General features: G+C 38.7%; 1 protein-coding gene across 1 annotated transcript; it reads left to right on the top strand.

The window, feature by feature from the left end:
- The first annotated feature begins 16,505 nt into the window (after positions 1-16,505).
- Positions 16,506-49,421, top strand: LOC122226143 (cytohesin 1 interacting protein). The gene is made up of 8 exons (XM_042948839.1): positions 16,506-16,766; positions 23,962-24,011; positions 24,268-24,322; positions 28,533-28,635; positions 28,849-28,942; positions 31,768-31,837; positions 43,434-43,500; positions 46,578-49,421. The coding sequence occupies exons 1-8, from the start codon at positions 16,593-16,595 to the stop codon at positions 47,033-47,035; spliced, it is 1,071 nt and encodes a 356-aa protein (XP_042804773.1). The 5' UTR covers positions 16,506-16,592; the 3' UTR covers positions 47,036-49,421.
- The last annotated feature ends 22,668 nt before the right edge of the window (positions 49,422-72,089 follow it).

The following is a 72,089-nucleotide window of genomic DNA, read 5'->3' as shown; positions in this document are numbered from 1 at the left end:
CATTTTCAAGTACGCTGTTTTTCCTAGGGAGTTCATTGATTTAGATGGTTTGGCTTTCCATTTGTTTGGGAGAGTGAACCATGTTCCAGAAGCAAAACCATTAAGCAAAGGATAGCAAACAGCAAGCAAGGGATACAGTGGACAGTGACAAATCTATAATGGTATAACTGATTATTACATTTGTGAGAGAGAGAGAGAGAGAGAGAGTACGTGAGCGGGGGAGAGGGGCAGAGGGAGGAAGAGAGAGAGAGAGGACCTTAAACAGGTGTCACACTCAGCTCAAAGCCCAATGTGGGGCTCTCGGATTATGACCGAAGCCAAAATCAAGTTGGATGCTCAACTGGCTGAGCCACCCAGGCCCACCCCATTTACTCCTGAACGGAATTTGTATCCTTAGCAAAAGTTCAAAGGCATAAGTTTAGTAACATCATCAGCTAGCAGTTATTGGAAAACAGATCAAAGTTAATTGCCTTGAAGACCTTTGCTCACGTGAGCCCTACATCTTGGACAGAATACTTCAAAAGCATTTATTTTTTTAAAAATCTACTTGAGAAACCAGCTAGTAAACCAACTCTCTAGGTCAGGGAAAGGTGGGAGTCAACAACCTGGCAAAAAAAAAAAAAAAAAAAAAAAGAAAGAAAGAAAGAAAGAAAGAAAAAAAAAAAACAACCAAAAACAAAAACTACCTTGTCATCCCTGGTTCAGGGAGTAAAACCTTAAGTTTGTTTTCTGGAGTGAAGAGGGAAGGAAACATCAGTGTGTCAGTGTGTAACACGTACGGGATTTTTTTTTTTTTTTTTTTTTTTTTTTTTTTTGCCAGGTGTATGAGTGAGACAAGTGTTTCACACAAACAAACTTTGCCCCTGTGATTGCTGTTATTGAGGGAGATGAAATGCAGCAGCATGAGAAAGACCTAGGGAATATTAACAATCTGCTTACAGGGAGCGAAAGCGTTGTCCTACACACTGATTAGGGCGTTGAATATCATATCATAGATAGGAGCGACAGATCGATACAATCTGGCTTTTCCTTCGTTCACTTTCTTAGCTTGTGGCTAGGAGCCAGTGATATATTTTCCTGTCTTTGTTCCTCACTCCACACGTGCTCTGGGAAGCAGCAGTTACGCTTTCCTTTCTTTGCTTAGCCACGCTCAGCGCTTCTCTGAGGTCCTAGCGAGAATTTTAATCAGTCCTGGCCAGTAATTACTGTCTCTCTCCAGATGCATCTCTTCTACAGACTTCATTTTTATGCTTCTCCAGTGTTGCCGAGGAGGGTGGTCCCGAAATCCTCCGCGGTACAGAGCCTGTCGGCTGAAGTTGAACCACCAGCAGGGAAGACGTGAAATGCTTCCTTTTCTCTTTCCACAAAATGACATATTTTTCCTTCCTCTTCTCTTTCCTGTAAAGTGGTGACATCTTTTTCTGACACCGCTAACCTACAACAGGTATTTCGGTGGTGACATACACTTGAGAGTTTCCCCTCCGTGACCCCAAGAATATTTAATAGTTTAGCCCTTCTACTCTGCATGTTTTCTACTTGGTCAAAACAAAACCAATCGGTTAGGGACAGTGGCCATTTTACCAATAGCTTTAAGGGGCATCCTTAAGCGTGCCAGTCGTTCCTGTATCACGCTCCTGAGTGCCCTGTCAAACGAGCATATGGAATAGCTTGAAGTAAAATTCTTAATTTCAGTAATTTTCATCGGCTCTGACTCCCCCCATGTCACTCCAGAAACCTCCACGTGACATCCGGTCAAGTGAATTATCTGCTCCAAGAACCTTGTTTACTCACTTGATATCTATCCATTCAATTTTTACTAAACCAATATGTGGTTTAAGCCCATGAGGGGGATAAATATACATAAAATGAGGTTCTCATCCTAATAGGAGGAGGACGACGATTCACATAAGTGACTAGAATATATGGTGATGTGTCAAGGGCTGTGTGAATGAGGCAGATACTAAATTTTATAGGAGTTTAGCGGTAGTGAGATAGGCTGGCTGCTCTCATCAGGGAATACTTCACCAAGGAGGTAGGACATGAGCTTAGCTCTTAACAGTGGAGGAAGTTTCAACAAATAGAAACGAGGGGGAGGTTTTAGGAAGAGGGGACAGTTAAAATTATTTAATGTTTATTTATTTTTGAAAGAGAGAGCCAGAGCACGAGTGGGGCAGAGAAAGGGGGAGATGTCAGATATGACGCAGGTTCCAGGCTCTGAGCTATCAACACAGAGCCCGATGCTGGGCTCAAATTCACAAACTGTGAGATCACGACCTGAGCCAAAGTTGGATGCTCGACGGACTGAGCCACCCAGACACAGGAAGAGGGGAGAGTTTAAACAAAGATGCTGAGGTATGACAATGTTAGGTATATTCTCAGGAGGAAGGCTTTCACACCTTAGGGACTCTAAATTTATTTGGATTAAAAGCTAAGATTGGAAAATTAGGTAAGGATTAGATTCTGACTGATTTTTAATGCCAGGCTAAGAAGTGAAAACTTTATTCAGTAGGCCTGAGGTATGACACAGTCAGACAGGAATAGTTGGGTTGGGGGAGACTGTACGTAGGGAGATCAGTTGCCTACCATTTTGTTGTGTTGTAGGCTGCTGGACCCAGGGCCCGAGCTTGGAAGAGGCAGGTAGGTGGTCAGATGTTAGACGTTAGACATTCTAGAGGCAGAAGTGACAAAACATGAGGTTCAATCAAGTAGAAAAAGAGAAGTCTGAAACAAAGTGAGAGGCTGCATTCTGCCCTACAGGACTGGCTAGGTGAGTCTAATTTATAAAGTGTGTACATCTCGGAGCACTGAGGGGTCTATACTGGGAGAAAGGAGCCCTAATTACACTTCTTCAATTCTGATGCATATCTTTTCCACAGTTTACATTTCTGATATTAGGATGCTTCTTACCGTCTATGGGTACATTTAACGTGGAAGTTTTCCTTGAAAAGTATAGTATTTCAATGGCAGTTGATGGCACTTTACCAGCACAGAAATAAAGTATAAAATGTATATTATTACCATATTAAGTTTTCCTTTCAAACTACCAAATTATTTCACACTCATTACAATTAAGCCAAACAATCCAGAAAACATAAATTACACATGGATATTGAAAACACAGTAACTATTATTCATTAAATGCCTACATTGCCCAGAGTAAAGAACCACCAGGAGAATAAATCAACTGCCAGAGCTTTGGGCAGGTTATGAATGCATTCATCAAATGCTTACTGAGCAGCTCTTATGAGAAAGTCACTCTTCCAAGTGCTAGCTGGAAGGATACAGAGATGAATGAGGAAAGAATTCTATCCTGGGGAGGGGGGGTGGAGAGGTGAGCTCACGACTTATTAAGGGAGAGGAGGAAATGTGATTCATCATAAGAGAGATCCCCAAAAATGTGTTTTGGATGCTCATATCTGCTTGGGGACGTCGGGCAACGCTTCGTGAAAGATAGGGTATTTAAGTCAGGCCTGGGAGGATGGGTTGGATTTCTACGGATAGAGCTGGTGTAGGTAGATTCAGGTGAACAATGTGTTGTGAACAAAGGTAAGAAGTTGGAAAAAACCATGTGTATAGAAGGAACACAGCAGTCCAGGGTGGCTGGCAGGCCAATATGAGTAAACAGTATGAGTAATAATGGTTTCAGGAAGCATTTACTGAACAATACTAGGTTCTGTGTACTCTTGTGTTTTCCTTGGTGATGTGCAGTATAACTAGTCCCATTTTATAGGTGAGGACAATAGCACACAGATCAGTTCAGTAACTTGCCCAGGGGCCTAAGAGCTCAAGCCGAAAGGTTGGCCTTACTCCTTTCATAAGCACTGTACGTGTAAGGTCACACACAGGGATACACAGCTGTGAAAGGGTCCTGGATACAGGCCGAGGAAGGGGCCACAAACTATGTGAAGGACTCTGAAGCTTACTCTGTAGCTGATGTGATGGCATCCCTGGGTTTGAAATACTACGTTCTCACTGCTATGGTGTGTATAATGGAAGTGGACCAAAGTGGTTTTTAGAAATATGGTACCAGAAGAGTGTAGGTTGTGCATCAAATTCTAGCATCCTCTAGGGAACTTTAAAACCCTTAAATTCTTGTAAGACTACAATCTCATAGATCTTCCATTCCCTATGTCATTTATTCCATTCCTATGTCATTCCTATTCCATTCCTATTCCATTTCCTATGTCATTTATTTTGATCCACATAATGATGTGGCATTTCCCCCGGCATTGAGTCCATGGAGAAACGTACCCCAGATTGTCACTGACTTTGCCAAAGCCCTCAGGCTGGTAGGTGGCAGAGCTGGGGAAGGAAACAAGATCTTCTGGAGCCTAAGTCATTGCTACTGTCCTTATTGGGTCCTCACTTACTTTTATCTTAACAATTTCCTCTGCAGTCAGAGGTGCAAATGGGCATATATATATATATATATATATAGTAATTGATAGGCTTGCTCAACACTGGAAATCAGTACTCTTAAGTAGATCATATCCTTGCTCAACAAGAAATGTGGACCACTTTCTGGCTGACACTGGCAGGACCATATGATCAGGTGTTCGTCCAGAGAAGCAGTAGTTCCTGTATTTTTCCATCAGTGGGGAGGGAAAAACCCTAGCTGGCTGCCTCCAGAAGCTTAGCGTCCGGACTTCTTGGCAATTTCCCAAGGCTTTTGTTTTGGGAACTAGGCCAGCTGTCTACCTATCTTAGGTTAGATCATTCATTTCACAACCTTCTCCCCAGCCCCATCCAGGTGATTAGTAAAAAAGAATGATCAGTGCTTGGCTAAAGAGAAAGTATCATTGTTTCCAAATTCAGCATAATTCCTTGTCGTGAATTTGTGTATAAAATGTCAATACTTGTCACTTCACAGACCTTTCGCTGTGTTCTGAATCAGCACCCAGATCAAGGAGGGGCTGAATAACCACCTGCTCTTGAGATTGACCACACATTCCACTTTTAATATTGTTATACTTTCTTTAAATATAAGGAAGAATGGATGTGTATGCGTTTCCTAGGGCTGCCATGAGAAGTTACCACAAACTTAGCCGCTTAACTCAGACTTTTTTTTTTTCTCTCTCACAGTTCTAGAAATTAGAAGTTTGAAATCAAGGTGTCATCAGGGCCATGTGTCCTCTGAGACTCTGGGCAGAACCCTTCCTTTTCTCTTCACAGCTTCTGGTGGTGCCCTTTCATCCCTGGTGTCCCTTGACTTGCACCCACAAAGCTTAGAAATCCAAAATCTGTCTCTGCTACATTGTGTGATTCCTATGTGTCTCCCTTCAATATGATGTTTTCCTCTTATAAGGACACGGGTAATAATACTGGATTGGGGCCCACCCTAAATCTTCATCTTAACTTGATTACGTATGCAAAGACACTCTAATAAATAAGGTCACAGGTACCAAGGGTTAGGACTTCAACATTATTTTGGGGGGGAGACACAGTTCAGTCCCTGTGGTACTCTTCCTTTTATTATGATTTAATTATGTACAAATCAGACCACTGTATCTAGATTGTAAATTTCTTAGGGGAATGAACTGAGCTACAGTAGAGGAAATAATTGGTCCCTCTTTAGTAAATCCATAGTATTTTTTAGATCTATTTTTTTAAATTTTTTTTAACGTTTATTTACTATTGAGAGACAGAAAGAGACAGAGCATGAACATGGGAGAGGCAGAGAGAGGAGGAGACACAGAATCCAAAGCAGGGTCCAGGCTCTGAGCTGTGCCCGGGCACAGAGCCTGACGCGGGGCTTGAAGTCACAAGCCACGAGATCATGACCTGAGCTGAAGTCGGACGCTTAACCAACTGAGCCAGCCAGGTGCCCCTTGAATTATTGTTTTAATTGCTATCATTCTGAGAGACTTTTCCCTATATGTCTGGATTCTGAACTCCATGAGGGCAAGGTCCTGTCTGGCTCATCTTTATGTCCCCATAGTGTTAGAGCAATTTTGGGGAAGCAATATTGCATAGTGGTTAATGTTGTTATCATTGGAAATGTCTGCTGTGGATTTTAATCCTGACTGTCTTGGATATTCTTTGTGTAAGGTTAGGCAAGTATGTGAGCTTCATCTGAAAAATAATGATAAATATAATACTATTCTTATGATTTTTATGAGAGTAAACACTTCAGACATTGCCAAGATGTTACTATGATTATGTACTCAGTAAATGCTTGTAGGATTGAAGGATACCAAGCAGTCTACTTATAGTTCTGCCATGAAATTACTCTGTCTCTTCAGTGAGACTTACATTTTCCAGGGCTTAGTTGTTGTTTTTGTTGTTGTTGTTGTTGTTGTTACCCCAAAATTAAGGGAGTTAGATGAGATGACTCTTAGGTTCCTTCCAGTCTAACATTCGGTAAATTCAGCTAGTATTTTCTTATGACTTCAAGGATATATATGTTTTTTCAGTTGTATATTTAGTTGATTCTATATTGAAGATTCTAACTATGGATTTACCAAAGAAGGATGCGTTGTCATTGGTTTGTCTCCTGTGCTTACTACCTTGTACAGTGTCTGTCTGACTTTATTATTTCCATTAAATAATAGTTAGGAAAAATTTATAGATGCCCATTTTAGCCAGCTCTGTTCATAACTTTATGGGCACAAGGAAATGACTAATACACTGTCCTTCCCTGTATTACATTTGGATCTCAGAGAAATTAAGATTTCATGTCTTTCCTTCTTTTTGTAAGTAGACAGGGATGGAAGTAAAATAGAGAATTCTGATATTCTAAGAGTTACCTTATTGTTCTTCTGTATTTCCTTCTGATGCACACGTACACACACACCCCATCTCTCTAGACTCTAAAAGCCAAAATGGAGAAGGTGAAGTACACTCCATTAAGTTGCTTCCTGCTAGCCTTTCTCTGCTGCCTCTCTTGCTATTGTCAAAAGCAAGTCCCTTACAGGCAGTAAGGTCAATCCAGGCAGCTCCAGGTGTTCAGTAGATTGGAGAGCTGTCTACTTAGGACACTCCAAGGTGCACACTCCCTCCCAGAGTTGTTCTGCTTGGACTGGCTTATTTAACACCTTTATCCATTCAGTTAGGAATAGTTTGGGCCTCTCCAAGAGGCAATACTTGAGCTGAACTTTGAAGAGACAGAGGACAAGCCACCTGAAGATGGTGGGGAGAGCACTGTTTTGGGCATAGAGAAAAGTGAGTGCAAGAAGCCCTGAGGAGGAACTGCTTTCTGTTGGAGGGTCAGAAGAAAGGCCAGTGTAACCAGGGTGTGGTATGATATGAGGTCATAGGATCTACCAGAATATACACAACCTCAAAGGGCAGGCTAAGGAGTTTGGATTTTATTCAAAGGCCAGGAGGAAATTACCTACCTAGCAAGTAGGTATTTTAGTCTTCCAAGTAGTATGCAAAATTCCAGTCCCAGACAGGTGTCTTGCTTTCTAAGAAGCTCCCTTCTACAGTTCCGAAACCCTTCCCCATTCTGTGGTGTGGCACTGCCTGCAGCCCCTGGGCGAGTTAAGAAAAAGCTGAGTACTGAGGGTGATGCAAGGTGTTCACTGAGGGAAAAAGAAGAAACACTGTCACTTGTTTACCTTGAATTTTGATGAAAGATCTGGGTTTTGAAATGGAGCTATGCGTGTGTGGTGGGGAAGGGGAGGGGTAATAGAAGACTAATGAGAACTGAACTTGGCAGTTCTGCCATTTAGGAGGGGGTTTCAATAGGACCAACCGGTGCCCTTTACTTGCATAAAAATCAGTGGCTTGTGATTGTGTTCCTCTCCTTTACTACACTATGTTGTGGGGAGTCCAGCGGTCCTTCCTGAGGAAGAAGTTTAGTTGGTTGACAGAAAATGATAAAGAAATATGAAAGAATTCCCTAAATGGGTGCAAAATATCCCATTAAATAAAGCAAAATCGTAGGCTGTGAACAAACACCACACATCCAATAATTCTCATCAATAAGCTTAAACAGGTATGGTGACCTTGAAAATGCTAAGATATTATTATCAACAAAAGGTGATTGTCTTTTTAACATTCTCTGTGAATTGTTGGTATTTTTTTAAGTTGACCGACTAGTATAGGAATGCATATTTGTTATTAAAGGTTCAAAACACATAGACTAAATTTTGTAGGGCTTCTTTCATACCCCTCCTCCCTTGCCCCCACAGCACCTTCTCCAGCAGTAACCAGTATTCACAGGTTGGCATATGTTTGTGCACATCTACATAAATGATCTTTTTTTAAGGAACAAACATGGGATCCTATTATGCACATTATTCTTTTCTCTTGCTTTATTTCCCTTAAAGATCTTTATGCATGTACATATTTATTTTGTATTTTCTAATGGGTGCAGAATATTCCATGGAATTATCATCAGTTACTTAGACACTTCCCAATATATATACATTTAAAACTCCAATTTTTCATAATTACAAACGATGTCACAAGAAACATTTTTGTACTGTTTTCTGCATGTGTTAAGAGTACCTCTGTATGGTAAATTCTTAGTAGAATTCCTGGTGTGTATATTTTGATTCCAATACTGTCAAATTATTAATAAAGCTTTATTGATTTATATTCTTACAAAGTTCTAAGAGTCCACTTAACTGTAACTTAACCAGTACTAGGTATTATCCATTCTTATTTTTTGTTTATCTGGTGGGTAAAATTAGTGTCTAGTATTTCAAGTTTTACTTTCCTGATTGCTAACATGTTTGAATATCCTTTAATAAATGTGTCGATGCCTTGTATTTCTTCTGTAATCAATTGCGCATCACAAACAATTTCTTGGTATCTGCCATTTAGCTTTGACCTATGTTCATTATAGTTTTCATTGGACATAAATTTTTAATCTTTATTTTGCTAATGCTGTCTGGACTTTTATATTGTTAGGAAAACCATTCCCAACCTGATCTTACTATAATATTCTATATTTTCCACTACTATTTTATATATGTAAATTTTTTTTCTTACGTTTAACTTTTTAAACCATCTGGAATTTATTATTCATCGTAATAAAATACTATCACTTATTTTTTTTCCACATGGGTAGCAACCACATTTATTGAAGAGTCTATTCTTTTCCTAATGAAATTAATTGCTTTAATGATATAATACCTGAATATGCATGGATATGTTTGGGATTCTCTTTCCATTTGACAATATTCTATTTGTTAATATTCTTTTTATTGACCTATTCTATTTGATGGTGTTAACTCCTATGATATTTTTTGATACTCAGGTACGATAGTTTTCTCAATTCCCATACTTACCTACCACTATTATTTTCAAATTCTTCTCCGCTAGTCTTGTGTACTTTCTTGTTCAGAGGAGTGTAAGAACATATATAAAATGTTATAAACAAACAAGCTAACAAAACCTGTGGGGATTTTGATGTGCAGTACATTGAATACTTTAGGAAATTTACAGATATCTTTATAAGAAGGACTCTTCTCATATAGGAACATGGTGTTTCTTTTCCTTAGTCTGGATTTTATAATGTTCTTCATAAAATCTTAAACATGCTAGGTTCATTCCTATTTTATGGTTTTTGGCTCTTTTGATAATGTTTCTCTCCCCCGTTATTTCAGTTCTTTTCATCCATTGCTGCAGTATGATAAATTCATTTCTCTTTATATGGTATCCTTTGAAACTCACACTTAAGAAAACCGTCTACTGAGTCTACTTTTCAGTGGCTTGCAGATTGTCATGGATATTCTAGTTATGCAACCATATCACCAATAAAGATTATAGTTTCTCTCTCTCTCTCGCACACACACTCATCTATGTATACACACATATGTATATATTATCTATTTGTAAATATTTTATCTTCTTGCCCACATGCTTAAGGTCCTATTCTTTGACTCAAATGGATCTGAATGAACTCATTTCAGTGAATTACCCCTATGTTCAAATGGAAACCACATACTTTACTGAAGTAATTTTTATTAGGTGTAGCTGATACTTTTCACCTATTTTATGGTTGTTAGAATAAAAAACAATACATATTTTGACCTTTATGTTTAAACGTGTTGGTCATACCCCAAATGCTTTATTAATGAAGCAACTTTAAATTTTTTTTTTTCAACGTTTTTTATTTATTTTTGGGACAGAGAGAGACAGAGCATGAACGGGGGAGGGGCAGAGAGAGAGAGGGAGACACAGAATCTGAAACAGGCTCCAGGCTCCGAGCCATCAGCCCAGAGCCTGACGCGGGGCTCGAACTCACGGACCGCGAGATCGTGACCTGGCTGAAGTCGGATGCTTAACCGACTGCGCCACCCAGGCGCCCCTAATGAAGCAACTTTAAAAGAAAAAAAAATAGCTACTTTTTTTTTAAGATAATAATCCTCAAGCAAGGAAAATATTCTGGTAATGAGGTGGCCAATTTATTTCTCTTAGAGACTTTATATTTCTGAGAAAGGCATCTTCATATCAGAGAATGACTTCTTTAGGATGAAAATGTACTTCAGTTTGCTTAAAGCATCTTCACCTTTCTCTTAATAAATTCATGGGGAAAAAAAAGTAGTTTAAAAACTTTTTTCAGCAAATCCAGAATTACGGATCCTTGGGCTACTGATCACTCGTTACTTTGTGTTCACGCTTAAAGAGTCTTTACTATTGTTACAGGAGCAACGGCACCAACAGACAGACCCCAGTCAGGCAGGCTTCCCATACAGAAAATGCCCTTCTGCAAAAAGGTTGGAAGGGCCTTGTTCTGATTGGTCAATACTGACAGGCAATTCAGGAAGCTCATTGGTGTGGTTTGGAGCCGGGGTCTCCCATTTTAAGTCTGGCTTGTATATAAGGCTGCATTGTGGCTCTTTTCTGGTTCTGTCCCGGAGGAGAAACAGTTTCACAGGAGTAGGCAACAGAAAGCGCCTCAGGTACACAATGTTTTTCATTTGGGGCTTGTCCCCGTGAACCCTAACTATCTCACTGGTAGTGTTTTTCCCTCCAAAAGAGAGCCATGTCTGTGAATACCGGGAAACTCATTTGCAGACTGACACTTTCTTAACGAGTGACTTAACAGGCTATTATTTTTCACACAGTATGTGTTGTGATTCGTTTCTCTGTTCTATAAGCCTGTAGCTTTCGTTTTTTAAGCCAAGGAAACCATGTGGTATGAGGAGGAACACAGTACAAAGCAAATAAAGATGGAGCTACTGTGGTTCAAGTCAGGGCTGGAAATTCCAGAAGCTGGCACACCTTTCTCCTCCGGGTAACTCAAGGATCTTCTTACATTCTGAGGAGTACAGTCTTAAAGGTATTGTAGGGGAGTGCCTGGGTGGCTCAGTTGGTTGAGCTCGGACTTTTGCTTTCAGCTCGGGTCATGGTCCCGGAGTCCTGGGATCCAACCTTGCGTTGGGCTCTGCGCTCAGTGTGGAGCCTGCTTGAGAGTCTTTCTCTCTTCCTCTGCCCCTCCCTCCCATGCATGCACGCACAAGTGCTCTCTCTCGTGCGCGCTCTCTCTCAAATTAAATAAATAACTAAAATAAATAAAATAATTTGTAGAGACTGTGTCCTGAAGACTTAAGTCCTTCGTACCTACAAAGCATTTTGTATAGATGTATTGACACACCCACAGAGATCCGGGATAAAACCTACACACATAGGTATCACCTCAAAGTGGCCCACATACAACTTTATACCTTTAACATGGACCTTCTTAGAGACCCATCTTTGGCATATTCCCATCCTGCTCAGAGCACGCTCCCTAAACCTGAAGTAGGTAAAATGATGTAAATAAATTTTTTTAAAAAGCAGTTAATTATGTTTCTATGCGATAAATGCACAAAATGAATGCACAAAGATAATCTGTTTTTACATTTGAAATAAGGCTTGAAATTATCTTACTGAATGGATTCATGAACAACTGATCCAGATAATCTGTTTAGGACCCCAGATGAATTCAGCAGCTAAATCTCTTAGGTGGCACTATAGTCTACCCATAGCTTCATGACTGGTTGGATTAAGCTTTAATAGGTCAGAAAATTTCCTTGTACTTGTAATAAAACATAATGGATATGATCTATTGTTAACTATTATTTATATTAGATTTAAAGTCTTGCGTGTGTGTGTGTGGTTTTAAATAAGTACGTCACAACTTGAAGCTAATATTTGGTTTGTATCCACATTAGGGTTTCTAACATAGGGACTTCATGATCTCTGTGTCTATTATTTCCCTTTCCTGAGCTTGTTATTTTTCAGAGCCAGCCCTGATTGTCGTTTACCTTTTTCTGAAGAAGGAGAATTCCCTTTAAGCAACTCTCTCAGAATCCCAGGGACCCACACAGAGTTTTTGAGGAAGATAGAGACACCCATCCACCCAGTCCAATCACACAAATAGGTGAGAAATAGGACAAACCAGTTGTCACTGTTAGTCAGCTCTCAGATATGAGAGTAGCCCTACCAAATTAAATTTACCTTACATAAACTCAAACATAAAAGACTCAAATATTGTCTGTGTGACTATAACCTGTGTCTATGTCAGTGCAAGTAGCCAAATAAGGGCTTCCTGTGTAAATGAAGGCAAAACGCAAAAATAAAACAAATAAGCAAAGCCAAACACCAAACCAAAACAAAACCCTATGGTTTTCCAGGAAGCAAATGAAGACTTCTTGTGCAAATAAAGGCAAACAGCCAAAATAAAATAAACCCAACAACTGTCTTAAAACCTGAAGGACACAAAGGAATTCTTGGGTTTTTCTTTTTTTTTCTTTTTTTTTTTTTTTTTTTTGAGCAGCCATTTCCTTCTGTCCCATATCTACTCTAATGAATAGATGAATTAGGGGTAACGGAAACCCAGAAATTTCTGACGTTGGCTCTGACAGTGTTTTGCAAGCATTGCAAAATGGTACAGGACAGCAAGGGTTTTCACATGTACTCTGGCCTTTAGACTGCTCACCCTTGCTGCATATATGAGCATTTGGTAGTAGATAAGGCATTTCATAGGGAATTAAAGTAATTTCCTTTGAAGTTTTTCCTTTTGAATTCTTATTACTTAAAATTCAATAATAATACTCTACTTTGAACCAAGTGCTATGCATGGACTATTTTATCTGTTCTTCCCTACAAATTTTTATTTTAGGTATGTAAAAACTGTGGTTTAGAGAGTGTATTAGTCAGCTTGGACCAATACTGTAATAACAAATACCACAGACCGGGTGGCTTAAACAATAGAAATTTATTACAGTTCTAGAGGGTGGAAAGTCAAAGATCAAGGTGCCCATAGATTGGGTTCCTGGTGAGAGCTCTCTTTCCTCTCTTTCTGGCTTGCAGACGGCTACCCCCTCCCTATGTTTTCACATGGCAGAGAGACAAGAGAGCAAGCTAGCAGGCACTAGCTCTCTGATGTCTTTTCTTATCAAGACATCAATTCTATTGGATCATGACTCCACCTTAGGACTTCATTTAATTTTAATTACCTCCTTAATTATAGGTCCTGTTTCCAAATACAGTCACACTGGGGTTTGGAGCTTCAGCATATGAGTATAGTGGGGCACAATTCAGTCCATAGAAGAAAGAATAAATGACTTTTCCAAGGTCAAATGCTACTTGCAGAGCCAGGATTTGAATCCAAAAAGTTAGGCTCTGAAACCGCTGTTGTTAACCTTCTTATAGCTGTCTATGAGTTTAATGGGTGTTACGGAATTGGCCAAGTTTGCCTTCTAGACCCTCCTGACTTTCTATGTTCCGTCCTCTAGGTATATACCCTTCTCAGAGGCCTCTATCACATCTTGCCCATGTTCCAGCTCCTCAGGGTTCAATTCATTTGTACTAAAACTTAACTCAATCCACGAGTATTTGCATAGTTATGAAAAAATGCCTCGAATAAGAATGTCCCCCCCCCCAATAATGGGATGTTAGCTTTCTGAGTAGACGACAGACATATATATATTTTTAAGCTTATTTATTTTGAGAGAGAGAAGGAGATAGATGAGAGAGAGAGAGAGAGAGAGAGAGAGAAATGGGAGAGGGAAAGGAAAGCGGAAGGGAGGGAACATGAGTGGGGGAGGGACAGAGAGCACAGAGCCTGATGCAGAGCTCCAACTCCATGAGATCCTGACCTGAGCTGAAACCAAAATTCAGGTAGTTAACTGACTGAGACACCCTGGTGCCCCATGACAGACATATTTTAAAAGAGATTCTTTCTGCATCTCTCAGATTTCTCTTTATGTAAGATTGTGGCTCTTTGGACTATGGGTCCATAATACAAGAATTTTCTACCAGTTTAGTTTTTCTTCTTTGGTGCTTTAGATGAATATTAATTCATTTTTGTTAAATATCTACTTCCCTCCCCTTTTTGTTAACAAACATTGCTTGAATGCTTTCTATACATAGGACACGAGTATACATTTAAAGATACAAATTGGCTCTTACTTTCCAGGTGTAATCTAAATATTATATGTTAAGTTCAAAAGAAAGATCTGAAAAAAATGATATGACATTTCAGAGAATAAAGTTAGATAAGAACTGGACTTTTTAAAAGTTTTATTTTATTTTATTTTGTGGACAATGAGGCAATTTTGAAATCTTTTGAGTAGGTAGATAGATTGATCTGATTTATTTTCTGAATCAGCTTTATAAAATAAAGGGGAGGATGAAGAGGAAGAGAGTTCAGAATAGTGTAATTACTCTGAGGGAAATTCTATAGAACAAATAAATTGTAAATAGTAGAACACCTTTGTGAATCAAGGGTTTGAGGCTTGAAGTCATATTTGTATGAAAATATTAGTATTTCTCCACATTTTATCACAAAGGCTATTTTTGATGGAGGATGTTATTAAAAATATTTAATAACTGGTATGACACAAGACTTTGACAATCAGAGAAGGGAACTGGCCAATCAAAATAGGCCAGGTCCTAAATATATAATTAACAAGACTGACCAATCTGGTATATACTGACTGAATGTCAGCTCTGCCTTTGTCTCTGGTTGCACAGCAATGGATCTTATTATTTGAAAGATTCTCCTTCTTAAACAAATGTCATAAAATAAGTAAAGCTTTTTTTTCTAATTTCTTAATTTAATAATAAACTTCTATAATTTATATTAGCTAAGGTCAGCATAACAAATTAAATTGATACAATTTTGGCATCCATCTGTAATGCTTCGTTGTCATTTTGCTATATGGCCTTATATCAGGCAAGTGTATAATTTCCATTTGGCATTTTGAAATATGAAAATATTTACTTAACTTTATAAAATTCTGAGGGGGCAGGTGCACTGCTGTCCTCAATTAATAGTGTTGATTTAAGTCATGTACCTCATAGCCTGGAGATGTTTTAAAATCTCTCTCTCTCTCACACACACACACACACACATACACACACATACCACATAAATGTCTTCATAACTGACACATTCTTTAGTTGTCAAAGTCTCTACCACTCTCTTTTGTTTTACACATTTATGTTATATTATTTTACCCATCTGGGCCCTGAAGGCAAATGCAGTTGTAATACCTGATTTAGATATTTTTATGTTTTTAGAAACATCGTTTTGTTCAAGATTTTACCCTTTATATTTGGCAGCTTCTGTTCGGCCTGGATTTACCTTGACCTCCATTTTAGTTCAAAACTTCCTAACTCCTTTACATCCTACTACTGACCTTCACAATTATTTTGAAAATCACAGTTGACTTTTTCTAGTAGGTAAAACTTCTTTTTTTGGTTTTTGTTTTGATTCTTTTCTCTACTTACATCCCCGCTCCTCCTCTGAAACCAGTTGTCTCAAAACTACAGGTCTCAAACCCCCACCAAAAAAAGTATCTGTGATCTTGAGTACTTCATGATGGCGTCCTTGACCCATATTCATGCCGGGACCAACAAGAAACATTCTTGCGCCACCTTGGTTTGCCTGATAACTTCCTGTTCTTTCCATTATTCCCCGAGGACCACAGGCTGATACTGCAGCAAAGTCCAGTCTAAGAGAGGGTCAACTTTGAGCTCTGAACGTGCTGGTCTTCTCCTCCCATTGTTCCTTGTAAGATGATGGATAATTTTAGTCAGGACAAAGTAGTAGAAGGGCAACTGGAAGAATGCTGAATGGTTATCCAAGTGGCAGATATAATGCCTTTTTGATGAACATTAATGAGCTAGGGTGTACTTTGGGGAAAGTACATTACAAGGACTTTGTAAGAGAACATTATGACTGGACCCTGTAATTCTTGCTTATATCCACAAGAACTGAATGCGTATCTTGACTTTGACATTGAACTGCCCATATTAAGTAGGAGAATGGGTGGGTAGCAAATGGCAGAACTTGGGGAAATATTTCTTTCTTCCTTTTAAAATAAGGCAGATGGTTTTTTGAACACAACTTGCCACAGCTCATAAAAGCATAAGAGTTCTGGTTTTTTGAAAGAGAAAATAATAAGTTGATTTTTTTTAACGGTAAAAGTATTGTTTCTCCCAGGGGCTTAAAGAAAAAAGGCATTGAGAAATGGGAGTGAACTGCAAGATAGGGTTTGTGTAACAAGTACCTAAAACCACAGAAGTCACATGGGCTCTTTCTGCTTTGCTACTTTTGATTACTTGTCAGAGGGTTAGAGTTTTTAGCTTCCCCCATCCTGCAAGGCCACTCAACCATGTGCTAGCTGGAGTAATCTTTATTCACAATGTCTTTACAAAGGCTCCTGCAACAGAACAGCAATGGCAATCTGGTGGACTACTGTGCTGGTCCATCTTATAACTCTGACTCTACACTCACAGGCAGCTTCCGAATGGATGATAATAGAAGGATTCAAATGCTGGCAGACACAGTGGCCACTTTGCCTCGGGGAAGAAAGCAGGTATGATTACTATTTTGTACTTTCAGAGTTTTCCTGTTCTCTTGGGAGCAGAGTGATATGTTTATCTGACTTTGCACTGAACTTGTACTTTAGAGGCTTGGAATTAGTCACTTAAGAGTATGGGGGAGGACGCAGCTAAGAAGCCCAGGTTGCTCATGGACTAGTCCAAAAGATTTAAGACCATAATAAAATATTGTTTTCAAGGCCAAACTTAAAAGAAGATTGTTTTTCTCATTTGAAGAGGTGTTCAGGTAAAATGAAAATCGTTAAGGGCATCAAACTTAGAGAGTGCATGCAGATGTGGCCCGTTTGAGAATCATTGATCTTTTCCCCCTGTATGTGTCCCATTGATTCTATGCCTCCCAGCCTCACTCTGTGATAGTCATTTTCAATGGAATGAGAGTACCTTTTCTCCAGGACAGTGTTTGTTGACTAAATTATTTTCAGTGCAGGGGCACAGGTACATACCTAATGCCATTGGGAATGAAGGCTTTTACTGGATAAACTGGCAGATTGAGTACCAGCTCAGCTGTTTGCTAGCTGGTGGGACCTTGGGCAAGCCACTTGCCTAAGACTTCGTTCTTTTCTCTGTAATGGAGATAATAATAGAACCACCCTAAGGAGCTCTTCTTTGGCGTAAGTGAAGAAAATGCGCCGTGCCTAACACAGCGCCTGATGCAAAGTTGGTGCTCAACCATCGTGTTATCATTTTTATTTTTATTGTAAGGGATTTCCCTAGAGATGAAAACTCGCTTAGGAAAATCCATGTCCAGCTGAGTTTATTTTTCGTTTCTTTGATTCTACAATTTCCAATTTTTAAAATAATTTTTTAACCCTAGCACCTCTTCAGGTTTTAGTTACATAACTTGCTATGATGCTCCAAGTACATATCTGAATTCAGAACTGGAATTGCTTTAAAGCATGAATTTTTGCCCTTCAATCCTCCATGTACATCATGTGCTCCTCTTAAGCCTTCTAATTTCAGGATTAGAGAGTTAGAGCATAGTGGGCGAGTCATGATCTTTTCTCAGCAATGTATACAGCTGATTCCTCGTTATTTTTCACAATGAAGATAAGGGCATAATTTGCCATGGTTGGGATTTTTGATCTTCGTTTAATGCGCAAGTGCTTTTATGACATTACGTTTAATCAAATGATGAACATTTCTATCAATTTACTGCCTGTCTGAAAATAAAGCAGCTATAGGAAGCACCAAGGTCTTTATTCAGGTTTCAGATATGGAGCAGTGTGTAGAAGGTACACAGATGAAAAGAACGCATTTCCTGGCCTTTCAGGGTTAACAATTCAGTAGGCAGAACAAAATAGGCATTACACAACATAAATGCTCTAATTCAAGGACATGTCTTTTAATATAACCTTGAAGGATAGGATGTTCCAGTTCTGAACGGTATTCCAGAGCAAGGGAATAATTAATGCCAAGGCACAGATCTCGGGGCCTTTAGGGCACATTGAGGTAACAGCACATTATTATGTTTGGAAGACCCAATAAGTGTCTGTTGAAGGGGAGTGGAGACCTTGGTGCTGGGCTCCTTTACGTTGATCTTAGCGTAAAGGCCGAGAAGCCGGCGGGCTGCTTTACTAAACACTTCCCCTGAGGAAGCAGTGATTTGACCAACACAGGTAGCCACTGGGCATGTTTGAGCAGTAGAGGGTTTTAGGAACCTCACTCTAGAAACATGGTGTGTACGTGGGTAGAGATTAGCAGTGAGGGACCAACTTTTATAGTAGTTGGAGAAAAAGGAAATGGACAGAATGGAGAGGAGACCCGGGGACTTGGCTGTGAAAGGCAGTGAAAACGGAGGAGTCACATCTGGTCTTAAACTCGAGGGAAGATAGCTTCCACTAAAAAGAAGGCAGTCAGTACGAGGTTACTGGAAGGAGATAATGAGAGGGATTTGGGCATACAGAACACATGCATTGTGCATAGGTATCTAACCTATATACACACAAATGCCCACATTCTCACACCGACAAATTTGTCTGATGTTCTCATCTTTTTAGGCCCCGTCTTCTCCCTTTTCTCCTATTCTTTCCCATAGCAAACTCCTATTCAAACAGTGTTTTCTTCCTGTTGTGAGAATGACTTTAAGGAAAAAAAGAAGGCAAAACAAAAACTCTCTTCTGCATGATACTTATGATTCTGTACAGTTAGCATCAATGAGACTTGATGCAAGTTTATCCCAACATTTCAGGCTTTTCCAAATGGATGTTCATTTCCTTTAAGTGGTTTGTAGAGAATAATCACCCATTTGGCACTCCCTGAATCGCAGGCAACAAGATCCCTGTGAGGCAACCACATGAGCAGGTGTTTTTCTGCCCACTGTTATTTTCAACACTTTCAGGGCTGACGTCAACAGTTCATACTTCTCGTTATTGTTGGCTTTGGTTTCTGCAAAGCTGTATCTGGTGAGCACGTAGTTTCAGATTAATCTTCGGAAGCATTTGGGTGTTTACACTTGGAATTGCTTAAAAATAGATTTCTGTGTGTTCCTCTTATCTCAATACCTGTATTTGTAGGAGGCGACAGACATCTCAGTACAGCTTCTACTTCTGAACATATTTTTTGGGGGTAAAAATCCCTGCAAAGGGAAACAGTGTGGGAAGGAGACGGGAGGAAATACAGATAGGCTTTATAAATGTGGTGATAACAAAGGAGTAGTGATTGTACCTCTGGGCCGCTCCCTCAAGGGTAGTAGGTTGCAGTTGGAAGGCAGTTTAAGAACCAGGGACCTGACAAATGGGTTAGAAACTGGAATGTGCTTCACTGGTACCACAGGTTGTCTTTGCCTGATGTTCTCCAGGTTATTGAATTATTACTCAATAGGCAACTTCAGAAAGGGTGAATTCACTTAAAAGTTCTGATACGGAATTTTGTGCTAAACTCTGGAACGTGTCTATTTCTGGGATGGGTTCTGCCCTGCAGAAGCTTTCACATGATTTCTGTCTGTTCACCCGTCTGTGACCCCGAACTCCCAAGTTTCTAACTGCAACAAGGCATCTTGATCATTAAATGAATACTTTTAGGTACAACACTGTGTTAATTTCACTACAAAATAATTGGAAAAGTATTCTCTAATTCATACTGTGGCATGCCTTGAGTGAATAGCCCACAGTTTTTCTTGGAAAAGAAGCTCATGAGTCCACAGTGAGACTTTCTTGGGAAGCTGTGATGTTTATTTGGGTTCCTTAAGGGCACTTACGACTTAGGAAATTGCACACGGTTTCGTTATTTTGCTGTATCTTAGAATAGTCTGTAGAGCCCTGCTAACTCAAGGTTCCTGGGTTAAAAGGGAAACAGAAAAAAAAAACAAAAAAAACAAAAAAAAACAAACAAACCTGGATTCCTGGAAGAATTAGGGAGATTTCAGCAGAGACTGGAGAAGAGAACAAGGCACAGGATTTGGGCTTTTGAAACAAACAATAGAAACAAAAGAAACATGTTAATATATGTCCTCTCTCCACCCCCAATACTTTCCGGAAATGCATTCACTCAGTGGGGACCAGGAAGTAACAATCTGTTACTTAGCAGCAGAAGTGGCTGCAGTATTGAACTTTGAGCTCCTGTGAGTCTGCTGGCTCTCTGGCTGAGCTACAGATTACCCTGATCTTTTGCAAACTGACAGCTGAAATATTTAGTGTTGGCTTCCCCCTAAAGAGGGACATTGTAAATCACCGCATAGCGGCAAAAATTCCGTTTTGAATATTAATGCCTGATCTTTGAAGCCCTCTGACTAAAAACAAAAGAAGAGGAATCATAAACTCAACCCCAGGCATCTTTATATTAGTGGCTAACAAGGGGTTAAGGAGCTTTGTCTAATCAGCGGTCGTCATTGAATGTGTGGCTTGCAGGCCTGCCAAATTGCCAAACCTAGAGTTCTCATATTAGATAATGTGTAATAAAAGACAGCTGTTGCCGGCATATGCCGTTCATCACACACCCGTTCCTTATCCATACGTTTTGGTGTCTCCGCTGCAACCCCGAGAAAAGGCTCTGGCTGGGAGCGCATTCAGGAGCACTGACGTCCCCGGGTTACAGCCTAGAACGGGTTAGAGCCTAGAACAGGTTAGAGCCTAGAACAGGACCGCTCACTCTAGGAAAAGGGCTGTAGGCAAAATATTTTTCAAAGGGTGATGCTTTGGATAAAGCCTTAGGCATGCTTCTTCCCACTTAGGCAGATTCCCCGGGTGCCTGAGCACGGGCTGAACCCTGGGAACATTCCTTTCCACATGGCCTGAGTCTGACAGCCCAGATCACATGCAAGGAGGCTGTGTGTCAAGATGTGGCACATGTCAGAGAATTTGATGGTGCCTAATTTGTTTAAATTGTTTTTTCTTTAAACATTAGGTGCCTAAGAGGGGTTCATTGCTAATTTAGAGTAGAAACTAATTTACAATTTGACTTAGTCTGATTTTGTGTGTGTGTCACTGGTAACCCAAATCAGGTGAGCCACAGGAATTGGGTCTCTGCCATGCGCCTCACGGTGTGCTAGGCAAATATTTTCAACTAGTCGATTAGCTAGATAGAAAGGTTAGCCAGAGAAAAGTAGGAAAATTGCTTTGGGTTTGTCTTGTGGAGTTAAACTATTTTATATTTGAATTTATCTGGAATGATTTTTTTTTTTTTTTTACTTTAGAAGGCAGGTTACAGGTGGACCAGATGAAATCTTAAGGTTCCTGTCAGTGCTATGATTATTTTCCTGGCAAAAGGGCATTTAAAATTGCGAGGAAAGGCTGGAAATAACTCATTCATTTTTGCCACCATTTATTCATTTGGCAGTTATGTATTAAGGCATTAGAACTTCCTTTGTTTCCTATTAATCCTTTATGGGTCTTGCTGTTTTTGGACTGAGATGGTTTTGTTCTTTTTGTTTTTTCATTTTTGATGTTTCCACGTGTTTGGGATTTTCTTAAATTTAATTTTATATTTTTAATGATTACCCTTGAGTTTTTCCTGCAAATATTTAAAATTTGATGAAGGGCAAAGTTGAAGAATATTTTAATGCATTTCTCCTGTACTTGATCTTTCATCACTACTTACTTACATTGGTGTCTAATAGTTTACTTCTATTTGTCTATTTAGCTATTTTGAAGTTTCCCCTATATTCCAGGCACTGCACTAGGCACTGGGGTAGAAAGTAAAACAAGTACAGTCCCCACGTGGCTCTAAGGATAAAGATAATTCTGTACAGAGGCGAGGTATTTGATCCAGCATACCCTTTATATAAATACACATACAGTCTCCACATACAAGAATATGTGAATAATATGATGAATATTGATAGCAAGAGTAGTATTTTTAAATATAAGCCCTGGTTATGATAACAGGTAACAGGTAGATATGACCTACCTAAGAAGCTTGCAATCAGAAACAAGGATAAAAGCCAGGGAGATGCAAATAATGAAAGTCGATTGAGACAATGTGAGTGCAGTGTGCTGGCAAGATGAAAATACTTGGCAATATCAAGTTTATTGCTCTCTTTTATAAGAAGGCAGCCCTACTGCATAGCTGAGTTGTCCCTAGCCCATGTTTGTGGTTAGTAGGACAAATCAGGATGAAATAAGCTATGCACATTGTTGCGGGCCATCTATCGTTAGTCCTTACAAATTGAAAATAAATAATTTCTGGCAAATCTAGAGAATCTTTTTGGGTCTGAGCCTTCTGATTGCAGACTTCAGGATGATGCAAATGATTTGAGGGGTGGAACTGAAAAGACAAGGAATTCCAAAACGTAATCAATTTGCATCAAAGCGAGGAGAGATCATCTCTTCATTACATTAGCTTAACTGACCAATCAGTAGCCAAATTCTGAATGCTGAGCCATTTCAGAAAGTTTGTGAAAAGGCTGGCATTTGGTACTTGATAATTCAGATTCATTACAGTGACGTAGGCTTCTGTCCTAACAAATGCCTTAATGAGGGTTTTCTTTGTGCATTAATTTTATGTGTTTTTCGCCTTCTGATTTTCAGCCTCTATTTGTTTGGACTATGTGTTGATCTCTTGACTTTTTTTTTTTCTTAGTTTATTTATTTATTTTGAGAGAGAGAGAGAGAAACAGAGAGAGCATGAGCGGGATAGGGGCAGAGAGAGAGGGAGAGAAAGAGAATGCGAAGCAGGCTCCATAGCGTCAGCTCACAGACCGATGTGGGGCTTGAACTCACAACCCGCGAGATCAGGACCTGAGCCAACACCAAGAGTCAGACACTTAACTGGCTGAGCCACCCAAGCAGCCCCTGACATTTTAATGTATTCACTGATAGATGACAGGCATGTCAGGTTGACCATGAAACACCCGTGGGTTAGCTAGGATTGCAGTTTACATTTTGGGCCACTGGACCAACATTTGAGAAAGGGCTGATTACCATTTGTTAATTCCTAAACAAATAACACAAAAACACAGAAAAAACAGCCATCATCTGAAAAAACAAGATGCTGCCTTTTGCTTACTTTTCCTATTTACAAGGGTAGAAGATATCTCGGAAGTTTATGTTTATAGGATCTTTTTCCAAAATATGCCGAAGAGGAAAGGTGATAGTATTCCTGTTGTTTATACTACTTGGTTCCTTTGCTCTCTTGGCTACAGATCTCACCGCACTCTTCCAGACCTTCTGCAAAAATCAATCATAAGCAGAATTGAGGTTTTGAGTCCCTGGTTTCACCTGAATTGTGCTTCTGCATATGAGTTGGTTCTTTAGAGATTCTTTTATCCTGTTAAAAACAGTAACATATTGAACTATTATAATAAATACAGTCATTTCATCAGTATCTCAAAAAACTATCAAGCATTTGAGTTTTATATGCCATTCTGTGGGTGTTGTTTTCTTTGGATTTCCGTGTGATTAGAAATTGCTATGGTTAATCTTTCGGAGGCTATTTTAAATAGAGATTAGAGATGACATTCCTTTTGGAAGCTTTGGAGTTTTGCCACATTACATGGACTCTTTTTGCCAGGGTGTATTATTATCTGAGCCTCATTTAGCCTTTTAATGCTCCAATGTTCCCCTTCCCCGCTCTCCTTTGCTACCACTAGAAAATGGAAATTACTACCTTTACGTAACAATTTCCCAGAGCTGGGCCAAAGAAGGTGACAAAGAACAAAGTGCTTGGTGATTTACAACACTTCATAGTTGTGTCTTAAGGACCTTTGGATAACTGTGTGCTTATTATATTTTTCAGCTTGCTTTGACGAGATCAAGTTCTTTAGGTGACTTCTCCTGGTCTCAAAGGTAAAGAGATTCTTGTATTTTTGTGTCTCTCACCAAGGCATTCAGAAGCACAGCTCTTCAGACTGTGGACGACAACACACACACACACACACACACACACACACACACACACAAACACACACACAGAATCTCACATACTACGGTTTACATGAACGTCAGCTGTTCGTAATTGTGGCAGTTATTTAATGATATGTATGTGACAAATGTGATACTTTGGTCTTCATGCATATTTTCAATTTTTTTTTCTTTGTTACAGAAAGCTTGTTACCGTGGAAAAGCAAGATAATGGAACTTTTGGATTTGAAATCCAGGTGGGCAGTTTTCAATTTTCCAGATTTTAATGAAGAAAGTGGCACTGATAGTATGATATTTGCAAAGAAAGAGGGAAGACAGGATCAGAGAATCATGGGCTCCGTGACTTGTATCTGTGACTTTTATCCAGTGTGCAGTGGTTTGGGGGAGTTTTTCAGCGTGCTGGGTGCCATCAAGAAAAGAAAACATTGAAGCCAAAATAAAACCCCTGAGACCTGCTCAGCTCCTTGTTCTGAGTTGCTTTAGTTTTCCTGTAAGTCTGAGCCTGATCAGAAATACTTGGTTTCAGCCAGATCTTCTAAATAAGAAAGTGAAATACTCTATTACAGATGTGCATTTTATATATTTGCATTTAAGATGTGTTTTGCATAATCATTTTTGTACTGTATATCAGATTTTAAATCTATTCTCTGGCATTCAAGAAATACTTGAAAGCGTGTATATTTGTGTATATGGGACTGCATGTATTCGTGTGGAACCTCTGTTACATTTTGAGATACTAAGGATTTTATCTTGGATATGATGAAGAAAATTGGACTTTTTTCTTAATGACAACACCTTATAATTACTATTTGAAACATTTTAGAACATTTGGGTCTACCTGCATATTGTCTCATGCTCTAGGAAGTTTCTAACAGTCTTTGTAAGTTTCTATTTCTTTTTTTTTGACATTTCAAAAAATGTTTATTTTTTGAGAGAGAGAGACAGAAAGAGAGAGTTTGAGACAGAGCGTGAGCAGGGGAGGGCTAGAGAGAAGGAGACACAGAATCTGAAGCAGGCTCCAGGCTCTGAGCTGTCAGTACAGAGCCTGATGCAGGGCTCTAACTCATGAACCATGAGATCATGACCTGAGCCGAAGTCGGACACCTGACTGATTGAGCCACCCAGGTGCCTCATATAGCTTTCAATTTCTAATAGCTTAAAAATTTCATTTCTTATTTGCTCTCTGCTTTTTCATGGCCATATTTGTAAAAATGGTGAGTTAGGTCAGATGAAGTCCAGTCCAATTAAGTGCAACAGTAATAGCTTATGTATTATTGTTTTTTTTCCTCCATCACACTTTGGCATTTCTTTTAGATAATCATATTCTTTTGCATAATCGTATTCTTATAGTGCACATCAGCTTTGAGATCTTAACTTTGGTGCTGCTTTCAAAAAACTTTGGTGACTGAATATCAGCCCCCAAATTGGAAAGATGCTGTGTATTTGAAGATTAGGAACAGGAAACTGCTAATAAGTAAAACATGCCTTCTGAATAAAGAAACCAAATGGAACCTTAGCTATAATGAATAGGGAGAAGGCTATAGGAAGAAGAAAGATACTTTCTACTTTCTGAACTATTCTACTTTTTTTTTTTAATTTTTTTTTTTTAACGTTTATTTATTTTTGAGACAGAGAGAGACAGAGCATGAACGGGGGAGGGTCACAGAGAGAAGGAGACACAGAATCTGAAACAGGCTCCAGTTTCTGAGCTGTCAGCACAGAGCCCGATGCGGGGCTCGAACCCACGGACCGTGAGATCATGACCTGAGCCGAAGTCGGACGCTTAACCGACTGAGCCACCCAGGCGCCCCTGAACTATTCTACTTTTAAATTCGGTGACATCTATGATTCTTCTATGAGGTTTTAGAAGCATAGTACTCTCTCTTACTCCCCATTCATATGAAACGCTCTCTCTCTCTGCTGTGGAGACACTGCCTTTTGTGCTTGCTTTTAAATGAGAATTATCCAGAGGGTATGTAGCAGTTGCTACTGGAAACAAGATCTATGACTACTCACTTATCCTATTTAATGTAACAAATGAGGATTTTCTTCTAACTCTTCTATGATATATGTCATTGTTTCCCCATGTTTCTCCCCCATACCATGAATGCTGACTCCACATGGAGCACAAGTCAAAACTATCATTAGTGGACAGCAGGTTACAGCAGCTAGAACCTTTGTAGATAAACACGAGTTAATGATTTTATTTCTGAGCTGCAGTGTGTTCCAGTAAAGCAGGAACCCAGTCCTCTGCCAATTTCCTCTTGGTATATGCTTTCCATTGCCAGCTCCACACCATCATCTATTCTTTTTTTTTTAAATGTTTATTTATTTTTGAGAGAGACCGAGAGAGTAGTGGAGGCACAGAGAGAGAGGGAGACAAAGAATCTGAAGCAGGATCCAGGCTCTGAGCCGTCACCACAGCTCCCACGAACAGCAAGATCATGACCTGAGTGGAAGTCGGACGCTTAACCGACTGAGCCAACCAAGCGTCCCCACACCATAATCTATTCTTTAACAGTCCTAAGATTTACGGTAGTCATCAAATAGGGGAAATACTCTGGGAATTTTTTGAAGACCAGATAGAGTCTCATGTATCCACATCGTGCACCCATGGTTAACATGTATTTGGGTTCTGGTCTACCAAGTGAAGGGCACATTGGCAAAGAAACTACACATCCCCTTTGGATTTCCCTGGGTGCTAGTTTTATACTGTTAGTAAGAGTCACACAGTTTGATAGCAACACAAATGTTAGATTCATACACACCAAGTTCATGTTCTCTCGGCGCTGCCTGGTGGGATTCTTAGGAGTTTCAAATGAAACAATACGTCATATAAAGTCCTTAGTAACGTGCCCGGTACCAGTAGATCAAACAATGGCAGGTGTTAGAATAAAGGTCACTGGGCCTGAGAGAGGGCTATGTGACTTTTATATCTCTGAGAAATGCAGGGGATTGTTCTGTCATTGGCTTCTAAAAATGGGAACTAGAAGACTAAGTGTGTGTGTGTGTGTGTGTGTGTGTGTGTGTGTGTGTGTGTGAGGGGGGCGGGGGGGATTATTTGACTATTTCAATCCAGAACTATGGGGCTTCTGCCTTTTCTTCTCTGTCCCCAATCCACAAATTTTACACTGGTTGTGCACATATATGCTGGCTGTGTAAATCAACATGTTTCCCCTCATTGTACTCACTTTGATCACTGGACCTGGAGGGCAGATTCTCACTGCTAGTAAGAGCTGTTATAACGGTGGTTTCCCAGAGGAGTGACTGTTAGAGCTTTGGTTCATGTACCGCATGGACTAGATCATCTTTTCATTCCTGAAAGGGTCCAGGCTGTAGCAAGACTTCCTGGCAGAAAAGCTGTTAAAGGGATCTGACATAGAGGGAAGTGTAATAAATGACCTTTAAAGGTCCCTCGTACCTTTATGATATAGGGATTCTAAATGCCTTGCAGAGCGAATAGAGATTCCTTAGATGTTAACTAAGTCAAGTTTCTAGGAGTTGCATGCACATGATTGACTTCTGGTTCTGGAGTCTGTGTGTCTGTAAAATAAGAAGGAGTGAACATCAGGCGTTAATTTCTCCACAGAGAAGCAGTACTGTAATAGGAATAACTTTAGGAATCAGATTACTCAACTCAGATACTGATTTTGATTCTAAATGGAACTAGGCTTCGTAACTTAAATGTGTGCAAAAGAAAAATATGTTTGTTATAGGTCACTGGGCCACTATATCGAGCAATATTTATGGAGTGTTCTTGGTACAATTTGAAACAAAAATAAAAACAAAACCAAGCTTTTGACAAACTGAGGCAAGAGACGAAGCATAACTTTTTCTAATTTAGTTGAGTGACTAATGAACCGGTGAGTATTCAGGCAGGCATACCAGAGAGCACTTAGACAAGAAGGTAATCACGTCAATTATAGCACTTTTGAAAAAATACAGGGCAGATTGTCATTATTTGCAGAGCTCTGATTTAAAATAATTATTGTTGGCACATCTCCCTTCCTGGATGTGTACTGTTCCATATGCTCTTGTAATGAGTGCTTTAGCTTGGGAGAACCACACAGAGATTTTTCTCTTTGCTTTTTGGCTACTATTGTTTTATCCCATTGGGAAATAAGAAACCTAATTTTTCTTAATAGATATGTAATAATGAGAGCATCAGGTGGTCTCTCAGGCTTGAAAATGGAAAATCTTGAGCCAGTCTTATCCCACTTTTAGTCTCACCCTGGATTTTTTTTTTTTTTAATGAAAAGGGTTGGCTACAGATTTCATCATAGAATCTCAGGACTGGTACCTTTGATTCAGTTTATATTCAAGAAAGCTTTTCCAATGGTTCTTTGTACCTTTACCTGTTCTGCTGCGTAATCAACACCCTTTTATTTTTTGACACATAGATTTTGAGTTTTTTGAATAATAATTATGTATCACTTGAATTTTTAGACTTACAGGCTCCAGAACCAGAACATGTGCTCTTCTGAGATGTGCACTCTGATTTGCAAAATACAGGAGGATAGCCCAGCCCACTACGCTGGCCTGCAAACTGGTAATTTATAACTTTGCTCATGTTGGGAATGATTTAAATAGCAAGAAAAGAAATCTTTATGCTACCGAAGGTCAGGATGTGATTGCTGCTTTGAATTTTCTTCCCTCTTTTATGTTGCTAAGGTTTGGGGCTTGCTTGTTTTGTTTTATTTGCATGTCAGGAGGGATTGTTCAAGCAAGTGTTTTAACACTCACTTTTCTTGGCATCTCCCAGGTGATGTCCTTGCAAATATCAATGGTGTGAGCACGGAAGGCTTTACCCACAAACAAGTCGTTGACCTGATCAGATCTTCAGGAAACGTGTTAACGTAACTATCCATCTGCTTCCCATGGGGCTTCAGAAATGTTATGGTCTCTCACAATGCCTGTTGAGTGAATGAATAGGCTTTTTGTTCAGGATCACAAGAAGGGAGGCAGTGCACCAAAGCTTTGGGATCGGGTACAGACGTGTATTATCAGTCCCTTTTGTTTCTCAAGGTTTCCTCAAACTTGAAAGTATTGTCAACATCTAAAGTCAGAGGACATCAATAGCCCCAACATCTGTGTGGGAGGGATGACATTTAGAAAATTTATTTATTTATTTATCTTAATGTTAAATTCAACTAAACTGGCACCACATTCTCTTTGGATAGAGAGGAATTAGTCCAGCTTCCATGGTTGATATAATCTTGTGGTTAGAACAAATAAAAGGTCAGGAGGGCTGAGTTTTTTACTCTCACACCACAAGCCAATTGTTTTTCTCTTCTAGTGTTCCATTTAGCAGGAAGAAAACTCTGGTCAACCCTCCCTGCCCTGCGACACACACTCACACTTACTAATAGTCCAGACTTACTCATGGGAGAGTGTTCTTCCCAACTAGAGATTTGACTGAATTTTCTACCATACCATCCTTTAGAGCCTAATAAGACTTCAGTAATTAGTTAAAAGATGGAATTTCCTCAGTCATTCAAATGATATTTATTGAGCAAATACTATGTTTCCAGCTTTGTGATATAGGCTTAGGAGAGACAAAGACAAGGACTCTTGTAGTGCTTTATTATCTGTGGAGGGAGATGGACAAGGAAAGCCTTCAAAAGAAGTAATTTTGAAGTTTCAACTTTTGGTTCCTGCTATTAAGAAAGTAAAATGAGGAACGGGGTAGAATACTGAGTAAGAGGATTCTACCTGCGTTTAGAGGGATCTTGCCTGAGGAGGGGAAATCTGGGCTGAGACATAAGGAAAAAGAAGGGGTGGTCATGTGAACTTCTGGTGAGAGCCTTTCAGGCAAAGAGAGAGGTCTGTGAATTCTCAAAATGGGCTTGGCATGTCCAAGAGATAGAGAAACAACCAGTGTGATGGGTGGTTGGTAGATTAGGGAGAATATAAGAAATGAAGGCAGGGAGTTGGCCAGGGGGCAGAGCATGGGTCTTGTCAGGCTAAGTAATTTAAGCATTTATTCTGACTAAGGTGGGGTGTGTGTGCATTATCTCGCTCATCCTTCACAGCCACCTTGTGATGTTAGTTTTATTTCTATTTATAGATCAAGTGCCTGAAGCTTAAGTTAGGTGGAATTAAGATCAATGATATAGTAAGTGACTGGGCTAGGATTTGACCACCCGCTCTGGAAGCCAAGATCTGTTCTCTTCAGCTACCCCACAGCTGCTCATTGCAAGCTGCCAATAGAAAATCCCCTGGATGCTCTTCAATTATTCTGGTCTAAAGCTTCAAAGATGTTCTTACTGTGTGTGGGACTCCTGATGGTCCAACTCTGTGGATCCTGTGAGTTCAGGGTAAAGGAGCTCTTTACTCCAGAGAAACTTGAATCTATATGGTTGGAGCCATATAGAATCCCAGGGAAAATGGTGGCAGTTAGAATCAGGAGGCTATGTTCCAAATGGTTGAAGTGGGTAGAACGCAGATGTAATTAAGGAGTAGTGGGTGGAGACAAATGGAAATTCAGACGTCAGGAAAATGAGAGACAACTGTATAAATACTGAAGAGGGTGACCAGTGTATTCCTGAGGTTTGGCACATAGACATTTATTGCTTGTTCAGCTCAGGTCAGCATTAAAGTTCCCACTGAAACAGATTCATAGGGATCCTCACTCGTGACCAGAGACAAGACCATCCTAATGAGAAAGGAGACAACATCTTGGCTTTCATTATCATTTCATTATCTTGGGAATGATGCTATTAGAAATAGAGAAAAATTCGTCTCCATATTTAATGCTATTATTCCCCCATGACTTGAAAGATTTCCTGAATCTTAATAGTTACAGCTTATTTGTCAGAAGGAATTTGAGCCAATACTTTAAAAATATTTAGGTGTGTGACTAACACATGGAATTTGTTACCTTATTCAGATTGCTGACTTAGTAGTCAAAATAAAGGCCTCAACATGAGCCCACAAAACAAATCACTCAGGATAGAACACGTCCTTTTATTTTTAGAAAGGCATCTGGTATAGGGAGAAAAGAACAGCATCAAACTGATAATGCCAGGATTAAGGTTTATAAACTTAAAAGGTTCCAAGATGTGAGAGTCATATGAAGGTTATTATCTCTTAGTGGTTTCAGTTCTGTTTGTTCGAGCTGCAAAATTAAGTCAATTTACAGAGTAAAGGTCCCTAGCATCCCAGGAAAGAAAGGATGTTTCCCTTTTCCAAGAAAGAGCATGTTGCTACCACTGTTTGAAAATCCCTATTGCACGTTGGTTTCATTGCTGGACCCCTCATGCTAAGCATGACTATCTAAATTCTGGCACACAGTAAATGCCCAGTAAATATTCACCAAATAGAATAGGTGATTCAGTCAGAGACCATAAGAATAGATTCCATTAGAGAACAACAATCATTGCCATACGCTGGCATCTATAAAGCAAGCCACGGGTTACAAGTTAAACAGTATCTTTTCTTTCAACCTCCCTCTCTAGGGGACATTTTGTTTTTGTGTTGCTTTTGTTCCATTTTCTTTCTCTGAATATTGTCAGAAGATTCCGCCTAGGTGCAGATACTTGAAGTGCCATGAAAATAATAACATTTATGTTGCTTTTTTAAGTGTAGACTGTGCTCAAAGTGGCATAATCTACAAGGATGGTACTTGTTTGAAAGAATCACTCATGCTGTTCCCTTCCCCCCTCCCTTTCTCTTAAAACAGGATAGAGACTCTTAATGGAACAATGATTCTCAAAAGAACAGAGCTTGAAGCAAAGCTACAAGTTTTAAAGGTAATTTAATTTAATACAGTGAGGTACCTTTTTCATCCTTGAACGTGTGAGTGGTAGAATAAAAATCTATTTGAGGAATTGAAATAGCCCTTGAAGATGAAATGTCATGATGAGTCTAAACTGCTGAATTATCAAGAGCCACACAATTACCTTTACAGGAATATTAAATTCCACAAGCCAGTGCAAATCACGTTCTTCCTTCCTCCTTCGGTGTTTCTGTGAGGCTCAGAAAAGCAACAGGAAGGCACATCACTTGAAGAACTTTTCATTCATGCACCTGTGATCTCTCTTGATTTACATTTTGTTTGGGGAAGAAACAAAGGAGGAGTTGCTGGTCTTTTCTTCATTTTTTTCCCCCCGTGTTGCCTGTTTGCAGGAAGGCCTAGAAGTTTTGTTTTTCCACTTTCCTCTTCTGTGTCTTTCTGTTCAGCCTCTTTCTTCCTCCAGAAATCATCTCCCTCTGCTCCTGTGGTTGTCTTTGAATCTACTTTCATTGGCCAACACGCAATCAACTCTGAAGAAGAAAAAAAAAATTAAGTTTCCAGGAGACAGTGCATATTGCAGGATGTTTAGATACAATTCCCTGGGATGGCTTTTTGGGGGTCTTGAAAATCTCAGTTTGCTAGATGGGTGAGGTTCTGCCAGGCCATGAAGTACAGCCCTCACCTATGTGCGTGTGAGTCATGGTCCTACAGATTGCAATGATCTCTTTATCCCAGAGATCTCCCCTGCATTGCAGTGAGGGGGTCAGTCTAAGCAGAGACCACACGGCCTACTACAGGCAGGTTGCTTGCCTGGACTGTGTTTAACAATAGCTGGTGTTTATTAATTTTCTTTGTGAAGCATGTACTTCTTTTCTTTTTAATGTTTATTCATTTTTGAGAGAACTAGAGAGAGCATGCACATGTGCGTGCCAGTGGGGGAGAGGCAGAGCTGGGGACAGAGGATCTGAAGCGGGCTCTGTGCTGACAGCAGAGGGCTCGATGTGGGTCTGGAACTCACGAACTGTGAGATCATGACCTGAGCCAAAGTTGGACGATTAACCAACTGAGCGCCCCTGAAGTGTGTACATTTTAATTTTTGCGCCGGTGAGGGTAGAGTTACTGTTTCTGTTTTATCTTGTATTCTTCCTCCCTCCCCCCACATCTAGTTCATCAATAACCTCTGTTTCCTTCTGTATCAACACTGATTTTGTACTCTTGTTATTGTACTTATAGCTATATTTTGAGTTAATTTGTAAAATTTCTTTAAAAATTCCTCTGTTCAGATTATGATGGGAATTGGCATTTATAGAATAAATATCAATTGACATCTTTATGGTTTTCACTTTTCCTACTTCAAACATAGGACTTGATCTTTTAAATCAGGTTTTTTATGTACTTCAAAAATATTTTATAATTTCTTCATGCACTTCTATATATCTTTTATTATGTTTATTCTTATGTACCTTCTAAGTTTTCTTGCTATAATAAATATGATCTTTTAACTGTAATTTAATTTATTTATGTTTATTTATTTTTAGAGAGAGAGAGTGCACATGCATGAGTGGGAGAGAGGGGAAGAGAAGAGAGAGAGAGAGAGAGAGAGACAGAGAGAGAGAGATTGGATCCCAAGCAGGCTCTGTGCTGTCAGACCAGAGCCCGATGGGGGGCTTGATCCCATGAATCGTGAGATCATGACCTGAGCTGAAATCAAGAGTTGGATGCTTAACCGACTAAGCCACCCAGGCGCTCCAATATGATCTTTTACTTTTAAAAGATCTTTTAGGTTGTTGTTATTTATTTTTGTGTAAATAAAAAAAAAATAATGTTTATTTTTGAGAGAGAGAGAGAGAGATTGAAAGAGTGAGCAGAAGAGGAGCAGAGTGAGAGAGAGACACAGAATCTGAGCTGTCAGCACAGAGCCTGATGTGGGGCTCAAACCCACAAACCGTGGGATCATGACCTGAAGTCAGACGCTTAGCCATCTGAGCCACCCAGGTGCCCCTGTGTAAATTTTAAATCCAGTAGTCTTGCTGAAGTCTCTTTATTCCAATATATTTGTAGATTATCTTAGATTTTTTTATTTAGACACAATATTATCTGCAGATACTGAAAGGTTTGGCCCTTTACTCCCTGATTATTCAAACATAGCTGATCCTTGAACAACAAAGGTTTGAAGTGCAAGGATTCAGCTTACTTTATTGTAGGGGTACAGTATTAACATAACATACAAAATATGTGCTAACTATTTATGTTATTATTAAGGCTTCCAGTCAACAGTAGGCTATTAGTAGTTAAGTTTTTAGGGAGTGCAGAGTTATATGTAGATTTTTTTTACTGTGCAGGGGTCAGTGCCCCAACCCCCCCATGTTGTTCAAGAGTGATAATCTTCTTGTTCTTGACCTTAAAGGGAATGCCTCTAACATTTTATCATGAATATTTTGTATGTAATAAACAGTTAAATGTAAATGTAAATGTAAATTACATTTAGGCTTTTTTTTTTTTTTTTGAGAGAGAGAGAGAGAGAGCATAAGTGCAAATGGGGAGGGACAAAGGGAGAGGGAGAGGGAGAAGAGAGAATCTCAAGCAGGCCCCAGGCTCAGCATAGAACCCAATTCAGGGCTGGATCAAGTGTGAGATCATGACCTGAGCTGAAATCAAGAATCAGATCCTTAACTGACTGAGCCACCCAGGCTCCCCTATTTAGGTTTTAAAACTGTCAAAACTTAATTTGTTTTTGTAAAAGAGGGTATTCGTGAGCATCTTTTTGTTGTTGTTGTTGTTGTTGTTGTTGTTGTTGTTGTTGTTAAATAAACCTGGCTTCTTTAACCTTTTGTAGAAAAAGGAAAGAAATGTACAAAATAAACTGGTGGTGTTATTTAAAGTATGACTGATCAAATAGGACTATATTTCATGGAATAAAGTATTCTCCTGTAAAAAACACATTTCATGTCTCTAAGCAATTTCTGCTCCTTCAATGTTTTCTCTTGAAGTTTTAATATTCATACTTACCTATTTTTTAAATGATGCATGAATTTCTTCAATATACCCATCCTCTCATAGAACATCATAAGAACGTTAACATGTTTAAATGTCCATTTAAGATCCCATCTTTCTTATTATTGCTTGCCTTTGGAGAATTTTATCAACTTTTAGAAAGAAAAACTACAGGCTTCTGTTGCAGATATCTGGTAGTGAACAAATACACTCATACGTTGAACTGGCCTGCTTGCTGTTTTTTTCTGTTCCTTACCTCCGGGTTTACTTTCTTTTTTTGCCGTAGTACTTGCTTTTAGCAAGGGTAAGTAGGTCTTTCTTTGTCAAGAAAATCTTTCACTGCTACTGCTGAAGGAGAGTTTTGCGAGGTGACTGAGTTATTCTTAGCTGATGCTCTGTCTCCTGAGCACTTTAAATGTATTGCGCCTTTGATATTTTTGTTTACGAAAGATCTCCTATTTTTTTATCCTTTGTAGGTAATCTGCACTTTCTATATTTTCTTCTAAAAGGTTTAAAGTTTTTCTTTTTTACACTTGCATTCTGAATGCATCTAGAGTTAAGTTTTATATGTGATTTGAGATGGGATTCTAATTTTCTCTGATTCTCATATGAATACTCAGTTCTCTCAGTACTACTTATTTTATAGTCCGTCTTTTCCCCCAACTGAACTGCAGAGAAGCCTCTGTTTTCAAGCACGTTTCATATATGCATGGATTTTCTTATGGGCTCCGTATTCCAATCCATTGTCTATCTCAAACTCAGTTATTTTACCTTAAATATTGGTATTCCGTTGAGCAAAACTTCCAGGTTATTCTTGGTTCTTTGATCATCTATATAAATGTTAGAATCAGATTGTCAAGTTCTGTAAGTACATTTTAGAATTTTGATTGATACCACATTTTATGTAGATAGCTCAATTTCAAAATGCTTGACATTTGTATGGTATTGAGTTTTCTTCGTGACAGACGATCTTGCCATTTTTTCGCCCATCCTCCCACTCCCCACCCCTCTGGCAACCACCAGTTCTCTGTATTTTTTGAATCTGTTTCTTTTTGTTTGTTTGTTTTGTTTGTTTGTTTGTTTGTTTGTTTGATTGTGGAATTTTTTTGGATTCCACATAGGAGTGAAATCCTGTGCTATTTGTCTTCCCCTGTCTGATTTATTTCACTTAGATAATATCCTCTAGGTCCATCCATGCTGTCACAAATAGCAAGATTTTATTCTTTTTTGTGGATAATATTCCACTGTTTATGGACACCATTTATCCATTTCTCTATTTATGGACACTTAGGGTGCCTATATATCTTGGCTATTTCTTTTAAGTTTATTTATTTTTAGAGAGAGAAAGAAAGAGAGAGAGAGAGAACATACATGTGAGTGGGGGAGGGACAAAGAGAGGGGGAGAGAGCATATCCCAAGCAGGCTCCAAGCTGTTAGTGTGGAGCCCTACTTGGGGGTCGACCTCACGGACTGTGACATTATAGCCTGAGCCAAAATCAAGAGTGGGGCATTTAGCCAACTTAGCCACCCAAGCGCCTCTCTATTTTTAAGTTTTTGAGAAAACTCCATACTGTTTTTCACAGTGGCTGCACCAATTTGCATTCCTACCAATAGTGCGTGAAGTTTCTTTTGTCTCCACATACTCCCCAGTACTTCTTATTTCTTGGGTTTTTTATATTAGCCATTCTGACAGATGTAAATGATATCTCATTGTGGTTTTGATTTACATTTCCCTGATGATAACTGATGTTGAGTGTTTTTTTTCATGTGTCTATTAGCCATCTGTATGTCTTCCTTGGAAAAAAATGTCTATTTAGGCCCTCTGCCCATTTTTAATGGGATTATTTGGGGCTTTTTGGTGTTGAATTATGGAAGTTCTTTACATATGTTGAATATTAACCCCTTGTTGCATATATCATTTGCAAATATCTTCTCACATTCAGTTGCCTTTTTGCTTCATTGGTGGTTTCCTTTGCTGAGCAAAAGCTTTTAATTTTGTTGTAGCCCCATAATTTATTTTTGCTTTTGTTTCCCTTGCCTGAGGAGACATATCGAAAAATATGTTTTTAAGACCAATGTCCAAGAGATTACTACATATGTTTCCTTTTAGGAGTTTTATGGTTTCCTGTCTCATATGTAGGTCTTTAATCCATTTTGAGTTTATTTTTTATATGGTATAAGAAAGTGGTCCAGTTTCATTCTTTTGCATGTAGCTGTCCAGTTTTCCCAATTACTGAAAAGACTATTTTTTCCCCATTGTATATTATTAACTCCTTTGTCATAGATTGATTAACCATATAAGTATGGGTTTGTTTCTGGGCTCTCTATCCTAGTCCATTGATCTATGTATCTATTTTTGTGCTGGTGTAATGTTTTGATTACTTTGGCTTTTTAGTTTATCTTGAAATCTGAGATTGTGATACCTCAAGTTCTGGTGTTCATTTTTAAGATTGTTTTGGCTATTTGGGTTCTTTTGTGGTTTCATACAAATTTTAGGATTATTGTAGTTCTTTTTTTAAATTTTTTTAATGTTTATTTATTTTTGACAGAGAGACAGAGCATGAACGGGGGAGGGTCAGAGAGAGAGGGAGACACAGGATCCGAAAGAGGCTCCAGGCTCTGAGCTTTCAGCACAAAGCCCGACACGGGGCTCGAACTCACAGACCGCAAGATCATGACCTGAACCGAAGTCGGATGGTCAACTGACTGAGCCACCCAGGCGCCCCTTAATTTTTTTTTAATGTTTATTTATTTTTTGAGAGAGAGAGGGAGATAGAGCACAAACAGGGGAGGGGCAGAGAGAGAGGGAGACACAGAATCCAAAGCAGGCTCCAGGCTCTGGAGTCAGCACAGAGCCAATACGGGGGCTCAAACCCACAAACATGAGATCATGACCTGAGCCGAAGTCTGGTGCTTAATTGACTGAGCCACCCAGGTGCCCCAGGATTATTCTAGTTCTTTAAAAAATGCTATTCATGGAGTGCCTGGGTGGCTCAGTTTGTTGGGCATCTGACTTTGGCCTTAGGTCACCATCTCATGGTGCCTGGGTTCGAGCCCCATGTCAGGCTCTGTGCTGACAGTGCTGAGCCTGCTTTGGATTCTCTCTCCTTCTCTCCATGCCCCTCCTCGACTCATACTTTCTCTCTCTCTCTCAAAATAAATAAACTTACAGAATACTGTTTGTCTTTTGATAGGGACTGTATTCTGTATTGACTCTTTAGGTTACTTTGGGTAGTATGGACATTTTAATGATATTAATTCTTCCAAAGGGTGCACATTGAATATATTTCCATTTGTGTTGTCTTCAGTTTCTTTCATCAATGTCTTACAGTTCTCAGAGTAGAAGTCTTTCACCTATTTGGTTAAATTTATTCCTAGATATTTTGTTCTTTTTGATGCAATTATAATCTGCTACTTCATTATTAGTGTATGGAAATGCAAGAGGTTTCAGTATTTTAATTTTGTCTCCTGCAACTTTACTGAGTTTGTTAGTGTTAATAGTTTTTGGTGGAATCTTCACGGTTTTCTATATATAGTGTCATACAAGCTGCAAATAGTGACAGTTTTACTTCTTCCTTAACCAGTTTGGATTCCTTTTATTTCCTTGTATGTCTGATTATCATGCGAGGACTTCCACTCTGTTGTATCAAAGTGGTGAGAGTGGACATCTTGTCTTCTTCCTGATCTTAGAGGAAAAGTTTTCATAATCTTACCATTTTTAATTGTTTTCTTTATCTCTTTCAACAGAGTCTCATAATTTTACACAAGTAGATCCTGTATGTCTTTCGCTAGATGTATCCCTTTCTATGAATGACTTTTGTTTGTATTATAGTTTCGTTATAAAAAATAAACGTTTTGATTGAGGTTGATGTATAGATACATAAAGTCAATTTTTATGCTGTCATTCAAACTATCTTGTTCAAACTATTGCTAAACTATATCATTTAAACAAATTATCTGTAGGTTATTTTGGGTTTTCTGTGAAGATAGTAACCGTTGAGAATAACAGTTTCTCTTTCTTCATTACATTGACTATAGCCTATAATACAGTGTTGAATAGAAACTATAATAATAGGCATCTTTGTTTTTTCTTGATTTTAAAGGGAATTCCTACTTGTTCCTATTAGGAACGAGCTCTCTCTATGAATATACTTTTCTGATTTGGGATGCTCCCTTCCATACCAAATTTACTGGTAGTTTTTATAGTGCTTGTGTATTAAATTTTATCAAACACTGCTTTCTGCATGTATTATTCTTGTTTGTGTATTTCTAATTTTTTTTTAAATTTATTTATTATCGAGAGACAGAAAGACACAGAGTGTGAGCAGGGGAGGGGCAGAGAGAAGGGGGAGGAGACACAGAATCCGAAGCAGGCTCCAGGCTCCGTGCTGTCAGCATAGAGCCTGATGCAGGGCTCGAACCCACAAACCTCGAGATCATGACCTGAGCTGAAGTCGGATGCTTAACCGACTGAGCCACCCAGGCACCCCTCCTGTTTATGTATTTTTTAAAAATCTGTCAATATGGCAAATGACATTTAAAGATTTTCTAATGTTAAACTACTCTTGCATTTGTAGAAGAACCCAACCTAGTCATAATTTACAATCGTTTTTTTATATAATTGTAGATTTGATTTGCTAATATATTCTTTAGGATTTTTGAAGGTAGCTTCATTTATAGGTAAAATGGCCTGCAGTTTTCTTCTCTCAAACTATCTTTCTTTAGTTTTGGCATCATGTTTTCTGGACTCTTAGCGTGAGCTGGGAAGAATCTTCCCCTTTTCTTCTCTGCTAGAATTCTTGTAACTATCTGAATCATCTGGGCTTAAGGTTCTTTTCTGGTGAGAATACTTCTAAACTCTGTTTCAGTTTCCTTATTAATTATAAGACTTCTCAGGATTTCTGTTTTGTTTGTTTTGTTTTGTTTGAGTCAGTTTTATTGAATTAATTTTTTTGTTAATAAATTTTCAAATTTTTCAAATTTATCGCATAAGTTGATAATAAAAATTCTATTCTCATATTTTTATTTTCTTCACAAGAAGGATTATGTCCCCATTTTTACTTGTACTACTTTTTATGCCTTTTTTTATGGTACTCTAGAGAATTTTCTATTTTTGAGTCTTTTCAAAAACCAGTATTTCAATTTGTGGCAATCTTTTGTCTTTTTCTGGTGACTTTTAAGATGTTCTTTTGTCTTTGCTGATCTAAAGTTTCACTGAAATGTGACTAGGTCTGGATTCATTTCTAAATTTATATTGCTTAAAAAATGCACTATCTTTTCAATCTAAAGACTTATGAATTTCTTCAGTTTTGGAAAACTATCATCTTGATCTCTTTGAATATACCTTCTTCACCATTCCCTGAATTATCTTTTGGAATTCATGTTGGACATATTTTAGAATCTTTTGATTTATTTCCCTTGCTTCCTAACCACTCATATTTTGTATCACTTTATCTTCTTTGTTAGGTTCTTGTTTAGTTCTTCAGTAATGTTGTATTTATGCTGTATAGAATGAGTTATTTCCATCCAGCTTTAAGGATTAATTGATTCTTAAAAAAATTTTTTTAATGCTTATTTATTTTCGAGAAAGAGACAGAGACAGAGAGTGAGCACGGGAGGGGCAGAGAGAGGGGGAGACCCAGAATCTGAAGCAGGCTCCAGCCTCTGAGCTATCAGCACAGAGCCGGATGCGGGTCTCGAATTCATGAATCGGTAGACCATGACCTGAGCTGAAGTCAGACGACTAACCCACTGAGCCACCCAGGCGCCCCAGGATTAATTTTTAATTTTCAGATCATTCTTTTTCATGTCTATCCGTTCTCGTTTTACTTCTTTGTTTCAGATTTCTTGTTCTGATCAACATTGGTTTCATTTCTTCCTCAGAGGATTATAAATATTCCTGTTTTAAAGTCTTCTTTGGACACTGTTCGTTTTCATTTTATTTGGAGAGAATCCATGTGCTGACAATCGGTTTTCTAGTCTTTCATACCTTTGGACTTTATATTGCCCATTTCCCTTATATGGTGGTCTCTCCCTTACCACTCAATATTGTGCTTGGGTTTCCTCCACCCTGCACTTTCAAGGCTCCCAATCCCAAGCCAGGGCTGGCCTTGTGGATGCCTTCTAGAGGGTTAGTGTCCTGTTTGGCTCAGGTCATGAGGCTGCATTTTTATACAATTGCCTCTTTAGGCTCGAGTTCTACATGAGCCATAGCCACCATTAGCAGCTTTTCTCAGCCTCATTTTCATGGTCACGAGCCAGAAATGTCTGGATCTGACGTGTAACCAGGGTCAAGTTGGCTTCCCCTTCCCACAATGACATTTAGTTTGTGGGTCCCACATAAGTACGCACTGATCTTTCAAAGACTCTGTGAGGCCACAAGCTCTTCTTTAGAAAGAGTGGTCCCTTCTGAGCCATGGCTTCAGGGATTCCCTTTCTCAGGACCTCTGATTCAGATGTTTAACATGAAAACAGCACATCCGCTGTGCTAGCTGGAGGGGCTACTTTTTAATCTAACTCTGCTTTTTACTGGGTTCGTAGCCCTTGGGAAGTATTTGGTACATTGCACCTTTATTTCCTAGTCTCGAACTTCGTAGGACAGTTAGGAAAATTAAACCGCGTATTATCCACGAGAGCACTTTATAAAAGTCGTAAAGATGGAAATGTTTAGCTGTATGTCTCACGTATATTGGAAACGTTGGAAATACATCCAACTCAAAATACCTGTCTGTGAGAGTTGAGTTTGATTTCAGGAAGCCATCCTTTGATATATTCATTCAACCAATATTTACTAAGCAGCTGTTGCATACCAGGCCCTGAGCTAGGTACACTGAGGCAATAGGACCCAGTAGGGTTAGATCTCCCACATGCTTTCATTTTCTTCTGATGGCAAGAGCTCTCGTTGGTCCAAATATACCACTGTAATATTAAGAACAGGCAGAAACAGATTCTGAGGAAAATGGGGAAGCTTCCACAGAGACCAAAAACTCTTAATCACTTTGACACATCTGCTCTTTACTCTGGTGTTTTCTTGGTTTAAATGATGACGTGCCTAGATAACTGGACCAAATCAACGGATTAGATATTTTAAAACGTTTGTTTTCACAAAAAATAACTATTTGGCAAGGCCTGACTTTGTATTTCTGAAAGCAAGTGCAAGCTTCTCTCTGTGTTTAGTGTTGATTGTCAGCCTATGCCGTGCTCCTCTCCTGGACTCTATTCTCTTGTAGGAGATAGACCCCTGTAAGGAGGAAGGCGCTGGATCCTAGTTCTTTTCTCCATGGGTCCTTAACTCTGACCTTCATAGGACCACAGTTTGCACAAATAAAAGGAGCTGTAATTCAGGTAGCCCGGCCATCTCGTAGACACGCTGACTAAAGTATAATGTAGAAAAAACAAGACATCAACTGAGCCAGGCATTTTATGGCTTTGATTTAGTGCTTGCATATCATATAGGTAACTCTAAGGGTTGATGCTTAGTGTTACTGTTACCAAGGCTTGGAAAATCCCGCCCACTGATTGTTCAGTCCCTGAACTGAGGAAAGCCATTCTTCCCTTAAGCATTCGACGATATTCTTGTAAGTGTATTATTTTCTTTTCCTTAGGTTTTCCCCTTCCAGATGTGCTTTTTTTCCCTCTTTCTTTTCAGCCTTTATCTACCTCTTCCAGACTGTTTCTTACCGAGCAGTGCCTGTTTCCAACTAGGCTGCCTTTCCTTTGGGATGAAGCGGCCATAGGCAAATCTGAGCTGTGCCTGCCTGCTGGGCTTGCTGTGGGGATGGCAACAGGCAAGGACTGGGGTAGGGTAAAGGCCAAAGGATGTGAGGGAGAATGAGCCTCTAGCTATCCTTGTCAGATGGTTTCTGCCTGGCTGGCTTTGATTTTCCTCACCTCAGCCCCTTTGATGGGTTAGGCCAGGTCTCCTGAGCAGTCTTGACTGACAGCAGCCACTTCATTCCCACCCTGGGACGCTGTTCTCGTGCTGAGCAGCCAAGGAAGGAAGCAGTTAAGTGAGGGTCCTTATTAGCAGTGTTCTAAGTTTAGCCCTCCAAAGGAAGCCTTTCAGACAGGCCAGCTTCCCCTTTTTGGTATGAAAGATAAATAGGTGTGCAGCAGAAAACACTGGTTTAATGCCCCAGGCTTATAGAATGATGGCATTTACTGAACATTTACTAAGTTGTAATCACTGTTCCAAACATTCTACATCTACTAACTTACTTAATTTTCATGACAATCCCAGGGTCTGGATTCTATGAATGCCTTCATCTTGTGTGTGGGGGAAGCCTAGGTGGTAAATCCTTGCCTCAACAGCTAGTAAATGGACACAGACCCAAACAATCAGTTATGTAATATTTAAAACAAATGAAAATAAAAAAAAAGTCATTGTTTCTATTGTCGATTGTTTCAACTCATTGGTGCTACTGGATTATTTCTTGAGAAAGTAGCATTCCCAATATCCCCCTTTTGTATAGAAGATAATCTTCTGAATGAATGAGAGGGTTTGTTAGTGCTAGAAAGAAAGGAAGAAAAAAATTAATGACAAATCTCAACACCCAGAAGTAAATTGCTACCTTCACTGGGGATTCCCAATAATTAACACTTTTTCTCTTCTTTATCAGCAAACCTTGAAGAAAAAATGGGTGGAGTTCAGATCTCTGCAGTTACAGGAACAGCGTCTGCTTCATGGTAAATGTGACTTCCTGTTCAGAAACCACACTAACATTCATCTTTTTTTTTGTATTTCTGCCTCTACGTTATTTTAAGATTATCATCGTTGTAAGAAAAAATTGTCTGGCATGGATCAGGAATGCTAGTGTATGTTTTTTGTCATGACTTTTGGAGTGACCTATGTATCTGGAGGGTGAGTAAGTCCAGTCACCTCCTCTCCTCCATACGTGTAACACATCGGCACATGAAAACATGCTCATGCTCACATGCATGTGCACAATTGCAAGAGGCACGTGGAGATTTTAGAAGAGCCGTAGATGAGTTAAATTCCTGACAATGTTTATGGCTCGGGGGTTGTGTGAGTCTCAGAAACTATGGAAGCTGGAATGGTAGCACGCTTCTTGGGTAGAGCTCCTGTCATTTGTTCATATTATACAAGTTACATGAGTGCAGAGAATCTCTTCTTCTTGGCCCGTAAACCCAAGACAGAAATCGGAATGATCATCCCAATAGTCAATGCATGGCTCTCGCAATTGTGTGAATTCTGAAGGGAATGGGTTGATTGAAAAATTTGTTGATGCGACATTTGCTATGTGACTCCTGTAACCTGAGGAATGAACTTGCACATACAAATAATTCACTGAAACCACTAGGTATGTGGGTGTGAAACATAGGTTATATCTTCTTAAGATAACACTGAGCTAAAGTCTCCATTTATAACCCAGAATGTCTGTTTCAAGTCATAACTTATTTATGGGAAAAAAGACATTTAATTCATAATTAGGCACTAATGTATGACATAGAGGTTTGTGTTGAAATTTTGTTCTCTTAAATGAAATTTATATATAAGTTACTTCTCTTTTGTATGTTTTAAAATTAATATTAAAACAATTCTTAATAGATTCTTTTGGGGGGGGGGGTCTGAAGTGTCCTAGCAGGACAGAGGTATAAAAATCCAGCTACCTCCTGGATTTCTGTAGACTTGAGAGTGTTTGGGAAACCTTTGCCTCCCCTTCTGGAGCATTCTGCAGTGGAGATGGGGTTTGGTCTAATAAGTACAGGCAGTTCTGGGGTTCTATAGGAACAGGCTTATACGGACAAGGTGTTTCGTTCAGGATTAAGGGAAACAACTCCGCATAAAGCCACTTTTGTACATGTTCTTTTTGAGAGATTGAAGGACTTCTTTAGTTTACTTTTTCTAGGCCTAGAATAAATACACGAGGCATGAGATTCTCAATGGCTTTCCAATCAAAAAGAATTCATCACCTCGTTGACAGATGATGTAAAGTAGGTTTTATTAGTAAAAAGGAAAGCATTATGACTAGTCAGTGCAGGGCTCACATATTGAACCTTGCAGATCAAATAGAAAAATAAAGTCTCTTCTATTTCTCTTCCTGAAGCAGAGTCACCTTCTAATTATGTCATTCTCAGGCTGGTATAACAATTAATCCCCTTTCTTTCAGCAGCATACCAACCAACTCAGGTAGTACATAAGCAAGTGGGGTATGGACAGGATGGATGTTGGTGTGCAATTAAAATTTGAGTTTGGAGAGCCCAGATACAGAGAAAGGTTGATGAACAAATTTAGCTAAGCTGATCAATTTCAACTTGTACAAATGAATTGTTACTTATTTCAGGACAGGGATGTTTTCTGGGCACAGTAGCATTCCAGAGCATTTAGGTGTTAAAGTAGTCTGGGAAGAAACAAGGAATATTGAGGCTGGAAGGTATTTTTTTCTGTTTTAAACACCTTTTGAATTCTCTATAATCAGCCTATAGGTGCAGGTTATATAACTGTGTTTCCCATATACTTCAACTTATGTTACAATAATTATATAATTGTTTAAAAAATACAGTACCTTGGGGCATCTGGGTGGCTCAGTCGGTTGGGCATCCGACGTCGTCTCTGGTCATGATCTCACAGTCCGTGAGTTCAAGCTCCACGTCAGGCTCTGTGCTGACAGCTCAGAGCCTGGAGCCTGCTTTAGATTCTGTGTATCCCTCTCTCTTTGCCCCTCCCCTGCTCATGCTCTGTCTCCTCTGTCTCAAAAATAAATAAAAAAATTAAAAAATAAGTAAAAATACGGTAACTAAAAATCAGAGGAACTAAATGGAGGAAGTCCATAAGACAGCATTTCCCCAAGTATATTCTTTATTTTTTTCCCCAAAGATATTCTTTAGAACCCCATTTCTGTGAGAATTTTAGTGAATGTTGCAGAGTCACTTCAGTTTAAGAAATAATACTCTTGGGGGTGCCTGGGTGACTCAGTCGGTTGAGCATCTGACTTCGGCTCAGGTCATGATCTCACAGTTTGTGAGTCAAGCCCCATGTTGGGCTCTGTGCCGACAGCTCAGAGCCTGGAGCCTGCTTTGGATTCTGTCTGCCTCTCTCTCTGGCCCTCCCCTGTTTGTGCTCTGTCTCTCTCTCTCCCCAAAATAAAACAAATTAAAACATTAAAACAAAAATAAAACATTAAAAAATTTTTTTTTTAAATTTTTTTTTTTTTTTTTCAACGTTTATTTATTTTTGGGACAGAGAGAGACAGAGCATGAACGGGGGAGGGGCAGAGAGAGACACGGAGACACAGAATCCGAAACAGGCTCCAGGCTCTGAGCCATCAGCCCAGAGCCTGACGCGGGGCTCGAACTCACGGACCGTGAGATCGTGACCTGGCTGAAGTCGGACGCTTAACCGACTGCGCCACCCAGGCGCCCCAAACATTAAAAAATTTTAAAAAAGAAATTATATTCTTGGAGATTGACAAGTCACCCTGGCATACTGTCAGATGAGTTTAACTGTTCCTATACAAAGAATCTTGTTTAAATTTATTTCATTTAGCATTACCATTTCTGTGACTGTGGAACACTGTTACATGGAAGCTAGTCCATGAACAATAGTTTGGGAAACACCCCTACAAGGTTTATCAAATGGCCTCAAAATAAGTCACTTGTTCATATAGGTGAAGCTCAGTGAAAAATATTGTTCACTTTTACTCTTTCTTTTTTGCGCCCTTTGAAGAGAAGTTTTGTGTATTTACTCGAAGGGAGTGATGCTCATATGCATTCCACAGTAGACTCTCTTTTCTGCGTTCTAGGCGACTCAGGTAACTGCTCGAGTTTAGAGAACATGGACATAGATGAATCAGTTTTGTTTGGAACCCTGCCTGGGCCCAGCCCTGCCCTCCTGGACCGGAATCGATTATCCAGCGAGAGTAGCTGTCTGAGCTCCATGACGATGGACAGCGAAGATGGCTACCAGACGTGTGTGTCTGAGGACTCAAGCAGGGGAGCCTTCAGTCGACAGACGAGCACAGATGATGAGTGCTTTGTCCCCAGGGATGGGGACGATTTTCTGAAGAGGTCTTCTTCGAGGAGGAACCGAAGCATTAGTACTGCCAGTAGTGGGTCCATGTCCCCCTTGTGGGAGGGCAACTTCTCAAACATATTTGGGACCCTGCCCCGGAAAAGCAGAAGGGGAAGTGTCCGGAAACAACTCTTAAAATTCATCCCCGGCCTTCACCGTGCAGTGGAAGAGGAAGAGAGTCGCTTCTGATGGGCTGTCTTGCCCTTTTGTATTAGCTTATTTCGTAAATATCTCTAGACTTGTTTAGAACAACTCCACCCGGCCTGGTGGGAAACTGTGGAGGGATTGCAAAACTGAAACCCCATTTCATGGCAATAGTGACCTTTATTTAAATTTTTGTGTCATGATTTTTGCTTCTTAAGTCGTTTTGTAGCCAGGAAAGCTCTGTTTATAACCAGAAGGTAGGGGAATTAAGTCATAAGTTAGATACTATAACAAATTAATGCACATTCCTGCTCATTTTAATGCTGCCTGTGAAGGCAAGGGTTATATTTATTTTCTGGATTATCTATGTGAAAAACTGAGAACTTTTCAGAGTCAAGTGTAAATAAAAGAGTGACGGAATATAATTATTTGGGATACCTTCCGTAGGTTCATTGGTAGGTCACGGAACCTTATGTTTGCTTAAGATCAGGAGCCTCCAGGGAGGCTTAATAATAGGCAATTTTGAACGTTTTCTGCTTAAATCTGTGAAGGATTATAAATAAAGATGATAGTCAGCTATGTTTCACAAACACAGCAACAATAAAGCAGGAAGCATATAAGTTAATATTAGGGTTTAGATCCATGAGATCCATGGAAACATGTTGTCTAATAGGGGTGCTGAGGAAGATTATGATACGGCCTTTTTTATAGTCAGCCTAACCAAAATAGGTGAGAATGTCACTTACGCGATTCAACTTTTGTTCTGCCTAAACTTTGATGGCAAGTCTAGAATTCTCAAGATCCTGCATACAACTTTGTAATCTTTGTTTTTGAGCAAATGTCTGAAATTTGAAAAATTAAAGCCAGGAAAAGGATTTTTCTCCTGTAGAGTTTTTCACATTATTCCTCACTTTATATTATAGATTCCACAGTTACTGCCTTAGCATTTTTTTGCGTGTTGGTCATGTTAGTATCACATTACTTCTAGCCTTTCAATGACATTTTCATTCAGTATCCATTTGAAGTCCATGGTTATTCTGTTCTGGTGATACAGCTGCTCATGACCTATATTCTAGAGTAGACAGTGTAATAAATAGTCCTTACTGATTTACTGATTTAAAGCTGTGTGTGTGTGTGTGTGTGTGTGTGTGTGTGTGTGTGTTTGGGAGAAAGAGATGTTTGATAGGTGACTTTGAGTGGAACCACACGAAAATCAAAAGAATGAGTCATTTTGAGAAAAAAAAAAGGAAGCGTGAGGAAGCCTGTAGGGTAATAAATGAATGTTAAAAAATAAAATATAAAAAGATTTCTAATTGGAACCTGCTTTCCACTAATTATTTGAACTTAGAATTATCCAGTCGGCTCTGCTTGAGAATCATTCATATGAAAAGCAGTTTGTAGTGTTTCACAGGAACAGTTACAATCCTGTGTACCACTTACTGAATACCTAGCAGGTTAAAGATGCTTTCCATGTGATCCAACCCTGTTAGATAGGTGTTAGGCCTACAGAAAGGAGGAGGAATTCAGAGAAGTTCCAATGGCCAAGGGCGAGGCTTACATCGGAAGCCATTTCTTTCTGGCTCTGGCCTATCTTCAGTCTTTCGAGATATTGTTTACTCTTTTGCTGGTTCTGTGTGGTCATCACCACAGAACTTCCCCCCACCCCCACTCCTCAGAGAATACATAAAGCACACCCCTCAGAGACTCTGCATGGACAAAAATTGTCTTTGGTAAAAAAGAAAACAAACGCATTTAGAATAACTCTTTCTCTTGGCCTCCACAGGCTAGTTTTCAAATATGGGCACATTAATAGCTACGTGGTTAACAATACATTTATTTTCAGCAAGGGCTTGCAAACCAGTTGTGATTGCCTGACACTGTTTATTTCCCATCATAGATTAGAACGATCATCTGCAGTGTATTTTGTTAACCTTATTTTGCCAAATCCGGGGGAAAGAAATCATCATGTTTATTTGAGGAAAGATGACTTTAAATTCTTCTACAACGTGATCAGTGTTTCAAGAACTTCCACAGATCATCTGGGAAAGCAGGTTATAGGTTATTTGCTTTTCTTCTGGCTTTAAGTGTTAAATACATCTTCCTTACAGTAATCGTCAAATCTAAAAAAGTTCAGGGAAGGGACAGAGCAAATTTTACTATAGTCTGAGGTAAGAAGAATGAGAGTCAAGAGTTTGATATGTTCTGGAAAAAAAGAAAAGCACTTTTTAACCAAAGTACAGGAAGGAAGGGTATCTCATGTTTTGTGTGTTCACAAGTTGTAAGAAAACTAGCTGTTCAGTGGAAATGTGGGTAAATTTCTCACAGCAGAGCTTTTCAGACTTGTGACCTCAGTGGGGCTTTAAAAGACTTCATTTCTCTAATCTTTTGGAGCACAATGACTCACTTTGATGTAATTTTTGAGAAAATAATTGAAAAGCTAAGTGCTTTGTTTTTTGCTTATCCCAAAGTTGTCAAATATGCGATATTGGTGGATTTCACTAATTGATAACTGGTTGTGAAAATGCATTTTTTGTCGCATGGCAGGCATCGAGAAGCCAAGTTTGAATGAAGCATATTGAGAATTATTCTGTCATGTGGCTAAAGGAACACCACCTTTGTGGTGTCAGAAACGTGGGTACTCTATTTTATGAAATGAGCTTTTCTTCATCACTTTCTACTTTGTAGTGTTTTTATATCTTAGTTGCATGTACAAATAGTATTAAAAATCCTAGTTTGAACTGAAGAAATCAAACTTGGGTATAATTTGTGTGTACTGACCATACAGTATAAGTATTTATGGATGTATACAACTTAAGTATAGTAAATACTACATAACAACTATATCGAATCCTTCAGTTTATAAGGTTATTGATACTTTGTATCTATTTCCTTACAGAATATGGGCAATAAAAAAAGTTAATGCCTTTCTGGAATAAAGAATGCTATTCTTCAGTGTTGGAAGTCTCTTCCCTCCCTTTCTCTCCCCCCTTCTCTCTATCTCTATCTCTTTACCTATTCACCTTACATGAAATGATTATTTTAAAAGCAGATTTTTAAGAAATCTGGGATGACCTCTTGATACCTAATTTTTTGACATTTTTATTTTTTATTTTGTAAATAAATTTTTTTAACATCTATTTATTGTTGAGAGACAGAGACAGACAGAGCATCAGCAGGGGAGGGTCAGAGAGAGAAGGAGACATAGACTCGGAAGCTGGCTCCAGGCTCTGAGCTGTCAGCACAGAGCCTGACGTTGGGGCTCGAACCCACAAATCGCGACATCATGACCTGAGCCAAAATTGGACCCTTAACTGACTGAGCCACCCAGGTGCCCCTGACATTTTTAAAAGGCATTACCTACTTAATTGAGGCTTTGCCCTTGTATTAGCTTTTTGATGTTTAACACATTACTACATACTTAGAGGTTTCAAACACATTTATTAGCTCAAAATTTGTGTGGGTCAGGTGTCTGGGCAAATATTAGCTGGGTTTGCTCATGGACTCATGAGGCTGCAATCAAGGTGTCATCTGGGATGACTTCTTACCTGGAGTTCTGACTGGGAAAAGAAACACTACTAAGCTCCCTCAGGTTGCTGTCAGAATCATTTCTTCATGCCATAGATAGGATTCACGGAAGCTCGCTCACCAAAAGCCAGCAATGGAAAGAGAGACCGCAAGCAAGGCAGCCTTAAATAATGCAATGTAACCATACAGGTGACATCATCTTTGCCACATCGCAGGACATGCTGCACAAGTGACATCCGACCAACTGTGCCACATTATGTTAGACGTAAGTCATGGGATCCATCCAAGCTCAAAGAGCAGGGATGGCACAAGGCGTGAATAACAGGAGGTGGGGATCAAGGAGGTGCCTTAGGATTTGTTCACAACATCATTCAAGGAGTTCACAAACTTGATAATACAGTGAGTCTTTTCTAAACTTCTTTGAGTAAATATAAATGGAGAATGTTAACAATTTTTAATACAGAAGTAGTAAGATGAAAGAGTTCTGAAATTAAAGAACCTGGCCAAGATTGTATAACTAACCAAAAAAGCTGAAGAGGAAACTGAATTCAGGTCCATTACTGACCTCCCAACATTGTTGCTCAGGTGCATGAAATATTAGGAAACTTCAAAGAATATTAAAGTGTGAACTAGCTACTTCCTTTAAAATTCTTCTCAGGGAATTTGAGTGTATTTAAGTGAATTCAGTGATCGACACGATGAAATTTGTCACTTCTATGTGGGTACATCTTTATGAGCATAGGTCAGGAATGCCACAGAAAAACAAAATAAAATTCTCATAATCAAAACTACAAAGCACAAAAGGAAATGATTAACCATGAGCAAAAGTCAGGAGATGCCACAAATAGCAGAATCATCAGAATATGAGTAAATAAAGCAGTTTGAAAGAAAATAAGACTTATATTTCTTAGGAATAGAAGAGAAGTCCCTTATTAAAGAATATATGCAAATATCATAATGGTGAGAAACTGTCTATTTCCTCACTAAGATCAAGTACAAACTCAGGATGTCCTGTCATCACTTTTATTCACCATTGTGCTAAAAGTTTTAGCTAGTGTACTAAGACAAGAAAGGAAACAAAAAGTATATACAAACTGAGAACAAGAAATTAAACTTTGCAGATGACATGATTATGTAGCAATTCAGGAAGAATCAACAACAACAAAAATCCTGGAAGTAATAAGTGAGTACAGAAAGTTCACAGAATACAAATTACTACACAAAAGCCAGTTGATTTCTTATATACAAGCACTGAACAACTGGGGTTTGAAATAAAAACAAAAACAAAAACATGACAGCAAAGCTTATAATAATACCCCAAAATGAAATACTTAAGTATAAACCTGAAAAAATATGTACTGTTACTATATGTGAAAAATTTGGTCTGAGAAAATCTAAATAAATGGAGAGTCTGTGTTCAAGGACTGGAAGACTTCATCGTGTTAAGATGTGACTTCTTCCTAACTTAATCTATACATCTAGTGAAATCCTCATCGAGATTTCAGTAAGCTATTTCATAGACCCTGACAAACTGATTGTAAAATTTCTATGGAGAGGCAAAAAACCTAGAGTAGCCAAAGTGAAGAAAAAGAAGAATGAAGAGAAGGAGGAGGAGGAGGGGAAAGTTGGAGGGATCACAATACTTAATTTCTTGACTTTCTGTAAGTCTATAATAATTAAGAAGCATGATATTGGCAAAAGAATAGCACGTAAATCAACACAACAGAAGAGAGTACCCAGAAATAGACCTGTAACAATATAACCACTGATCTTTGACAAAGAAGTAAAGGCAGTTAAATGGAAAAAGGATGGTGATTTCAACAAATGGTTCTGGAACAACTGGACATCCATATGCAAGTCCTTACACATTTCACAAAAGTAACTTAAAATGAATTATAGGCCTATATATAAAACTTAAAAGTCTAAAACTTCTGGATGATAACATGGTTTTGGTCATGAATTTTTAGGTACAACAAAAGGATGATTCATGAAAGAACACATCAATATACTGGACTTTATTAAAATTAAAAACTTCTGCTTTGGGAAAGATACTGTTGACAGAATCAAAAGAAAAAGCATAGACTGAGAGAAAATATTTGCAAAAAAACATATTAGAAGGGGACTTATATGCAACATACAAAAAGAACTTTTAAAGTTCAAAACTAAGAATCCAACCTAATTAAACCATGTTCGAAACATCTAAACAGACGCATCTCCAAAGATAATACGTAGATGGTAAATAAATACATGAAAAGAATGCAGTATTATTTGTTATTTGGGATTTACGAATTCAAACAACAATGAAGTACTACTACATGGCTACAGGATAACTAAAATCTAAACAACTGGCCATGCCAATTGACATCAAGGATGTAGTGCTACAGAAAAGCTCTTGCATTGCTGGTAGGAATGCAAAATAGCACAGTCACTTTGGAAAACAGTCTGGCTTTTTTTTTCCCCACGAAGCTAAAGATAGCTTTACCATATGGTTCAGCAATTGTGCTCCTAGGTATTAACCCAACTGATTGAAAATTTATGTTCACACAAAACCCACACACAGATGTTTGCAACAGCTCTATTCGTAATCACTGAAACTTGGAAGCAACTTGAATGTCCTTTGATAGGTTAATGGATAAACTGTGGTATATCCATATAATGGAATATTATTCAGGTATAAAAAATGAGCTATCGAGACAGGAAAAGACCTGATAAATCCTAAATGCCTGTTGCTAAGTTAAAGAAGCTAATCTGAAAGGGCTATTATAAGATTCCATTTACGTGAAATTCTGGAAGAGACAAATAAATCAATGGTTTCCAGAGGTCTGGGGTAGGATGGAGGGATGTGTATGTGGAGAAAGTTGAATAGATGGAGCCCTGGTGAGTTTTATAGATCTAAGTCTACTTGGTCTACTGAAACAAAATACTGCTACAGAAACAAAATACTGCAGATGGAGAAGCTTAGATAACAGAAATTTATTTTCTCACAGTTCTGGTGACTGACTGCTCGGGAGCAGAGCCTTGTGGGTAGAAATGGCCATTTGAGGACAAAGCAGCCATCTGCAAACCAGGAAGAGAGCTCTCCCCAGAAACCAAACCCTGTGGAACCTTAATGTTGGACTAGATCTGGACCCAGCATCCAGAACTGTGAGACAACTGTTGTTTAAGCCATCCAATCTGTGGAATTTTGTTATGTCAGCCCAAGCAGACCAAGACAAGTATGATAAAACTGTTCTGCATGATATTATGATTGTGGATACATGACACTATCTATTTGTCCAAACTCATAGAACTTTACAGCACAAAAAATAATGTATGAGAATTAACAAAAACACATTTAAAACATTGGAGGATCCCAGGATTAAATGCAGAATGGGACAAGACACTCTGACTGTATTACTAATCTATGAAACACCTACTTAAGAAAAGATAAGGAAAAGGAGCCGACTTAAGTAACTTTGGGAATGATTGGTCTATAAAATTAAAGGCAAAAGAAACCATACATAAACATATCCCAGTTGAAAAAAATTTTTTTTTCTGATAGGGGTGGCTGTAAACCATTCTGATACTTCTGTACATGTATATTAGAGTTGAACTATTAATAAATGCCTGGTTGATGATGAGAGCCTGGATTTTCTCTATTGGAGTGGGAGTTTACTGTAAGTAAGGGAAGAGACTAGGGTGGTCCATGTGGAAATGGGTTATAGATAGAGACATCAGTATGCACTCAGTATTAGCTTAATACTGATACAGATGGTTACACAGAGAAATATTTATAGTTATATTATATACATGGGTTAATATACTCATACATATTAATTTGCTCTGTCAGCAGAGAAGGTATAGAAGGAATGAGATACCCTAGAATCAATGAGCAGACCTAGCACTAAGATCTTGGTTTCTAAATCCATTTCCAGTAAAAGAAGCCAAGATTCCTTGTGGAAATGACTGATTCTAGAACTGGGGCAGGAAATGTACAAGAACCTGGAGTACTTTGTAGTGCCAGAATGTAAAGTATTTAATATAAAAACAAAACCTCATTGTAATGGAGATATCAAAGGGAGACAGAAGCTTCCAATGGCCAAATGTGGAGGTTTGAGCAACAAATTAATTAAGAGTATTAGACTGTAGCCAAAGATATAAAATAAATACCCATGGGTGGGCCCATACTGATATAAATGGATGACTGAATAAATAATGAATGGAGGGAAGAGACCAATCTCCTGTGCAGAAAAATTCCACATAACTTATGTAGACATTCCACTCTCAAAGAGGTGGAGTATAGCACCTCATTCCTTAAACGTGGTTAGTTCCTTCCAAAGAATACAGCATGGAAAGGGGAGAGAAAAGTATCTCTACAGCAGAGATACTTGACAACTACTTCAGTCAGGTGATCAAGATCAATATCAATAGTGACAGGTGACATTGATTACACGTAGGCTTGATATGATGTAGTGAGAAGGGCTACATCTCTGTAGTCTTCCTTCTCAAACCTTTAACCTGAGTCTAATAATGAGACGAACATTAGACAAATCCTAGTTAAGAGACATTTCATAGAATACTGACTGTAACCCCCGAACATGGTTAAGATCATTAGAAACAACTAAAGTCTGAGAAGCTGTTCTAGCCAAGAGAAGCCAAGGTGGGTATGATGACTAAATGTAATGTGGTCTCCTGGATGGCATCCTGGAACAACAACAACAACAAAAAGGCACTAAGTAAAAAGAAATTCTGAATAAAGTATGGACTCTAGTTACTAAAAATGCATCCATATTCATTCATTAACAGTAACAAATGTACCATACTAACATAAGATGTCAGTAATAGGGGAAACTGGGTGCTGGGTATATGGGAATTCTGAACTATCTCCAGAATTTTTCTGTAAAACCAAAACTGTTTAAGAAATAAAGTTTATTAGAAAGAAGTACATGGAATTTGATTGAAAAGAATAAAAGGAAGGGATAGGAAGCACAGTGGAATTTTATTTTAATTAAGATTAACTGGGAAGATTTAAATAAATTTAAGCACATTTTTACTCTAAAAACATGGTCATTGAACTTAAACCTTCCAGATGGGAGGAGCAAAACTTCCCAACATAGATACGGAGAATTTGTGAACTAAAAGATGTAGGAAATTACGTTCACATAGAGAAAGAAAGACAAAAAGAGTGAAAATATTAGAAATAGGTTAAAGAGAGGGAGGAGAGAATGAAAATATTGAGGATACACCTAATGAAATAGAGGAAATGAGAGGGTTGCTGTTCTGAAAAGCTGATGAAAGGGAATTTAACAGAATCCAAGAAAAAATCCATGAATTACAAGAGTCAAAAAAGACTACATTTTGAACAGGCAAATAACATCCACCCACACTCACACATTATAGTGGAATCATGGAACACTTAGTAAGAAAATCTTAAAAGCAACCAGAGAAAGGACCGATTACAAGGAACAATACTGATGATGACAGAATCAAGTTTCTAAATCTACAACGGTGAGGACACCTACTACTAACTAAATTCTCCATGATAAAGAGTGTAACTTTGTGATATCTTTCGTAAGACTGTCTACTAGACTTTCCAAGGTGCACAGCTTAATTCACCTTTGGTGGCATGTACAATTTTCCTTCTTATAATTTTGTAGTTACCAGATGAACGAAATATTTTTTAAAGGGACAAGAATTTTGATTCACAAAAGAATGCTTATGTTCAGTTTTCATTTGTTTCTTCAATCACTCAACAAGTCAATGAACAATTGACCAGTTTTAATTAGGGGGAACTGTGTTAGAAACTGAAAACAGATAAAACTTTCTTATTTCAATACTTACAGTTGTGTCAGAAGACACATATTATATTATGATAAATTCTAAGGCAAAGAAGATATATAATATATTTTAGGAGCCTATATAAGGGCCACCTAACTCAATTTGGAGTCAGAAACGTGATTATTTTTGTACATAAACCCTTTAGGGAAGGAGTGCAAAGAACTTCACTTCATTTGTGACATTAACACAGATATATGAGGGGTGCCTGGGTGGCTCAGTCAGTTAGGTATCTGACCCTTGATTTTAGCTCAGGTCATGATCTCACAGTCTTGAGATGGAGCTCTTGAGATCCGTGCCCAGTGCAGAGCCTGCTTAGGATTCTCTCTCTTCCTCTCCCTCTGCCCCTTCTCTGCTCTTGTACATGCACTCTCTCTCTCAAAAAAAAAAAAAAAAAAAAAAAGTTGTTTGTCATCAATCAATCAATCAATCAATCAATCAGATATACGATAAGGGAAATTATAAAACTGTTGTTCTAAGCAAATCACCTGGATTTGCAGTAAGCTTTTCTTTTCTTTACGACAGTGTCAATTTCGTGATTATAACCTGAGAGCATTCAGGTAAGATTACAAATTATTACTGATGTCCATGCTCAAAATGGTAAGCACACAAGATATCGCCTAGTACCCCTTCCCTTCTCAGTGGATGTTTGAAGACGTGTCTTCCATTCTTGCCCCAATTGTTTATTATCCGAATCTGCAAATGCTAATGAACCCGTAATGCCAGAAAGGAAATGAGAAGTACATAATGACACTGTTTGGAGGGTGAAATTTTGTAATTGCTTTCTCCCCAAATGTCCAGAAATTGAGTTAATGTGTCAATATATCTTTAAACCTCATCACCACCACAACTAAATAGTGGACAATGATAAACTGATTGACTAGGCAATGCAGTTTAATATTATAAAATTATATAATTGTACTTAATTATAGTATTGTTCAAATCTTGACCATAAGTGATGTACAGGCAAATTTTTTAAAGTGTTTTTTTAAAAATACATAGGTGAAACATAGAAGACAGTAATGGGTATGCGACTGATCCTAATTAGACAGAATTGCCATTTCCTCACCACAGTGTGTGACTCTTTTATTTTAGTTTTAAAACTACAGACAGAGCCACCGATTAAAAACAGGATGTGGGTGAGTAGTCGTGCCTAAGACTTGCTGGACTAGACATGAGCTAAGATAGTGGTTCTAAAACAGCAGTCTTCAGACAAGTGCTGGCTTGTTGCATAAGAACCACCTGGGAAACTTGTAAAATGCAGGCATCAGATCCCAGAAAGTCTGTCAAATCGGTCTGGGTGGGGTCCAGGAATCTTCCTTTTAAGCAAGCTCCCCGACAGATTCTTACACAAATAGTCAAGGAACCATAGAAACACTGTTCTATGCTCATGATTTCTCTGCCGGCTCTCTTATTGGTAAAGGGTTGGACTCTGAGTGATAAGAGAAAAAGGATAAGAAAGTTATGAAAACTATCAAAAATTACATGTCTTAATTTATTATATATTTTTAAATGTTTATTTATTTTTGAGAGAGAGAGAGAGAGAGAGAGAGAGAGAGAGAGAGACTGAGTGCAGGTGGGGGAAGGACAGAGAGAGAGGGAGACACGGAATCTGAAACAGGCTCCAGGCTCTGAGCGGTCAGCACTCATGAACTCATGAGTCGAACTCAGCGGTCGAACTCATGAACCGTTAAATCATGACCTGAGCTGAAATCAAGAGTCTGACCCTCAACCAACTGAGCCACCCAGGTGCCCTTCCCTCATTTTCAACATGGAATGATTTTGACTCTTACTTGACTGAAATGGAAGCCATCTGAAAAGAATATCCTCAATTCTTTTACCCCCAGTGTTGTCTGTGTCACTTTCCCTCTGGCCCTGTTTCTGAGAAAAGGTACTGACTGATGTGAATCCGTTTTTCCCATGTCCCACATCTTTCGTACTTAGCCACATATTTCTTCCATCAGGTCTATAAATGTTTGCCATCTTTCTTTATTCTGAATTTAATACTTAAGTCTGCTTTACCAACATGAAAAGTAAAAGAAGGTCATATGTCTTCAATATTGAAATAAATTTTGTGATCCTCGGATTTGCTCAACTTAGCATGAGCAAACTATCATTCATGGATCCTATTCTATCTTCCTTTCCAAATTCCCTGAGAACCTTGGGACTTTACTTGGTTGTGCTTCCAAACTTCCTGAAAAGAAAAATGGAGACTGTGAGAAGTTACTCGGCAGCCCAGGTTCACTTACTGTTCTTTCTGTTTGTGTCACAAAATGTCATCAATGAAATCCTGCTCTCCAGAGTGTAGGGCACTGATTGGTATTTTTCCTGGTCCCAAGGCTTCAGTATCTTGGGATTTTTTTGGAAAGAGGACAGTCTAGATCATCTGGTATTTAATTCAGCCAAGAGAACGTGAGCTCTCAAGATGGCAGTTCTTTCAATTTCTCATGCTTAGTCTTTTGTCTTCAGGACTCCTTTCATGATGGGATGGCTGAATTGGAAGGAGTTATTCTAATTTTCACATGGGAGCAACCCCTCTTTGCATGCCTAGCAGGGTTCTAGTACTGAGCAAAGACCATCTGTTGAGACTACTCCTTCCCTTGTGGTCAATCTCCTTTGTGTCCTTTCCCTGTGAGTGGATCTCATTAAGGACAATCTCAATGCAGTGGAGGTCTTAAATGGCTAAGTTTAGAGTCTAAAAAGAGGGATCAGTGTTTTCTTGTCTCACCTACAATAGTGCCCAACTTTGCATGCCAGGGGCAGCTGCAGTTAGCTGATGAAAGGTCCTGTTATTTCTGTAAGACAGTAGATTATATTTACCTAATTAAAGATCCACTCTAGAAACTTCCTATTCATAACAAAATCATACTCCAAGATAACTTGTCTCCACTCCTAGACTTAGGGGATCCAGTCATAATTTTACATGTTTTAAATATGTGTGTATATTAAACCTGGTTTTTCTCAACCTCTTTGTAACACTTGCTCTCTGCAGTCAGACTCTCTCCTTTATGAAATACTCTCGTCCTGCCTTCTTGATTATTCCTTTTCTAATTCCTCTTTCACTGACCCAAATGGAGCCATTCCTTGAGTTACATACTCTGCTCTCTGCTTTTCCCTCTCTACCCTTTTCCCTGGGGTTTTCATCCCGTGTCACAACTTGAAATATTACTTGTGTTCCTCAGCCATTTTCTCAAGCCAGAATTCCTTGCTTCTAATATACCTGACCCCCACTCTCCCTGTCTCTCCTAGATATCCTGTATTTCGATTTTATCAAATGGACAGACCTTCCAGCTTCTATAACTACAAAGATTAGGGAGAGTACATACATGAGTGAGTGGTATAGGCAAGATAAAGACAAATCAGCCTCAGTGTCAGGACAGCAGAAAGAGATGGGGACTGTAGAGCTTCTGGCTAGAAGGGCAGCTGCTACTCGGCTCCCGTGAATTGTTTTTCAGGTTTTCTGTTTTTAACTGTCTTGTCCATGGTCATGGTCTCCCCGTTTCTAAACATTGACAACTAAATTTTGAACTTGAGAAAACACAGTGCAAGCCAAAGAAAATATATCTGGCAGCCATATTTAGCCTCCTGGAAACCAGTTTGCAATTTCGGACCTAAATGTAGACTGTGGAAGAAACTCCCTGCACAATCCACACTCCTACCCCCACTCTCTGCCTACTCCCTCTTATCCTACTCGATTGCTAGGTTAATCTCCCCCACCCCTTTTTTTTTCTTTTTAAGAGAGAGAGAGATGAGAGAGAGCCAGTGTAAGTGGGGAAGGGGCAGAGAGAGGAAGAGAGAATCCTATGCAGGCTCCACGCTCAGTGCAGAGCCTAACTCGAGACTCAACCCCAGGACCCTGGGATCATGATCTGTGCCGATGTAAGGAGGTGGACTGTTCAACAGACTGAGCCACCCAGGCGCCCCCTTAGCAGAGCTCTCAATGCTTTCTTCAACACAGTCCCGATTTTCCTGTTCAGCTGTATTTCCCCAGCTTCTCTACATGCATCTCATGCCTCTGGACTGCAGTAGAGGCTTTCTTAACAGACTTCTCTGCATAACTGCCTCATCAGACCAACACAAGATCTCCACTCCCGGGTTAATTCACATTCGGTGTGTTCATCTAACTTTTGTTGAGGTTATGCTCTTCAGGGTTTGGTTGTTTGTAATTCCCAAGTGTACTTACTATTTAAAAATGTTGCTGAGGGGCAGGCACCTGGGTGGCTCAGTCAGTTGAGCATTTGACTCATGGTTTTGGCTTAGGTCATGATCTCACCGTTTGTGACATGGAATCCCCAGTCTGGCTCTGCACTGACAACACCGAACCTGCTTAGGATTCTCTCTCTCTCCCTCTCTCTCGGCCCCTCCCCTGTTCGTGCTGTCTCTGTCTCTCTCAAAACAAATAAACTTAATTTAAAAAAAAAATTGTTACTGAAATTGGGCAGGACAGTATAAAACATTGGAAGAAAATAATAAAAGCCTCAAATTCTGCAATTGGTTTGCTTCACAAGGGTCTATGAATTCACCTCACACTTTAAAGAAATTGGGGCTGGATATTCTAGATAAATGCTTTATAAGAGAATGATGCCTTTGGAATTCCAATCAGGGAGTCCATACTCAAAGAAGGGTACTTGGTTTTAGGTTACAATGTTGGTGAATGAATATACACTCGTATCTTTTAGATGAAATCTTCCGGTTTTTATGATCACCTGCTTTAACAAAATTTGTAGATTGATCGAGTGCATGCCAAATTATCTTGGGTTGAATTTGGGATTTTGCACCGCCATTTCACTCCCAAGCTTTCTCGACATTATTGTTTTATTGATGCCGTTCCTTTGATCTACATACAGCTCCCCCCCTCTCCATTTCTAATTTTCTCAAATTCAATAAATTGTGTGTAAATGGCTCAGATGCCACCCTCCCCGTCACACCACAGATGTGCGAATACACATATGCATTCACATCCACACACGCACCCACAATTTCCTCCTTGATATCTCCTCCTTGATGTGAGCTGTCCATCCTTTACCTTTCCTTGGTCTTTACGCTTCACTTTCTTAATAGTATTGATTGTATTTTTTTTTATATTGTATATAACAGTATGGAATATGTCGTCATACATGTTCTTACCTTATGCCGCTAAAAATGCTACCTTCTTTGACGGCGGATTTGCTTACTTATTCATTTCTGTGTGTCCCATAGTACCTAGCATTGTCCACGCACGTGCGAAGTTTTGAAGCTGGCTTTGATTCTTGTCCCTCAAAACTCTTCTCTCTCTGACTTGGCACCAAATAATGCTAATGGGCAGGCTCATCGGGGCCTCAAATGGGTGCTCAAACCTATTGGTAATCAGAGGGTTTGGGATCGATCGTATTTAAATACTCAAGAGACTTAGAATCTGTCTCAGAAATTGTAGGCCAGTTGTAACAAACGAGCGTCTCCCCTTTCTCTGTCATTGGAGGTGACAGATGAACCAGCCCCTGGTAAAAAGATACAGTGAGGGGCGCCTGGGTGGCTCAGTCGGTTAAGCGTCCGACTTCAGCTCAGGTCACGATCTCACGGTCAGTGAGTTCGAGCCCCACGTCGGGCTCTGGGCTGATGGCTCAGAGCCTGGAGCCTGCTTCCGATTCTGTGTCTCCCTCTCTCTCTGCCCCTCCCCCGTTCATGCTCTGTCTCTCTCTGTCTCAAAAATAAAGTTAAAAAAAAAATTAGAAAAAAAAAAGATACAGTGAGATTAGAAATGGTATGTTGCCAGACCACTGTCGAGTTGATGTTCATTGCTTTTAACAAAATCCTTGGATTTTAATGTGTAACCGATCATGTTTGCAGTATCTCTGCTGATTTTACAATTTGAAGAATTACACACACACACACACACACACACACACACACACAAATCCGCATGCTTTCCCTTTGTGTCATTTATTTGGAGGGTTTTGATTGTTGCTCCTTTAGGGGGGAAATTTAATAAACAAAAGGATCCACAAGATACTTATTGACCCTCTTGTCTTACAAACAATAATAAAAAGCTAAATGTTGTGTATGCATCACTAAGCATGGGACACACAAAATTTGGCAGTCATTTTAGAAAGCAAGAGAGACATGTGTGCCCTTTGGGCTCATTTTGGAAACAAAAAAATTTTTTTTAAATGTCAGGTTTCTAAGATCAAAATCCTCTGTGAGGTGCCAGAAGAGAGAACATGTTTAACATGAGTTAAGCATGGATTAGGAGACTATCCTCAAACGAGAATGTTCATGGGCATCGTTGCTTGGCAATGACAAAATAATTTTTATGCTTTTTGTTTTTTTAGAGAGAGAGAGAGCACAAGTGGAGAAGGGTGGGGGGGGAGGGGAGATAGAGACAGAGAGAGAGAGAGAGACAGAGAGAGAGAAAGTCTTAAGCAGGCTCCACACTCCGCACAGAGCTGGTCCTGGGGCTTGATCCCACAACCCTGGGATCATGACGTGAGCCAAAATCAAGAGTCAGACAACTCAGCCGACTGAGCCACCAAGGCATCTCAAGGCTTTTATTAAATCAAATAAAAAATGTTTCCAGTTAACGCCTACTCATGTCCTCAGAGGTATTGTTAATATTTTAGTGAGTTTTCTTACAGACCTTTGGGCATGTCTATATGAAATTATACTGTAAAAAATATAATTTATGTATGAAATTGTAGTTTTTAATATCTAAAAACCGTAAACATCTAATACATTTACCTAAACTGAATTTTACCACGTATAATGTTCCACAACTTTATTTTTAAACTTCGTCAGATGCATATGTTCTGAACCTTTGATATATGAAAACACCTCTTCTTTGCTTTCTTAAGTGAATGCTCTACTGGTGGGGATTGTGCTTTAGGATGACAGCCCTTTCTCAAGACGGTAATAAATATTTTCTCTCTTTTGCGTTCTCATTTTGCATGTAAACAATCCAAAGCCAGTTTGTTTCCCTTATAAAGTATATTTTGAAATACGTACTCTTGGAATTCTTGGGTACTTATTCTTGGAAAACATTCTCAGATACATTTTGCCTATCAGACTAAGGAGCATCAGTGGTGTCTGTGTGCATTACACGTGTTTAGATTGACCATTCGATCTGAACAATTCACCTCCTTTTTCACCCAATGATGGCTTACCTTTATTTTGTTTCTGTGATTATTGCCTCTGCTCTATCTCTACCTTCTCTTTTTCTTGAATTCCCACTTTTTATAGCTTAACAATTTGCGTATTCCGTTCTCCAAATCTTTTCTCTCCCCCCCACCCTGGGTTGCCATCATTTTTCTTCATTTTTTGCTTGATTTATGATGGCCTTCCTTCATAAATCATGGTCTACTTTTCTTTTTGGTACATCGACTTATTTTTGTAAAACTCAGAATCAAGTTCTTAATATCTAGAACGTTTTAGCATTGAATTATATCACCTTGAAATTACCAATTATGTTTCTAAATATTCTCTTCTAATTAGTATACTCACTCTATCCTAGTAAGAGTCCCTTGTTCACTGTGATGGCCCCTGCACATGCTAATGATTCCTGGTTTTCTTATTCCTTGTCTATGTTGCAGGTACTCAATCACCCCCTGCCACCCCATTCTTCCTATCCCATCTGAGGTTGAGGATTATCCCAAATTTTTGGTACTGGCCAGAAGTCTTCTCTGAATCACCTTCATTTTCCTTATTGTAACTCTGGGACCTACCAATCAGTCTAAGGATTGAATCAAGGAGTGTTTCCTCTTTTTTTTCTTCTCTTGGTGAGTTTCTGAAAGATAGGCATGATCTATTCCTTGGAAACTTCGTAGTATTCAACTGTAAAGTTATCTGGGCCTGCTATTTACTTCTCAAGAAGATCTGTACATTTTTACTTGACTTTATACACTAATTATAGGATTATTCAAAAATTCTGTTTCAGGCTGCCTGGGTGGCTCAGTCAGTTAAGGGTCCGACTTCAGCTCAGTTCATGATCTCACGGTTTGTGAGTCAAGCCCTGTGTCAGGCTCTGTGTTAACAGCTCAGAGCCTGGAGCCTGCTTCGGATTCTGTGTCTCCCCCTCTCTCTGTCGCTCCCCCATTCATACTGTTTCTAGCTCTCATAAATATATAAAAACTTTTAAAAAATTAAAAAAATAGTTCTGTTTCTTCTTGAGCGATTTTTAATAACTTACATACTTCTAAGACTGCTCATGTCATGTAAGTTTTGAAAGCTTTTAGCATAATATTCTGCATGGTATCATTTGATTTTCTTTTTAATCTTCATTAACTATTTAGTTATGCTATCTTTAAAAATCCTAACATTTGTTTGTCTCTTCTCACTTTCCCCTTTCAGTTTTGGTTGAGGCTTGTCTATTTCAGAAGTCTTTAAAGTATACATGTTATCTTTGTTGTACTTACTATATTTTGTCTTTTACTGATTTTTGCTTTCAAAATTTTCTCCCCTCTACTACTTTCTTCAAATTTAGTCTACTGTTACATATCTAATTTTTTAGAATGGATTTGCGCTTTTTAAAGTAATTATTTAAGGCTATACATCTCTTTCTAATTACTAGTTTGGATGGATCCCATGGGTTTTGACAAACATTGGATGTGTATTTTTTTATTGTTTTGTTCTAAATATCTTAAATTTGCATTATGAATGCTTATTTTGCAAATGAGCTATATAGAACTGTGGCTTTTTTTTTTAGAATTGTATTTTATATTTCTAAAAGTATGGGATACTTTATTTAACTTTTGTGTTATTTAAAAAAAAAAATTAATCTTTATTTATTTTTGAGAGAGAGACAGGGTGTGAGCAGGGGAGGAGCATAGACAGAGGGAGACACAGAATCTGAAGCAGGCTCCAGGCTCTGAGCTGTCAGCACAGAGCATGATGTGGGGCTCGAACTCACGAACCTTGAGATTGTGACCTGAGCCAAAGTCAGACTCTCAACCGACTGAGCCACTGAGGCACCCCGACTTTTGTGTTATTGAATCCCTTAATTACACTGCAGGTAATATAGTTTGTGTAATAATTATTGTTTACGATTAGCTGGGATTGCTTTTAGCTTGTTACATGGTCGCCTTTTTTTGTTGTTGTTCCATGTGCATTTGAGCGGATGTGTATTCTCTAATATTTGGATGCCAAATCAATACAATTCAATTTTTTATACTTGGCCATTAAATGGAGACAGATGTTTAGAAATCTTTCACTTTTTGTTAGATTTGTCAACGTCTCATGTTTAAATAAAATTTTGCTTTCCATATTTTGGAGTTATTTTATGGGTGTATAAGTGTCTAGAATTATATTTTTCTGATTACTGGAAACTTCTTTTTGTTTAATGTTTATTTATTTTTGACAGAGAGAGAGTGAGAGAGAGAGAGAGAGAGAGAGAGAAAGAGAGAGGCATAGAGCAAGGGGGACACAGAATCCAAAGCAGGCTCCAGGCTCTAAGCTGTCAGCACAGAGCCCTACACGGACGGGGCTTGAACCCCTGAACCGTGAGATCACGACCTGAGCCGAAGTCGGATGCCCAACCGACTGAGCCACCCAGGTGCCCCTGGAAACTTCTATCACTATGTAGAGATGTCTTTGTCTCTAATACTTTTTGGACTAAAGTCCATATTTCTAATATAAAATAGATATTACAGAGTTTTTTTGTTGCAATTCTTGATTTGGCATATCATTTTCCATGTTCTTAACACATTTGGATCTTTATTTTGTAAATGTGTCTCTTGTAAACATAACATAGCCAGATTTTTAAAAGTTCATCCTTAAAAAAATCTATCTTTTATTTGGAACATTTATTTTATTTGTTTTGATTATTTACTTTATTAGTATGTGTTCTAGTATCTTATATTGTGCTATTGACTTGTTTTTTCTATGCTCTTAAAAATTCCTTTCAAAAACATAGATACATAAAAATAAATAAAAAATAAAAATTCTCCTTTTTAAATGAATGTATTTTGCTTTTGCTTTTCATCCCATTAGGTTGGATTTGAAGGCATACATTTCCAGTTTGTTCTTTCAATGGGCATGCTTGAACTTGTACCATGTGCACTTAATAATCTAGCAAGGTCTGAAGTTAGTAGACACAGTTAACCTCTTCTTTTGAAGAAACCAAAGATACTACCCATTAACTGTGATCACCCTTCTCTTGAATTGTATGCTATTGTTTTCCAGTATTTCAATTCTTTCTTCCAACCATACAAATATGATAATAATGATTATTTTGTAAATATTTATTACTCTCATCCTTATTAATTTCTTACCATTCCTTCTTTATCTCAGATAGTGCTTCTGACATCATTTTCTTTCTTCCCAATATTGATCTTTTCAGTGAGAGTCTAATGGTGAACTTACATTTCCTAATGTAAGAAAATCTTTATTTCACATTTTTTGAAATAAAGATTTGCCGGATTCGTGATTATAGGCACATAGCAGTTTCTCTCAAAACATTGAAGATTTTATTTTACAATTTTCCTTATTCAATTTTTGCTCTTGAGAAATCTGCTCTTAATTTATTATCTTTGCTAGTTTTTTTTAGTGAATAATTATAATGTCCTCTTTTTATCTTTGATAATATACCTTTTCACTACAATATGTCTAGGTGTTAATTTCTTTTGTTTACCCTGAATGGCATATTATATTTTGATTTCATTGCCTAAGGCTGCTTATCTTGCAAGTCAGGGAATTTTTCAGCTGTATCTATTGAATATCACCTCTCCTTCATTCTTTCTATTATCCCCCTCCACATTTTGAATTTGATGTGTGCTAGAAAATCCTATTCTATACGTCTGTGTTTTCATGTAGATTTTGCATATTTCATCTCCTAGTTTCACTTTGTTTTCATCTTGATTTCTTCATAATTACTTAATTCTTGATAATTTCTTCACACGGTCCTTTCATCTCTGCTTAATCTCCTATTTAATCCATCCACTAAATGTTTAATTTCAATGCTTCCATTCTCTAAATATCCTACCTGGTTCTTTTTCAAATTTTCATCATTACTTTTTTGTCCTTGTGCATTGAAAGAAAAGTCAATCTTTTATTTTTAAAAATACTTAGTACATAGCTGTTTTATATTCTGTATCTGATAGCTCCAATATCTGAAGACTTTAATAATATTATGTGTTACTTCTGGTGACTTTTACATAGGGTCACATGTTTTTATGGTGCTTTTTGTTTGTTTGTTTTGTTTTATTTGTTTCTTGAGAGAGAGAGAGCGTGTGCATGTGCACACCTCAGCGGGGAGGGGCTGAGAGAGAGGGAGAGAGAGAGAGAGAGAGAGAGAGAGAGAGAGAGACTCCCAAGCAGGCTCCATGCTGTCAGCACAGAGCCCCACGAGGAGCTTGAACTCACAAACCATGAAAGCATGACCTGTGCCAAAATTAAGAGTTGGTTACTTAGCCAGTTGAGCCACCCAGGCGCCCCTTATGGTATGTCCTTGATCACTGTAGCTCTTCACCAAATCCCTTTTGAGAATTCATAACCCCTTGATTATGAATATGCTTATAATCCCTTTAAGCATAGAGCAGGATAGTTTAATGGTTTTCTATTTCTTAGTGTATTATCTTATTTTCTTCTCCTTTTGTTCATTTACAAAGGTTTTTGTAGCTTCTGGTTGAGGGTCTCATGTTGGACTCTTAATGTCTGTTACTAGTCTTGAATGAAGAAATTAATGTTACCAGCCCTTAGATTAAGAGCAGTGTGGAACACACTAATGGCTTGAGTCAGGGCCATGGACAGCTTCAGATTGGGAATGGTGCCTCACTAGCCCTCATCAACTCAAAATTGTTTATTGACCTTGTTGCATGGTTCTTTTGGGGGTGAGCAGGTGAACTCGTCTGAGGTCATCTTGGGTTTCAACAGAGCCTCTTGGCTTACTGTGGTTTTAGAAGTGATCACTCTGGATTTATTTCTGCTCAGTTGCATTCATCTTTAACTACAAATCTGGTCTTTGTTCTCTTTATTCTTCTTCTTCTCATGTTACCTCCAGATGGATTTTTTGAGGTCAAAACTTTTTGAGCCTCGGTATCAATTACTTCTATGCTATTTGCATAGTGTTGATGTTGACTCTCTTAGGGCCATTCCCCAAGTCTTTTGTGGACTGCCATGCCTTTATTCCTTCTTATTTTATTTAAAATATCATTGGAAACATCGTTAGCAATTCTCTGGCTTACTTTAAATATGTATGTTTATAGCTTTTGCCTTCATTTTGGTCAACATTGTACAGAAATTGGTAGATTTTGTGAATATGGTCCCATGATTTTTTGTTTCCATGTTTGTTTGTTTTATAACTCTTTTCTGAACTTGTAATGCTCTTCCCCATTTAAAAAGTTTTTGACACTTTTCATAGATGCCAAGGAAAAATATAGAATAAATATGCCTTTAATCTAATATTTTCCTGAAATTCCAAATCAAACAATTTTAGAAGGATAGGGCTATATGTAAAGCCTGTTTCTTTTTTAATGTAAGCCTTTGGGATAGTCCTTTGATGTGGTGTAAAATGAGATGCCATCTAAGGTGGCCAACCTGAATGGCAAAGTTAGAGAAAAAGTGCATACGCTATTAACTTCTTAGAAAACACTTTTAGGAGGGTCTCTTTCCCATGTTACTTTGATCATAAAGAAATGGCACCTTGCATTCCCGTTTCCATACACCAGAGTCTTATAAATATTTTGGATCACAAAAACAGTATAGGGGCTTTCACTTATAGCTTCCTTTCTCCATAGAAATTGGACACTAGTTCACATGGACAGTGGGATTGGAACCAAAGGACAAATCCAAGTAGGATTAACCGCCAACAACTGTAGCATTTTAACAGTGTGTGATCAGATTGAGTTCTTTCCAGAAAGGTTCACTCTCGTTACTGTAACTTGGTTCTACATGGACCTCAAGAAACACACAAAGATATTTATATAGAGTTTAGCATTTCTACTCAAAGAACATTGTTGGGTAGAATTAAAATTTCTGTTAGCATTTATCTAATGCTTACTATATGCTCTAGCACTTTTCAAACTCTTATCTGTACTTTATGTCATATCTATTCATCTTACTTTGAGAGCCAGTTATATTATTGTTCCCATTTTTCAAAAGAGGAGATTGTGGAACAGTGAGGTTGTATGTCTTGCCCAAGAGTGTAAAATGTAAAATGTGACTTTAATCAACTTTTACAATGATCAACTTTACAATCAACTTTTACATGATGGAGACTTTGGGTTTGTAGGCGCATAGCTCTGGAATCAAATCTTGCCACTACTTGTTGCTAGCTTTGTAATGTCGGGCAAGACAAAACTTACCTCCTTCGAGCCTGTTTCTTTCGCCATAACGCGGAGATAATAGTAGTATCTACCTGTAGAGATCTGTAAGAATTAAATGGGATAAGTTATATATAAAGTTTAGCACATACTAAGCTCTCAATAAATGTGAGCTACAGAGACGGTAACTAATTATTACCTCTACTGAAAGCGAGAGGTTACCTCACAGGAGAGAATTCCTGAAAAACAATCTGACAATCAGAGTTCACTGAAATTTGTACCTAATGATACTTACAAGAGGAGAAGAAAATGGATTGTGTTGTTTATAAATTCACTTAAAATAGGAATCCCAACATGAGACTTTACAGGCTCTTAAAGAAAACAAGGACAAATTATCAGACTGTATCCCATATCATACTGCTCCTTTTGAAGAATTCATTCCCATAAAATATGGCTAAATACCAGGAGGCTGTGTAAGTGGAAATGTTTCAGCGGAGGCTTCATGACATGTACTGGTGTTACCGAACAGTGCAGTGAAGTAGTCAAGAACTAGGATTTTGGAGTCAGATGCTGGTATCCTCTGTCTAAAAATTATATGATCTTGGCCTACTTTGTTAACTTTATTTTTATTTTCTTAATATAATGTATTGTCAAATTGGCTTACATACGACACCCAGTGCTCATCCCAACAAGTGTCCTCCTCAATGCCCATCGTCCATTTTCCCCTCTCCTCCAGCCCCCATCCACCCTCAGTTTGTTCTCTGTATTTAAGAGTCTCTTGTGGTTTGCCTCCCTCCCTCTCTGTTTGTGACTATTTTTCCCCCTTCCCTTCCCCCATGGACTTTTGTTAAGATCCACATATGAAATCATGACATTTGCAGCAATGTGGATGGAACTGGAAGGTATTATGTTGAGTGAAATAAGTCAGTCAGAGAAGGACAGATATCATATGTCTTTACTTTGTTAACTTTAAAATGGATGCCAAGGGGTACCTGGTTGGCTCAGGCAGGTAAGTGTCTGACTCTTGATTTTGGCTGAGGTCATGATCCCAGGGTTGTGGGATCGAACCCTGCATTGAGGGCATGGAGGCTGCTTGGGATTCTCTCCCTCTCTCTGTATCTGCCCCTCCCCTACTCGTTCTCTCTCTCTCTCTCTGTCAAAATAAGTAAATAAGCTTCAAAAAACAAAGAAGCTTTCAGCCTAGTGCCTGATCCACAATAAAGATTCAGTAAATTTAACTACGTTTAAAAACTGTAACACTTCAGTTTCTATCTTCCCAACCCTTTTAAAAAGGTGAAAGGGCAGGGGCGCCTGGGTGGCTTGGTCGGTTAAGCGTTCGCCCTCAAACATCCGACTTCTGCTCAGGTCATGATCTCGTGATTCGTGAGTTTGAGCCCCTGGTCAGGCTCGGTGCTGACAGCTCGGAGCCTGGAGCCTGCTTTCAGATTCTGTGTCTCCCTTTCTCTCTGTCCTTCCCCTGCTCATGCTCTGTATCTCTGTCTCTCAAAAATAAATGTTAAAAAAAATTTTTTTAAAAAGGTGAAAGTGCAGAAATCTTCTTCGTTGGTTCTAGAATTTCTTTATTTATGGCTAATCCTATTTGAGTTCTCAGAACTCAGGTCATTATCCAACTAATAAATGTCACCTTAAATTATTCCACGTTTGGTGCTCTTCTCTAGCAGCTCTGATCCCCTCTCTAAAAGTACCACTGAGAGAGAAGAAATTGCGTATCTCGTTAGCCTCTTGCTTTAACTTATTTCCTTCATTCCTAAACCTGTAAAAAGAAAAAAAAGGCAAGTTTCCCACTGTCTTTTATCCTGAGAGTCTAAGGTAACAGGAAGAAGTGCATTTATATAAAGGGTGGTTAATTCATTGCCACTAATAAAATCCCTCAGTATACTTACAGAGGAAGATACAGTATATTAAAGGGAAATGAAAATATGGAACTCTTTTAGTTTTCTTATTTCTTGCATTAACACAGATTTCTTTTAAATACAAATTGATATAGTTTTGCTATACTAGTGAAGACACTGTGAATTAGATGTGAATGTGTTTTAGGTATTATATACCATTGGTCAGCTGCTTTTAAGGTGATATCTCATTTATGTCCCCCAATAGCTCCATGAAATTCATTTGGACTCTTAAGTTTAGAGTTAAGGACATCAAGGCTCAGGAAGGTGAAATAACTTGCCCTAGATCACCTGGATGGTAAATAATGGACGCAAACAGGTGTTTCTTACTAGATACCAGTGTTATTGATTGATTGATTGACTGATTGATTGATTTTTGCAAAACCATATGGCCTTCTATAAAGTGACCCCAAAACATGAATTAAGCCTTCATCTTGCTTAAGCATCTCACTTCTGATATTTTCCCCCAGATTTTTCTTTCACCATCCCTATTTATAGTTCTTTTTCCTCCACTGATGGAAAATATTGCTTCTAGAAGAGCAAACTGGTACTAGAAAAAAAGAAAACTTGTTCTCTACTTTTATATCACACAAAAAAATAATGTGTCCCTCCCCTCCAGCCCCA

This window comes from Panthera leo, chromosome C1 (assembly GCF_018350215.1).
Source record: "Panthera leo isolate Ple1 chromosome C1, P.leo_Ple1_pat1.1, whole genome shotgun sequence".
Lineage (NCBI taxonomy): Eukaryota > Metazoa > Chordata > Mammalia > Carnivora > Felidae > Panthera > Panthera leo.
This window is presented reverse-complemented; position numbering and strand designations above follow the sequence as displayed.

Bases quoted from the DNA above. Each gene is read 5' to 3' on its own strand.
- LOC122226143 (XM_042948839.1), top strand. From the start codon at position 16,593: ATGTCTTTACAAAGGCTCCTGCAACAGAACAGCAATGGCAATCTGGTG. The intron at 24,012-24,267 runs GTAAAGAGATTC...TCTTTGTTACAG, and splicing joins GACTTCTCCTGGTCTCAAAG to AAAGCTTGTTACCGTGGAAA. The intron at 43,501-46,577 runs GTAAATGTGACT...TCTGCGTTCTAG, and splicing joins GGAACAGCGTCTGCTTCATG to GCGACTCAGGTAACTGCTCG.